Genomic DNA, 67253 nt, shown 5'->3' with positions numbered 1-67253 from the left:
ACATTTGCCTGTTCTTTTAAAACAGGGTTGATAGGTAATCTCTTATCTATTCTAATTAACATAACTAATGTAACTTAATAACAGTATGTTTGTTTAGGCTGAAGTTCCCCTTTAAGCAAAGAATTGGACTGGGAAACTATCCATACTATTCCAGGAAGAGGCTGCTTGCCTATTGTACTGGCTGAACTCCAGCATAGGTTATGGATTCCTTAAACCAAACACACAATATAGAGTAGACTTGATATAAATCTTAAGTACATTCTTGGTTCATAATTGATGAAAACATTTCCGCATTGATTGAGTGCTGGAGGGAAGGGTGTACTGTAGGTTGCAGTGATGTGTGAATTACATTCACATTACCTTGTACTGGACTGTGCAAAGCTAGCCGTGGCAAGACTGATATTAGGTAAGATTTCTGTTGAAAAATTTGTCAAGTATCTAGAAGTGATCAATAAGATGCTAATTTTTCTTGATACAAATATTCCTGCAATTTTTATGCAGGTTGAAATGGGATTATTCAAAATCAGCAATATTTTATTTTCATTAGTCCCATTTTGATCTGCATACAAATTTTAGCAAGATTTACATGAATGAAAAAATGGCAATTCACAGATTATCATTGTTAATGGTGCAAAGTAGTGTTCAATCACTTGTACTAGGTTTTAAAGGGACTCAGGAGTGCCCGAATTTAAAAGAATACACTTACCTGGGGCTTCTTCCAGCTCACTGTAGGCGGTGATGTTCCGTGGCGTCGTCCTGGCTCATCTCCTTCAGACTCTGCCGCCCCCCCTTCCTGTTATCTACGACACATGGGCCTGGTCTTCCTGGTTAGTGACGCATTGTGCAGACCTGTCACGCCGGCCACTGATGACGCATTGCGTCACTAACCAGGAAGATCCGGGTGTCGCCGATAACAGGGTACTGGCGGAGGCTGAAGAAGATGAGCCAGGAGGATGCCGCGGGACCTCTGGAAGAAGCCTTTGCAACTGTTCAGGAAATGCTATTGAAAGCAAAACCTTGAGAATCCCCCATGAGGAGATGGACTGGCCTAAAACCTGTCGGTTCTCTCAGATTTTAACTGCCTACTTTTTTCATGATAGTGGCCCTTTAAAGAGACACTGAAGCGAAAAAAAAAATATGATATAATGAATTGGTTGTGTACTATGAATAATTACTAGAAGATTAGCAGCAAAGAAAATATTCTCATATTTTTATTTTCAGGTATATAGTGTTTTTTCTAACATTGCATCACTCTATAATATGTGCAGATTACACAACACTCAGCATTCAAAATGAGTCTTTCAGAGCAGTCTGTGAAGTAATGAACTCTCCTCCAGCAGAGGAAAAGTAAACAGTTCAATTACAGTTGAGATAATAAGTCAGATAACAGCCCTCTCCACGGCTAAGTTAGTCGGAGAGCTTAATAGCTTTTTTGCATAGAGATAACTGGAGTTTCTCAACTCTTCCTGTACTGGAAACAATTAGACTGATGTATCTGATGCATCCTTCCCTCCTACTTTGACCGAGGAAGTCAACCACCTACTGCAAACTTCCCATACCACTACTTCCCCCCCCCCCCCCCCCTTGACCCCATCCCTTCCGATTTACTCCAGCCTCACTTCACGGAATTGGCCTCAGTCCTCACTACCCTGTTCAACCTCTCCCTATCCACCCTGTTCCCCTCAGACTTCAAGCAGGCCACTGTACTACCCCTGCTCAAGAAACCCTCCCTCGACCCTTCGCTACCCTCCAACTACCGTCCTATCTCCCTCCTTCCCTTTGCCTCAAAACTCCTTGAGCGCCTGGTTCACAAACGCCTGACCCAGTACCTCAATGCCAACTCACTGCTAGACCCACTCCAATCTGGATTTTGGCCTGCCCACTCAACCGAAACTGCTCTCACCAAAGTGGTCAACGACCTTGCCTTAGCTAAAGCTGAAGGTAAATACTCCATTCTCTTCCTCCTTGACCTGTCAGCAGCTTTTGACACAGTAGATCATCCCTTACTCCTCCAGTTGTTGGGCATTCACGATCTCGCCCTGTCCTGGCTTTCATCCTACCTCTCCAACCGCTCCTTCACGACAGTCTTCAATGAGTCCTCTTCCACCCCCAACCACCTCTCGGTGGGAGTCCCCCAAGGTTCGGTCCTTGGCCCCCTACTGTTCACCCTATACACATCCTCCATTGGCAAGGTTATCTCCTCCATGGGTTTTAACTATCATCTGTATGCAGATGACACCCAGATCTACCTCCACACCCCTGACATATCCACCACTACCATGGACAAGGTCTCCTCCTGCCTATCAGCCATCTCCTCCTGGATGTCCGCTAGGTTCCTGAAACTAAATCTAGACAAAACTGAATTTATGATCTTCCCACCCCGGCCATCCACGAACCTCCCAGATGTGCATGTCACTGTTAACCACACTACCATTCGCCCTACCTCTCAAGCCCGCTGTCTGGGTGTCACCCTGGACTCCGCACTCTCCTTCACTTCCCACATCCAAAACCTCACTAAGTCCTGCAACTTCCACCTTCGTAACATCTGTAAGATTCACCCTTTCCTGACCTCTGCCACCACCAAACTCCTCATCCATGCCCTCATAATTTCCCGCCTTGACTACTGCAATGCCCTGCTGTCTGGTCTCCCTATGACCCGAACAGCCCCACTGCAGTCCATCATGAATGCGGCAGCCAGAATTATCCACTGCTCCCATCGCTCCACCACGGCGGATCCGCTCCTAGAATCCCTCCACTGGCTTCCTATCCAGTCCAGAATCAGATTCAAGATAGTGTCTGACCTACAAATCTGTCCAACCTACATTTCCGATCTTACTCAGAGGTACACACCTAGCCGCTCACTCCGCTCTTCCAATGAACTTCACCTAACCGCCCCCCCGAATCACCCAGTCCCATGCACGCCTCCAGGACTTCTCAAGAGCTGCTCCAACACTATGGAACTCCCTACCTCCACCCATTAGGGCAGCCCCCTCCTTCAACATCTTCAAGAAAGCCCTCAAAACTCACCTTTTCACTCTGGCCTACCACCCCTCACAAGTGCTCTAAACCTACAGCTGAACTCTGGTCCCCTACCATTCATGTCCTTACCTCTCCCTCTAGATTGTAAGCCTTTGGGCAGGATCCTCCTCCTTTTATGTCCTACCTGATCTTGCACCTCCATTACTGTGCACCCATGCTATGCATCTGAGTGAACCTAACCTGCCTAATCTCCATGCTCCATCCAGTGACTGACTGAGCATTACCTTGTACTCATACTGTGCTGTGTGATCTGGTTTTCTTGTATTCCTGTATTGTCATATTGCTGTATGTCACCCCTAAATATTGTCTGTAACCTAAATTAATGTTCAGCGCTGTGTAATATGTCGGCGCTTTATAAATACAATAAATAATGATCTGATCTTAATGTTTTTTTTCTTAGCTGTACTACACATACAAATCATAATATCTTTTTTTTCCGCTTCAGTGTCTCTTTAACATACCACTAATCTGTGATGGATTAATTTTCAGCGATTAGCAACTAATTATTTCAGAAGAGGACATTTATCAATGCATTCACATTACAGAACAGTCCCACTAGCTCTACAGGTATGGCACAGTGCTGACTTTTTTTTATTTCCTAAATCTCCATAGCATATGGTGATGTTTAGTGCCATACTTACAAAGTAAACATTTTATGTATACAGGTGCTATATACACAGGTTCTCCAAATAGGGCTTGGCATCCTGGTTTCACTTTCAATTCAATCTCCCAGGTGTCCTGTTTTTAGTCTATGACATCTTTTCACTGCTCAGCAGCCTTCACATTTATTACTGTTAACCTGCCATATGGATTTCATGCAGTAGGGGCTCCTGCAGAATATTTTTCTCTCTGCATACTGACTCTGGTGATCTGCTGCATTGCAGGAGTCTACTGCTATACCCGCTTCAATATTCACACAAGTGTTATTGGTGCATGTAACCCATTGGCTGTAGTACTGTGTGGGTAAGCAGAGGTCTTTGGCATCAGACACCTACCTTAGAGTGTGGGTTTTTCTGTTCTCCATTGGTGTCTATAAACCTGCAGCATACATTTTAGCTTTTTGTGCTGCAAGAATATCGAAGTTACTGAATTTAGGCCTATGCAGCATGTGACAACTGTAGTGAGAAGGAATATGGAGGCTGCCATTTGTTTCCTGTAAAATACCAGTTGCCTGGAAGCACTGCTGATCTATTTGGCTGCAGTAGTGTCTAAATCACAACAGAAACATGCATGCAGCTAATCTTGTCAGATCTGACAATGTCAGAAACGCCTGATCTGCTGCATGCTTGTTCAGGATCTATGGCTAAAAGTATTAGATGCAGAGGATCAGCAGGATAGCCAGGTAACAGATATTGCTTAAAAGGAAATAAATATGGCAGCCTCCATATCACTCACTTCAGTTGCCCTTTGAGGGCTATTTCATACGGGCAGCTGAAAGCATTAAATTCACCCACCTGTCAGCTGCTCTCTTGCACTATAGTGACAAATGCTGCCATTTGTTTAGAATTTAACTGCACCCGAATGGTGCTCATGGGTGACAGACTGGACACCAAACTGCCTGGCAATGCATAGTTCAGCCTCCTGCCTGAAAGAAGGGAAATACCTCACTAATGGGATGCCAGAGTAACAAAATCCCAGTCCTGTAGGCCGTTTTACTTCATAGTACTTTTAACATACATGTCAAAATAATCAAAATGCTCTACATTCAGTTATGTATACAATATTTAAAAGCAATGTATGCCATAGTGAGCCGTTCTCTTCACAGAAGAACACTGGTATGTAGCTTTATATAAAGACATTGAGAAGGCACAGTTCAGCTCATATGTAACATTTTAATAGTCTTAACTACCTTATTTACAGGATTATCAAGATATTCATTTTATTTTTAAAATCTGTACATAATACACAAAGTATAGCTACTGTAACAATTGACTTGATATACAAAATAAGAAAATAATCTCATCATACCCTTGTTAAAGGAAAGATTCAAGCAAAATAAAAAAAGTTTCACTTACCTGGGGCTTCTACCAGCCCCATGCAGCCATCCTGTGCCCTCGTAGTCACTCACTACTGCTCCAGTACCCCGCTGGCAGCTTGCCAACCTCGGAGGTTGGCGGGAGGCATTGCGTACATTTTACGCATTCTTGCTAGTGCAGGAACATTAACACATACATTTTTACGCGTTACTTGTTCAATGCGTACATTTTTACGCATTGAACCAGTAATGCGTAAAATGTATGTGTTAATGTTCCTGCACTAGCAAGAATGCGTAAAATGTACGCAATGCGTCCCGCCGACCTCCGAGGTCGGCAAGCTGTGAGCAGGGGACTGGAGCAGCAGTGAGTGACTACGAGGGCACAGGATGGCTGCATGGGGCTGGTAGAAGCCCCAGGTAAGTGAAACTCTTTTTATTTTGTTTAGACATTACCTTTAAAGGACACCCGAGGCAAAAATAAACAAATGAAATAACTGATTGTATCTATTTTCTCCTAAAATAACATTTTAAGATACTCCACTGGTTTATTTTATGTTTAAATCTACTTTAAGTTTTATTGTTTTTACTCAATGACATATTCATTAACATATGCCAGAGCTAAAATCTATGAACTATTAACCCTTATCTCTCTCCTGCTCTCAGAAGCCATTGTCAGCTAGGAAAGTGTTTTATAGTTGGAATTTCTTATCAGAGAGGGTCACACCGTTGTCACTTCCTGTCTGAGTCAGGACTGAGTCAGCCACTTACATACCTGATGTTTAACTTCGGGCAGAGAAAGAAAAAGAAAACAGTACAGTTATTTGTGTGCTAGGGCACTGTACATTCACATTTCTATCTCATCCTGTCACCTCGGGTATCCTTTAAAAAGGAGAATGACATCTAAATCTTAGGACGTATGATAACCTAGTTTGTTTCCTCAATACTCCTGCTCAGTACAGATTAAGATGTAGACAAATGAGCTAGTGATCACTAGCTGTACTTTCCTGTAGTTTTTAAACTGCCAGGTATGACACCCTGCAGTGGCACAGCCAAGGTGATATGGGCCCCAGTGCAAGTTTCACATTGAGCCCCCTCAAAAACTCTGAACATATTAATTGCTATGGAGCAGGGCTGTGGAGTTGGAGCAATTTTTGAGTACCTGGAGTCAGTCGGTGGTTTCATAAACGGAGGAGTCAGTTGAATGATTTTTGTACCCACTCCATACCCCTACCTCTGCATGGGCTGTGGAGTCAGAGTCACAATTTTGGGTATCTGGAGTCAGTGGCTTCATAAACTGAGAAGTCTCAGTTGGATGATTTTTGTACCACCTCCACAGCCCTGCTATGGAGCACAAAAACCTGCCAAGTTAAGAGAGGTATACACAGGGAAGGCAAACTGTTTAATAGTTACCACTATTCAATGTATAGAAGTGATCATTATCAGCATATAACCAATGAAGAGCTCATACAGTAGGATTCCATAGGGTCCTCTCAGGTCCAGGATGGTGTGACCACATCTCCAATTGCTACGCCCTGGCAGTCCAGAGACATGCCCCTCCACTACAGCACTGAAGTGCCAAATCATTCAAGCTGCACTAAATATGAATCCATCTCTGGAGACTTTCTTATAAACACATACAATTTGCACATGCAGGTATTGCTAAAGCTTCCAGTATGAATTATGGCAATAAATCATCTTCACCAGTACAGTGGCTGTTGATTTGGGGCTAGGGACTGCCTGCACCTGTTTCTCCTGCCTCATTCATTATTACCTTATACAGCTTAATGATTGTGAATGAGACAAGTCTGTAGGAAACAGCAGAGGTATGGGATCAGTACATCTACAAGCAAGCAGAGCAATTTTCACATCACTTTTCAGTATCCTTGTTATCACTACAGGTGGGCTGAATAAAACATATATTCTATTTTCCTGGAATCCAGCTTACATCCCCGGTACACACTAAGATCAGAAGTGCGGTACGTAGTGCCTCACAAAGCCTGCAAATACACAGGTACATAAAATACTGCATTGAAGCAATGTCCAGCATGCCCATTTATACAGCACACCACAGTACTTTTTATGAGAAAGCTTTGCTGCACACATTTAGCCCACAGCACAGCCCTCCTCATTAAATGGGGTGAACCCTGCAGTAAAAAGTGACTCTGTATGTCCCTCAGCCAGCTATGTTGCCCATCATGAACGAGGCCTTAAATGTCCAACTACAAATAAATGCTTTCTTTTATCAAATCATTCCATTTCTTCATACTCTGCTATGTATTCTGACTCTTCCACATTCTGCAATGTACAGCTGGCTATAGACTTCCGAATGGTTTCTTTTTCATCTGGTGATAAAAAGAAAATCTTAAAATACAATTCATTTTTCACACTTCCTAAATTTACATTTCGAAATGAGAGACATACCAGGATCTGTACATTCTTTCAGTAATAGACTCAGCTGTTGCCTGTTGTATTGGATAAGGAACTTCTGACATGTTCGTATAGTGCCTGGAAGACAATGCACTTATTCATTAGCCATTATTTATTTTTCAATACACTGCGGGTTTGCAGTCTTTCTACATTCATGGAGACACAAAGAGAGGTTTAAACCCCACCACAAGAAAGTAAGCGACAGTTTAAAAGCAAAAAAAAACCCCCAGACTTAAGATGGTAAGCTAGGCAGCAGGTCTCTTGACTTTAGCACAAAGGGCAGTAGACATGCTAGAGCAGGCATGGGCAAACTTGGCCCTCCAGCTGTTAAGGAACTACAAATCCCACAATGCATTTGCCTTTGAGTCATGACTGTGGCTGTCAGACTCCTGCAATGCATTGTGGGACTTGTAGTTCCTCAACAGCTGGAGGGCCAAGTTTGCCCATGCCTGTGCTAGAGTGTTCTCAGCTGGCCCATCTCTGCCAAGATTCTAGCTTCTGCAAAGCCACCTAGATGCGCTGCTGAGAAGTGCCGGATAATCTGGGCCATGTTTGTTTCAGGTGTGTGAGTCAGACACTACTGCAGCAAAAGAGATCAGCAGGATGCCAGACAACTGGTATTGTTTAAAAAGAAATATGGCAGCCTCCATATCCCTTACTTCAGGTGTAATTAAATTTGGCAACAAGGTACAATAGCTTATAATTCACTTCTACTAAGATACAATATACTAACCCTTTGGGTATTTGTATACAAATGTGTTGCAAGTCTTCCTGCTCTAATGAGATTGCCAGCGGATTCCCCGCTTTTAATGTAGGCAGGCGGATGCTGCAAGTGACCCGAGGTTAAATCAGCCTAATTCAGGGTTATGAGTCCTAGGACAAATGTTGTGTTTTCATTTTATCTTTTAAAATAATGAAGACTGGTGGCACAGAGGAAAGCGGTAGCACAGTGTATCGCCTTGCGTACACATTTAGGTCAAGCATGAACCTACAGTCCATATCTCGTTTGCTAACAGGGGACTACCTGTATGCCTCAAGTCCCTCTTCTGTTTTTCTTTCATTTGTAAAAATCAAAATATGGTTGGGAAAAAAAAAAAAGGTTAGGAATTTGAATGTATTGGACTGGGTAAGTAAACAAGAAAAGTATGATCAAATCACTGCTCTCCACCCTTATATTTATCTAACTTCTTAGCGCCAAGACGCCACATTAAAACTTTCTGCTGGAGCCTCTTAAAGCAGAACTGTAGTGAGAGGTATATGGAGGCTGCCATATTTATTTCCTTTTAAGCAATACCAGTTGCCTGGAAGCTCTGCTGGTCTATTTGGCTGAAGAAGTGTCTGAATCACACCAGGAATAAGCATGCGGCTAATCTTGTCATATCTGTCAAAATTGTCAGAAACACCTGATCTGCTGTATGCTTGTTCAGGGCCTATGGCTGAAAGTATTAGAGGCAGAGGATTAGTAGTATAGCCAGGCAACTGGTATAGCTTAAATGGAAACAAATATGGCAGACTCCATATACCTCTCACTACAGTTCTCCTTTAACGGCTCTGGGACATAATGCGTTGCTCGCCCCCGCCATACACACATGCACCCGCTGCTCTTACCCATTGGAACACAGAGCGATCTGTAATTGGGGAAGTGAAACAAGGGGTTCCCCTAACCAATCTCAATGCCTGGAATAAACATGACACTTCCAGGATAGCATTTGCGCCATCTAGTGGCAAAGTAAAATTACACACACATAATTAAAAATGTATAAAATTTAATCCCTTCCACTTCCAAAGGCCCCCCCTCCAAAAAACACTAACACTAACACTAACACTAACGCTTGTTAAAAAAATATATATACAATTTTATGAGGGTATGTTACTCTTATTTTACTACACATGTGGGCCTGTAATTATGGACCGGACACAAAAAAAAAAAAAAAAACAGAAAAATTACACCTATATTTCCAAATAATATACCTGTATTGTCACCATACATTGTGATTGGGACATAATTTAAACAGTGTAATAACTGAGACAAATAAAATATGCAGGTTTTAATTACGGTAGCATGTTTTATTTTAAAACTATGATGGCTGAAAACTGCAAAAGTACTACTCAAAGAAAGCATAATTGGTGGCGAAAAAAAAAACAAGGTATAGATAATTCAGTTGTGATAATTAGTAATAAAGTTATTGGTGAATAAAAGGGAAGAGCGCTGACAGGTGAAAATTGCTTTGGTCCGCAAGGGTAAAAACCACTTGGAGGTGAAGTGGTTAATTAATAGCAATAGTGGTAGTAATAGTAATGTTTCTTACCTCCAACATGTAGGGTGTTTATAAAGCATGGATACCGATGACCTCTGTTCTCTAGGCTGGAGATGAAAGGCAGGGATGACCACAGAAGCTGGTGGAATTCTTTCCGACACCGAAGCAGGATTACGCCAGTGTATGCATTAAGGTATTTCACTATAATAGAATAAAAATATCAGAATAAGAAAAGCTTTACATGTAGCCATATGTACCATAAAACTTAAAGTGTACCAGAGGTACCAGAGATGAGTAAACTTAAATGTTTTATACGGATTGCTCCCACTGCCATCCTCAGTCTTCTCCCTCTTCGGTACCGGGTCCTGTATCTTCGGCCAATCGACCCATGCGCAGTGTGCTCCGTATCTCTCTGCAGACAATAGTACTGTGCAGGTGCAGTACTATTCTCTGTCGGAGAGAGCGCACTGCGCATGCGTCAAACTGGCTGCGACTGCCAAAGTTACAGGACCTGGTACCTAAGAGGGAGAAGACTGATGGCTGCGGCGTGAGACCAATCCATGCAGATGGGGCTGGAGGAAGCCCCAGGTATATATAAAAACTTAAGTTTTCTCATCTCTGGTTTCCTTTAACACTGATTTTCATCTGCTGCACAGTCATCTCGTTTAATTTGACATCCAGATATACTGACCTCCCATGCAGTCAGTGTATCCCCAGGCTACAACCCTGGTAAACAAGCTCCAATGATGTAGCAACTTCCCTTTTATAGTATGTGGGATAAGGCTATTGTGCATTAGCACATAGCCTTTGCTAGTAATGTGCTACATTTAAATCACATACAAAACATTAACATTTTCTGTTATCTGCATGCCATCCCACTGACAATAAATTTGAACAATAATCAATTAGACTTCTGCTTAAAGGAAATCTAAAGTGAACAAAAATGTGCCTAGCTTAACTTACCTAGGGCTTCTCCCAGCCCCCTGTAGTATTTCCGGCCCCTCGTCGTCATTACACTCCAATTCCTGCAGAAACTGAGATGCTACAAAAGTCGTATGCGTGTCCCCAGCTATTCACCTCCTTGATCGCATAGCATGGTGCATTCTGCACAGTTCATAAAAGTTGCAACTGTGCCCATGCCAAACGTCCCCAGGAGCACATTCATAGAGGGGGGCATGCACAGTAGCCACGAAAGGGCACAGCTACTGAATGGAGCAGAGCAGAACAATGATGAGGGACCACAACAACAGCAGGGGACTAACAGAAGCCCAAAGTAAGTTAAACGAGGCACATTATTTCATGTAAGTGTCCCTTTAAATCAAACAGATCAAGTGGACAAGACAGCCGATTCAGACCCATCAAGGTTTGGTACTTTTCCATTAGCCGGGCGCATCCACTAGGTGGCGATAAAACTCCACCAGAATTACATCTTTCCCTACTATCCATGAAGGCCAGGAGGGGGAATAGTAATTAACGCCACCTAGTGGATGCGCCCGGCTAACGGCAAAGTACCCAATGTTTGATTGGGGATGGATTTTCCCATATTGAGTTGCTGCTAAAAAGCAAATGTACCTAAAACAGACCTAGGGCCCAATGCTACAACTGCGTTTCTTTGCACTTTCCATTTCCACGATTCAATGGATGTCTGGCACAATTGCGGTGCATTTGCGATTTGTGCCAGGAAAAAAAAAAAAAAAAATAGTTGGAAAATATTTCAGATTGCCAAATAATTGCATAGCAGTACGATTGCTATGTGATATTCCTGTGCAGTGTGAGGGTCAACAGATATTGAGTGCTGGTGTTATAATTCCAGATCCTGCATTCAGAAACCCAAACTCTTCCAAACACCACACTTTAGCATCAGGGCTGTGGAATCTACTAGGCATACATATGAACTGGCCGCCGGGAGAATTGGGTGAAGTATACAGCTTATCCTGCTGCTGCACAAGTTCCCGGCAGCGTTAAATACTATTCCCCCTGTAGGTCCAGGTGAAGCTTGTCAGATATATTCTCATGGCCATGCTCCCCTTCATGTATGAGCACTGGCATAACACACACATGCAAATACAGCTGCACCTGCGTAGTAAGCCAGCAGTGATTGTAAATGCGCAGCCTCAGCCTGCCTTGTTTCCACCTGTGCACTTCTGTCTGCTTTTCAGCAACATGTATCAATCTGTAATTGATGTGCTGAGAAAAAGCGGACAGAAGCGGATAGAAGCGCACTAGGCCTCAATTCACAGAGCATTATCAAACGTTTATCAAACACTTTATCAAACGTTTGATAATTTACCTCATGTGTAAAATCTCACTAAGGTGTTATATATTTGTTGAACGTTTTATCGGTAAAACATTCAATATATAACACCTTAGTGAATTTAAAATGAGATTTTACCCATGAGGTAAATTATCAAACGTTTGATAAAGTGTTTGATAAACCTCCATGAATTGAGGCCTAAGTGGAAATGAGGCTGCACATTTACAATCACTGCTGGCTTACTTGATGTGCTGATAAAAAGCGGACAGAAGTGCACAGATGGCACGACAGTGCATCTGCGCTCATACCAAAGGGGTGTATAACCGCAACAAGAAGAGGGTCTTGGGAAGTTTGTTTGTTTTTTTGTTGTTGTTGTAATGTTACAAGTTTAGATGATACTATGTACTGGCGAATGCACAAGATCTCCTAATATACTTACTTGAGTATGTCAGGAGTTTCAAAAATACAACGCTTATTCTTTGATTTAAAAAAAAAAAATAGCTAACAATAAACGGTTTCATCTAGATTCAAAACTTGTGCTTACTGAGTGATGCAAGACAATAAAATGATTGATTTGTAATCACAGAAATATCACATCATTCCATCCAGCTGAAACTGCAGATCACAAAAGTCCTTTCTATTCTATATAATTTCTTCCTACTAATGTTAAAATACAAATTATGGAGATTACAACGTCGACTGCCGTACGGTAATATATCTTTGTGACCAATGTGCTCACCTGATAGTCCTACAGAGACAGCAGCAGCACCAAAGTCCCCGTGCATACGAGCTACAGTATTCTTGACGTTGTACAGCACTACGCTCTGCGTAATATTCTGCCTGCAGCGTGGTTCCTCCAGCACCACCTCGCACAGAAAGTACCTAGGGAACAATTACATTGCGGTCACCGATTACCAGGGATTATACCAGCAGAGTGTACACCACAACGGATTTACCTGGATTTGAACCGCATTGCTGCAAAAGACACACGCGTCGCGTGTATTCGACCAGTCCACAGAACCCGGTAGTAGGTCAACGCAACTTCCGGTAAATGTTAGCGCGTTGCAATAGCCATATTGGTTGTGGAAGCAGAGGTATTTATTATTAACTCGTGACTGAGTGAGGAGACATTCTTTACTGTTGCTTGTTGCATTCTGTCACTCGGAGCGTATCTAGAGAGAATACATGAAACTGTAGTTAACGATATCCCATACAGAGCTCCACAGAGTGTGTTGCATTACAAGCTTGTAGTAGTGACAGTCCAGTCCACATCAGGGGCGTAGCAATAGGGGTTGCAGTGGTTGCGACCGCATCGAGGCCCTTGGGCCAGAGGGGCCCCGCAGGGCCTTTCCTCAACTACAGTATTAGCCAGTGGCGTAGCTATGAATCTCGGGGCCCCGGTGCGAGTTTTACATTGGGGCCCCCCAAGAACTCTATACGTAGCAATTGATACGGCGCAACAAAACCTGCCAAGGTCATCTACAGTGTCAGAGGTGCCAGAAGGGGATGGGGAACAGCTTGTTAATGATTACTACCATTCAAAACATCTATAGAAGTGATCATTACCAACACAGGACCAATAAACAGCTTATACTTTGGTTTAGGAAGGGCCCCTCTGGCCCAAGGGCCCCGATGCGGTCGCTACCTCTGCAACCCCTATTGCTACGCCCCTGGTATTAGCCCTTTATTGGTCCTGTGCTGGTAACAATAACTAGTATAGATGCTTTGAATAGTAGTAATCATTAACAATATGTTCCCCATTCCCTTCTTGCACCTCTGACACTGTAGTTGCCATTGGCAGGTTTTAGTGCACTATATCAATTGTTATGTATAGAATGCTTGGGGGGCCCCATTGTAAAAATTGCATCGGAGCCCACAGCTCCTTAGCTACGCCACTGGTCCACATAAAATGGTCCCAGCATTGACTGGCTCCACAGAATGTACCCCAGTCTCTATCCCAGTCAATGGGCTCTATTCATAAACTTTTTCCGCTCAAAACAGCGGACTTTCCCGACCATTTAGCAAAGTGGGCATTCATAAAAGCTGTTCCCGCATGAAAATCTACAATCCCCCAGCAGAGCGAGAAATTTTCCGCCTTCTCCAGTGTTTTTCTAGATTTATCTAGAAAAAAGTAACAAAATGGCCATTCATGAAGTTTAGAGGAAGCGGTATGTGGACGGGAAATACCGCTTCCTCTGATTTTGCGGATTACATACAAGTGAATGGGACAGACCTCCCAGAGAGAGCAGTGCACGGAGGGACTCTGCCGGCTGAAGTGTTTCCGCATGCCTTCCAACAGCTTACCGCCAGCTTTCAGCGGGAGATCTCCGCTCTTGCATCACAGCTGGCAAGACTTTTTTGAATGACCACCCAGAAGTGTAAAATACCGCTGCGGTATTTTACCTCTACGAGTATTTAAGCCACAAGTTTTTTATGAATAGAGCCCATCATGGGCTCTATTCATAAAAGGTTACCGCAAGTTTTCCGCTCAAAACAGCGGATTTTACCGTCCATTTAGCAAAGTGGGCATTCATAAAAGCTGTTCCCGCATGAAAATCTACAATCCCCCAGCAGAGCGAGAAGTTTCCGCCTTCTCCAGTGTTTTTCTAGATTTATCTAGAAAAAAGTAACAAAATGGCCATTCATAAAGTTTAGAGGAAGCGGTATGTGGACGGGAAATACCGCTTCCTCTGATTTTGCGGATTACATACAAGTGAATGGGACAGACCTCCCAGAGAGAGCAGTGCACGGAGGGACTCTGCCGGCTGAAGTGTTTCCGCATGCCTTCCGACAGCTTACCTCCAGCTTTCAGCGGGAGATCTCCGCTCATGCATCGCAGCTGGCAAGATTTTTATGAATTACCACCCAGAAGTGTAAAATACCGCTGCGGTATTTTACCTCTACGAGTATTTACGCCACAAGTTTTTTATGAATAGAGCCCTATATCTTTCCAACTTGTATTAGGCTGGGGGGACACAAGCTCCATATCGCTTGTGTCCCCCAGCTTTGTTTGTAGTGCTCCACATATGGCCTCAATTCACTAAGTTTTATCAAACACTTAATCAAACGTTTGATAATTTACCTTATGGGTAAAATCTAATTTTGAATTCAGTAAGGTGTTATATATTTATTGAATGTTTTACCGATAAAACGTTCAATAAATCTATAACACCTTAGTGAATTCAAAATGAGATTTTACCAATGAGGTAAATTATCAAACGTTTGATAAAGTGTTTGATAAAACTTAGTGGATTGAGGCCACAGACTTCCAGTGTTTGGAATGGAAGCATACTCTTGTGCAGAGAGCCGTTTCCAATTGTAGCTGACCAAACTCTAGGTTTAGGCATTTCACTTCATCTTGCTGTGGATCCTGAATTATAAACTTCTGAACTGTCTTCAATGAGGTTTGCTAGTTTTCTTCCCCTATAAAGGTCCCTGTGTCCATATGCAATTAAAGTGGACCAGAACTCTTGTACAGGACAGAGGAAAACCGAGAGAAATGCACCCTGCATGTATTGGGAGAGTTTATCCTGTCTAATTCCCCCTCATCTGTGTCTAAATACAAGTTGTAATTTGATCCCTCAGCTGTGTCAGCTGGCTGTCACAGCAGAGAGCACATTAATAAACAGGGTGTTAACAATCTGCTTCCATGAAAGCAGGAAGTAGACACACTGCATACTTATTGCAGGATTTGTATCAGTTGTTACAAAAATGTTTGTTTAAAGGCTATTATGCTGTTGTTTATCTTTGAGAGCAGAGAGGAAGTTCTGCGTTCAGATCCACTTTAACTTTTTCTCCTAAGAGATCATTTTTCATATTCTGTAGCAGAGTACAATACAATAACATTTGTAAAGCGCTTTTCTCCCATAGGACTCAAAGCGCATAGTTGTGTCTCAGATTAATACAGGGTTGCAGGCTGGGTTGTGTTACAGAGGAGATAGTCAGATGTTCATGAATGCCAGACTGAAAAGGTAGGTTTTCAGTTTAGACTTAAATGCTTACAGGGATGGAGCTGTCCTGATTGGGTGTGGCAGGGAGTTCCAAAGTGTAGGGGCAGCATGACAAAAGGCTCTGTCTCCAAAGGTTTTGAGGTGGACTCTAGGGGTGACCATGGTGTTACATCCTTTTGATCTAAGATTGTGAGGGGTGTGATGCAGTTGCAGCAAGTCCTTCAGGTATCCAGGGCCCAGATTGTGCAAGGATTTGAATGTCAGTAAGCCGATCTTGAACAGAATTCTCCATTTTATCGGTAGCCAGTGGAGTGAGCTCAGGGTTGGTGTTATGTGGCAATGGCGGGGTTGGCTCGTTAACAGCCTTGCGGCGGCATTCTGTACTAATTGCAGGCGGCGTAAGTCTTTCTTATGCAGGCCTGTGTAGAGGACGTTGCAGTAGTCTAACCTTGATGTGACGAAGGCATGGACTAGGGTTGGAAGATCCTCTGAAGGAATTAGGTGTTTAATCTTTGCAATATTCCTTAGATGAAAGAATGAATGTTTCACAACAGCTGAGATTTGATTCCTGAAGCTTAATTTCCCATCAATCAGTACTCCCAGGCTGCGCACACAGTCTGAGTTTTTCAGGTCTGAGCTCCCTATCCTTAGCGGTGTTGGTTGAGACTGGGGCTGCTTTGCTGTTGAGCCCTGGCCCTCGATAACAAGAACCTCAGTTTTGTCAGCATTAAGTTTTAGCCAATTAATATTCATCCACTCCTGAAGCTCAGTTAAGCATGCGTTTATTTGTGGAGTAGGGTCTGTGATGCCAGGTTTGAATGACAAATATAGCTGGGTGTCATCAGCATAGCAATGATATGTCAGGCCATGCTTTTGTATGATTTCTCCAAGTGGCAAAGTGATGCGGGACACACATATACACACTATCACAGTGGTGAAGAGTAAGATGGAATTTGTTACAGAGTTCTATTGCTAAGTTTACCCATGTTTATCTCATCATGACACATGTAAGTTCAGGTACTCTTTAAAGAATGTCAAAAAAGTCACAACACACTTTGGCAGAGAAAGACAAAAAGTCTCAGGGATCTGCTTACAAAAGGGGAACTGTCCCTTTATTGGAAAAACTTCCTACTAGTAGGATTTGTAGTTCCCTGTTTGTCAACCCTGATTCCAGTCAGGAATTAGTATGGGTAAATATTTACTTCACTCAATTAATTACTCATTTGAAAAGCAACTTCTAAATTGTGGAGATGGTGGCATAGGAGCAGTCATAGCTTATTTTAGTATTTTTAAAGGTGGCCATACACTGGTCGATTTGCCATCAGATTCGACCAACAGATAGATCCCTCTCTGATCGAATCTGATCAGAGAGGGATCGTATGGCTACCTTTACAGCAAACAGATTGTGAACCGATTTCAGCCTGAAACCGTTCACAATCTGTTGTGGTGGTGCTGCTGCTGCTGCCCCCGCCCGCCCGCATACATTACCTGCTCCGCCGGCGCGACTCCAGTCCCCCGGTCACCGCTGCTCTGTCTGCGCTCTGGTCTCCAGGTCCAGCATGCCTCACTTCTTCTAGCCCGGCAGGAAGTTTAAACAGTAGAGGGCGCTCTACTGTTTAAACTTCCTGCCGGGCTAGAAGAAGTGAGGCATGCCGGACCTGGAGACCAGAGCGCAGACAGAGCAGCGGTGACCGGGGGACTGGAGTCGCGCCGGCGGAGCAGGTAATGTATGCGGGCTCTATTGCGTCGGTCGTCGGGCACTCGAACGCCGCTAGCGATGCGCTCTTTACCCGCGGGCGATCGACGGTTATTTTCCGCACGGCACGATCGACGGGATCGGACGAAATGGATCGAAATTCGGTGTGTAGCGTGAACGATTGGCAGCAGATTCGATCCCAGTGATCGAATCTGCTGTCGAAACGGGCGCAAATCGGGCCAGTGTATGGCCAGCTTAAGTCTGAAAAATAAAGAATTACTTTAAGAGCAATAAAGGACCCGTTTTCAACTTCCTTGATACTTTGCTGTTAGATTGGGCCTAAAATTAAACATTAAAAATCCAGTTAGGTGTTCAAATTCATACCTTTCTCAGTTAAAGCAGCAGGGACAGCCATACTATCCCAGAGAAAAAAAAACACATATATACCGTAAGTAGATAAATACTTGCTCTACTTGCATAACATATGTATTGTACTGTCCATGTTTTGATTTCAATGAATTTTATATACAGTAGTAAATAAAGAGAAAAAAGTTATGGGCATTTTTCATCTTTACTGCCTCTGACTGAAGATGATGTCATTTCCTTCATTACTCCTTTTTTTTCCCTAGAACCTGCTCTGTCATATCTAGCTTGCTTTATAAACATGTGAGCACAGCATAGATCGTATTGCATCAGCTTCTGCAGAGGGCTTCTCAGCCTCGTGTCACACTGAACTGCCATCAACCAATCAGTGAGGAGCAGGAAAGTGGGAGAGGAGATGACAACCTTCCCTTTCCCTGGCAATGTACAAGAAAGGAGCCGGGCTGACTGTGATAAGATTCATTACAGCAAAAACATTTATGATTATATTGGAATGCTTGCAATGCAGAGTCAGGTTGTAGACTGCATACTAAACACAGCAGTGGGTAAATAGAATTTGATTTTATGGCTGACTTTCCTACTTTAAAGAGACTCTGTAACCTCAAAAACATCCCCTGGGGGGTACTCACCTCGGGTGGGGGAAGCCTCCGGATCCTAATGAGGCTTCCCACGCCGTCCTCTGTCCCACGGGGGTCTCGCTGCAGCCCTCCAAACAGCCGGCGACAGACCCGACTGTAAAATCAATATTTACCTTTGCTGGCTCCAGCGGGGGCACTGTGGCTGCTTTCCGCTCCGAACTACACGGAAATACCCGATCTCAGTCGGGTCCGCTCTACTGCGCAGGCGCCGGAAACTTGCGCCTGCGCAGTAGAGCAGACCCGACGGCGATCGGGTATTTCCGTGTAGTTCGGAGCCGACAGCCGTCAGAGCGCCTGCGCAGGAGCCGGGAAGGTAAATAATGACGTCATCTTGTACGGAGGGCTGCAGCGAGACCCCCGTGGGACAGAGGACGGCGTGGGAAGCCTCATTAGGATCCGGAGGCTTCCCCCACCCAAGGTGAGTACCCCCCAGGGGATCTTTTGATGTTACAGATCCTCTTTAAGATGACAACACTTAGCTTCAAAAATGAAAGGGCATTTCAATGGTGGAATCAGGCTAACGTGACCATTAGTTATAATCTAAGCACAAATCTAGGGGTCAAAAATTCACTACAGCTGCAAGAGCAGAAACACCTGCCCCTTGTAAGAAACTATACGTTGGTTGCTATTGGCAACAACACTACACCTTTGTTCCGACACCAGTAACTCATTAGAGCTGCAACTCACAGGAAGTGAGATAACTTGACTCTCATCACAGCAACAGCATAGGAGATAGAACTTCTTAGACGTCCTCAAAGTTTCAGGAATTTATTCAGTAAACAGATATACAGTACATGTGGTTACATCTTAGCGAAGCAGATTGTTCTGTAGTAAGTCCTTTGGTCCTTTGCGTTACATCTCTTGGCTCCCTTGCATAGAAACCAGGTTTTCTCTTATGTCTATACTACGTTACATCTAGGCTACGTTGCTCTTAGTCCTATATACAGCATACAGTTAGATAATATGACAAGACATATTATAAATAAAAGTAAAGGGTTGAAGCCAGCAGTCACAGGAAGCAGAAGTGCCTCTCTGCAGCCCGTCCCCGGCTTTAATACTGATCACCAAAGAGTTAAATATGACATCATCTGAGCCATACCTCCAAGCCTACAATTGGTGGGCATGGGCATGTGACCCACCTCATAAATTAATATTCCATTGCTTTATAACCTAGTTGCAAAGAATGCAATGTTTTGTAAATATCAACTTTGTTTACCGTTTCTGTCGTCTAACGGTCGGAGCAGTTAGACCTTACACCTGATAACCCATTATGTGGCCTTCCACAAGGAACAGGTTCCTTGTAACTGACTGCATAATTTCTTCTCCGAGAAACTCTGCTTAAAGGGAGACTCTGCAAATCAAGTCCTTTGACTAAACTCAGTTAAAGCAACTGAGGCCTTACATTCTAACACCCTTGACTGAGACAATACCATAACTCCAAAAAAACTCACTTTATTCGAGAAGTTCTTGCACCAACTGATTCCCACCTGTCTAGAACTGTGTATGAAAATCGCTGTGAATAAGACCATGTTTCCTCAGGACTTATTACCCTAATATACGCTAAACTAACCTCAGGTCTCTTTAAGCATCACCCCAGCTACATTGTTAGATTGTAAAGAGAATTGGAAATCACTCTGGAACAGTAAGATTTATAACATATCTTGATGCAAATGCCTAGAGGCTCTGTTTCAGCAAGTCTAGTGGAGGTAAATTTATAACCTACTTTTTAGATGGTTCCTATCCCCTTACCTTGAGGCTAAGTGTAACGGGACATCTGCTGATACATGCTTTAGAGCAGGAGTGTTAACTTAAATACAAAATGGGCTATAATTGAACACTGGGACCAAGTCGTGGGCCATCCTCAATGTCTATTGCCCACCTCCCTCCCTTTTAAAATTCCCTGCTGTTCAATGTGACCCCCCCCCCCCTCTCCCCCACAGTTCCTTGGTGTTTAATTTCTCTTAATATAATGTTGCGCCTATTTAGACAGCAGCAGTAACTGTAAAGGGATCCCACTTCCTCAAAATGTATAAGAGCATAAACAAACAGACTGCGCTTGTCAAATGGAATACATATCTTTAATGTAGTTGTACAACCTAAAATGGACAGTGTCCCATATGATATAAAATATATATAAAATATAAAAGTGTGAGAATAAAATAAAATGGCAATGGGTTTGAGTAGCTCGATGGCACTAAATAGCTGAAGCAAGGTGCTCGCTCTGAGGGATATATAGGATAATCTCAGCAATGCTCTCCTGGATAGTAATGAACTGTGGCTGGTATTCCTAATGGCTGGCTAAATTGGGTATGGTTTCCCAAGCATAAGTATTCAGTGCGTGGGTTAGCATATAGTCATACAGTAAAGTTGCAGCAGCAGGTACTAAAGGGTGGCTGCCTTGTTTCCTTGGTGGTAATGTTATATACAATGAATTCCGAGCGTGGCATTCAATACATGCATGTAGATCAGGTGCGAGGGCTTTGCAAGATTTATGCCCTGTATAGATGATGGCAAGTGAGCAAGAAATCAGCAGGAGTATATGGCTCAATGTCAATAAATAAAGGTGGAGCGATCTCACCCTCCTTGGTGGTCAATCCTATAGCAGCTGGTCTCTTCCGGGGAGCCGCTCAATCTCACCAGCCCCGGCCGGCGGCAAAGAGAGAGAGACTTGACCTGCAGTGCAGTGTCGGGCAAGCGTGCCCGGCTCCCAGGGGGTCCGGATAGCGTGGGTGGCGTAGGTGAATAGAGCCTTCAGCTAGTCAGACTTCCGTCTTTCGCTAGCTACTCCCCAGCACGGAACTCCGACACGCCTCCTTCCCCTATGCGGCGTGACGTCACGACTGTAGCTACTGCTGACGTTTCGAGAGGAACGCCTCTCTTTCTCAAAGCTTAGCCCAGCTTTGAGAAAGAGAGGCGTTCCTCTCGAAACATCAGCAGTAGCTACAGTCGTGACGTCACGCCGCATAGGGGAAGGAGGCGTGTCGGAGTTCCGTGCTGGGGAGTAGCTAGCGAAAGACGGAAGTCTGACTAGCTGAAGGCTCTATTCACCTACGCCACCCAAGCTATCCGGACCCCCTGGGAGCCGGGCACGCTTGCCCGACACTGCACTGCAGGTCAAATCTCTCTCACTTTGCCGCCGGCCGGGGCTGGTGAGATTGAGCGGCTCCCCGGAAGAGACCAGCTGCTATAGGATTGACCACCAAGGAGGGTGAGATCGCTCCACCTTTATTTATTGACATTGAGCCATATACTCCTGCTGATTTCTTGCTCACTTGCCATCATCTATACAGGGCATAAATCTTGCAAAGCCCTCGCACCTGATCTACATGCATGTATTGAATGCCACGCTCGGAATTCATCGTATATAACATTACCACCAAGGAAACAAGGCAGCCACCCTTTAGTACCTGCTGCTGCAACTTTACTGTATGACTATATGCTAACCCACGCACTGAATACTTTTGCTTGGGAAACCATACCCAATTTAGCCAGCCATTAGGAATACCAGCCACAGTTCATTACTATCCAGGAGAGCATTGCTGAGATTATCCTATATACCCCTCAGAGCGAGCACCTTGCTTCAGCTATTTAGTGCCATCGAGCTACTCAAACCCATTGCCATTTTATTTTATTTTATTCTCACACTTTTATATTTTATATATATTTTATATCATATGGGACACTGTCCATTTTAGGTTGTATAATTTACAACTACATTAAAGATATGTATTCCATTTGACAAGCGCAGTCTGTTTGTTTATGCTTTTAATTTCTCTTATCCCCTACAAAGTTCCCTGGTGTCTAGTGCTTTTGCCCTCTCTCCCCCATATGATTTCCCGGTTGATCCAGGGCTTCACTGGTGGTCTAGAGTGGGCCAAACATAATGCAAAGTGAGAAAACCACTTGCAGGCCAAATTTGATGGCTCTGTGGGCCAGATATGGCCCGCGGGCCAGAGCTTGACATGTATGCTTTAGAGCAGGCTCTCAACCAGGGTTGACTAGAACCGTAGGAATCGTTGAGGCCTTTGTTGGGGTTCCTTGGCATTTCCCTCTCCTGTGACTGTCGGGCTAATAAAATTTCATAAGTACCTGTGAGTAAACGCGGAAAAGCCGCCGCAAGGGCTCAGAGTGAGGCGGCTGTTTCCGCGTCTAACATGGCGGCACAACGCGAAGAAACCGCCGCAGGCCGCATGGGCAGAGCGGTGGCGTCCGCGTTGGATGCGGCAGATTGTACGCATGGCAAAGCAGATGGCATTGCGGCTGGACGCGGGGAAACTGCCGCTCGCTTAGAGAGCTGGGCGGCGGTCCCCGCACCTGAATCAGTGGTCACATTGCAAGACATGTCTGGTGTGGCTGGGACTGCTAGTCCACACAGGTTCAGAAGGACGCGCGCGCGCGCTGAGAGGCAGAGCTTATATGACAGCCAGAAAAGGGTCAGCTGACCAGGCGGGTCAGCTGACATTTTCACCACCTGCCATTGGTCCAGCACTTAGGGGAGGCGCCGGAGAGCGCTTTGCTATATATACTGGGTGCTGGTCATTCTCTGGTTGTCTGCCGTTGCGATCACTACGTGGTAGCACTCAGACCTTGTCTGTATCTGTGTTCTAGCATAGTTTCCAAAGGTGTTGACATCAAGGAGCTCACAGCTTAGCAATAGGAATATTGAACTGTATTATTTGTTATGACCTTCTGCCTGTCTGACCATTCCTCTGAACTCTGATTCTGTACCTCGCTATTTCTGTTACCCTGTTGCCAATCTCTGCTCGTTCCTGGACTCTGTATTGGCCTCCTGATTCTGTACTGTGCTATTCTGATACTCCGTTGCCAAACCCTGTCTGTTTATTGGATTCCGTATCTGCCTCCTGAATCTGTACCTTATCTGTCTGTGTGTTGACGACCTGCCTTGCCGACCCCGAGAACTGGCCTTACTGTTAGAGGCAGTTCACAGACCTGTTAGTGACACCCTCTCCCACGGGTGTCACTCTCGCTCTGTCCTTCCTCCCCTCAGCCTAGCTCCTCCCCCCTGGAGAGTCTAGGCCAGAGGAAGGAACATACTTCTGGAGAAGTACTCAAAGTATACTGTTGCATCTAAACACTTACTTGTTCATCAGGTGTCCAGAGGTTAGTAGATATATCTGATTATCGGTGATACTGCAGATCACCAATAATCGGGTATATTCTGTATTCTCGGTGATACTGCAGTTCACCGGTAATCAGACCCTCTCTGTGTTACACCGATCGTTACAGTACCTCTTTGGCTCCTCTGTGTCTCATTGTATCCTCAGCCTGAATGTGGTGGGGGTGGAGTATAATAGAGCACACTATAATAGTGAGTTCTGTATAAAGAAGCACTAAAATGGAGATCAGAATAGAAAGGAGAACATTTATAAAAAGTAACAGAATAGAGAGGCAGTATAACAAGTGGCACCATCATAAGGGTTAGTATGATAAAGAGTACTGTACTAGGGGAGCACTATAATTGTGGGGTCTATAGCAATAAACAGTGACATGTGCTACTATAATAAGAAGCACTGCAAGGAAGAAACATGGAATGGGGCTAAACAACAAGGTTGTTACAATGGTTATGTAGGGAAAATGGTCTCCCATCTCCCAAGATACTATTTTCCATCATTATGTTCTCCTTTACCCTCCATTGAAGAACTAAACGACCGCGCCACGCCATCTGGGGAAGGTAAAGCCTGTGGTCCTTAAGTGGTTAACCCCACTTTCTTTTTAGTTTCTTCCTTTCTGCACTTAATAGTACAACTGTCACTATATCCGGTAAGGTCCATAAATATTTGGACAGAAATAACTTTTTTCTAATTTTGGTTCTGTACATTACCTCGATGAATTTTAAATGAAACAACTAAGATGCAGTTGAAATGCAGATTTTAAGCTTTAAATCAGTGAGGTGATCAAAACGATTGCATAAAGATGTGAGGTAACTAAAGCATTTTTTTTACACAATCCCTTCATTTCAGGGGCTCAAAAGTAATTGGACAAATTAAATAACTGGAAATAAAATGTTCATTTCTAACACTTGTTTGAAAAGCTTTTGCTGGCAATGAAAGCCTGAAGTCTTGAACTCATGGACATCACTAGATACTGGGTTTCCTCCTTTTTAATGCTCTTCTAAGCCTTTACTGCAGCGGCTTTCAGTTGCTATTCGTGGGCCCTTCTGTCTGAAGTTTAGTCTTCAACAAGTGAACTGCATGCTCAATGGGGATAAGATCAGGTGACTGACTTGGCCGTTCAATCATTTTCCACTTCTTTGCTTTAATAAACTCCTGAGTTGCTTTGACTGTATGTTTTGGGTCATTGTCCATCTGTATCATGAATCAAGTTGATTGCATTTAGCTGGATTTGAGCAGACCGTATGTCTCTGAACACCTCAGAATTCATTCGGCTGAATCTGTTCTGTGTCACCTCATCAATAAACACCAGTGTCCTAGTGCCACTGGCAGCCATGCACACCCAAGCCATCCCACTGCCTCCACCGTGTTTTACAGATAATGTGGTATGCTTTGGATATTGAGCTGTTTAACGCCTTTTCCTTACTATTTTCTTGCCATTATTCTGATAGAGGTTGATCTTGGTTTCATCTGTCCAAAGAATGTTTTTTTTTTTCACTGTGCTGGCTTTATAGATGTTCTTTAGTCTAATCTAGCCTTTCTATTCTTGAGGCTTATGAGTAACTTGCACCTTCCAGTGCACCCTCTGTATTTATGTACTTTTATGCAGTCTTCTCTTTATCGTAGACTTGGATATCGATACGCCAACCCCCTGGAGTCTGGACAGTGTTGTTCACTTGGTTGGCTGTTGTTAAGGGGTTTCTGCGATCATCCACCACTATTGTCTTCCGTGGATATCCAGGTGTTTTTGCGTTGCTGAGTTCACCAGTGCTTGCTTTCTTTCTCAGGGTGTACCTGTAGATTTTGCCACTCATAATATTTATTTTAGCAAAGCAATGTCTCACATTAACCACTTAAGGACCACATGCTTAAAGAGACTCCGTAACAAAAATTGCATCCTGTTTTTTATCATTCTACAAGTTCCAAAAGCTATTCTAATGTGTTCTGGCTAACTGCAGCACTTTATACTATCACTGTCTCTGTAATAAATCAATGTATCTTTCCCCTGTCAGACTTGTCGGCCTGTGTCTGGAAGGCTGCCAAGTTCTTCAGTGTTGTGGTTCTGCTATGAACTCCCCCCTCTCTGCACACTGCCTGTGTGTTATTTAGATTAGAGCAGCTTCTCTCTTCTCTCTTATCTTTTACAAGCTGGATAAATCATCCTCTGAGCTGGCTGGGCTTTCACATACTGAAGAATTACAGACAAGGGCAAAGCTGTTTGCAGGAAGAAAAGAGCAGCCTGAAACTTCAGTGCATGAGAACAGGGGGAAGAAACACACAAATGATCTCTTGAGATTCAAAAGGAATGCTGTATACAGCCTGCTTGTGTATGGATGTATTTTTCTATGTGTGGACATACTGTACATCAACCTACTTCTTGTTTTGGTGGCCATTTTGTTTGTTTACAAACAAACTTTTTAAAACTGTTTTTAACCACTTTTAATGCGTCGAGGAGCGGCGAAATTGTGACAGAGGGTAATAGGAGATGTCCCCTAACGCACTGGTATGTTTACTTTTGAGCGATTTTAACAATACAGATTCTCTTTAAACCCCCACATGCTTGCTTAAACCACTTAGCACACAAGTGATTCCCCCCCCCCCTTTTCTGCCCACCAACAGAGCTTTCTGATGGTGGGATTTGATCCCTACTGGGATGTTTGTTTATTTATTTATTTGTAATTTATTTGTGTGTTTTTTTGAATATTTACTTTTTTTTAATTTATTTTAATTTAAACCCTCTCTCCCCCCACCAGCCAATCCCAGCGATCGGCTCTCATAGACATCAGGTTATAAGAGCTGATCGCTTTCTGTGCCCCTCCAGAGGACAGCCGTGTACAGTGTAAATAGATGGCAGTTTCGCTGTCTAACAGCCCCCTAGTGGCCATCGCCGATGGGAGACTGATGACAGAACGGAGATGCGCACGCATCAGCGAGCGATCTCCTGCAAAACCCTGCCCCAGGACTTCACGCCTATTGCCTGGGTCTGCTGCCGCATTCACGCCAATCGCAGTGGAGCGGTCGACAAAGGGTTAAGTACAATTCTGCTGTGTCCAAGAGAGATGAACCATCGCTCAGTTGTGATGACGTGGCGCACATATACTGAATGTATATGTGCGTCACATCATCACAACGGCTTACATATCAAAACGTTGCTTGCTTATCAAGTCAAAATTTCATAAATATTTTTTCTTGTCTTGCAAATTTCTCATAAACCAAGTTATTTGCAATCCGATGTTTTACAGTATATCTTCTGGAAACTAAAAGGGACATGGAGATCAAGACATAAGCAGAGTGAGACGCAAACAACTGAACGTCACTATAACATCTAGATGCAGGGCTGCTGTGAAATGGAAGCACGTCACAGTGCTGTATTTTTTCTCTGCTGCCCCGTTTTATGACAGCCCTTTCATCCCTACTGAACAGGGAGCTGTACAGTTCTCAAAACTATCTCATTGGACCCTCTAGTTTCTCCTCCTCTCTGCCAATGTTTGTACAAATACCTGTCAGCACAGAGGAGAACCAGAGCAGTCATGTGAGACCATAAAGTGATTTGAGTTGTCCTGAGGACATAACAGAAGGTAATGTTTAATCAGGTTAACCTTATAAAAAAACAAACGGATAACGAACCTATGACAAGTATCAAAACAAGTACAGTATCTCTGTGTTGTAACAGCATGTTTAGCTTTGAATAAGGGAAAACATATTAATTGCAGTTTTGTCTGAAGGATGCTAGATAGATACTCTGGTAAAATAAAATAATACTATGTGTATATGCACAGAGGCTCTGCATGCAGGCCTTCTATTGATTTCTCCATCAGTAAACAATCGGATAAGAGCTGGGAAGCATGCTTGTATGATAGCTCTCCCATCTCATCTTTTCTCCCAAGCAAGTTCTATAGGATTTCAGCTATATCAATCAGTCCATTCCTCAAACATACGCTTTGCTATGTGCAGGAATAACTGATATTTACCACCAAGTCCATCATTTAACAACTAACAAAAAGATCATTTCTCATTCATATCTGATTTTTCTTTTTGCTAGCATCACAACGGACATCGGACCTGACACAACACACAACCTGTTTGGTGCTGAAGGGCACATAGCCCTTTAGTGCTGCTGGTGCTACAGTGGTAATGTGCCTGTTGCTATGTTATCATGCTTTTTACTGTGCGTTACCATAGCAACACTCACGTTAACTTGGTAATTCCCGCGGTGCGAAAGAGTTAATGGGGGCGATTCATTAAAGCATTACTGCATTCGGTAATGCAGAACACAGCTGACTTACCGAGCACTTAGGAAAATTTCAATTCATAAAAGCGGTTACCGCAGGAAAAGCTGAAATTACCGAGCAGTGAGGTAAATTACCGACTTGTGCAGTAAATACCTCAACACGTGTCAGTAAATGTCGATTCATAAAGCCAACAACAAGCGCTAAAGCCACAAAGCAAGACCGTCTGCTTTGAAGTGGTGAAAAGCATGAGGTATGTGTGCGAGGAGACTGTGCTGGGAGCCGTGACTCACAGGCAGAAGCAGAGATAGCCAGGAGCAGGGAGCCAATAGAAATAGCCCCTGTCTTCTCCAAGTCTGGATGATGAAATCTGATAGGACCCGCAGCCTTCGCCAGTGAGACAAACTTTTAAACCCCCCAGGCAGCAGCAGAGCGAGATCGGAATGAAACAGGCTTCCCCTGAATACCTTAGACTGTGTGGCTCTTTAACCTCTTGGGTACCTATTTGAAAATATGTAGGAGATCAACTTCTCCCTCCCTTCCTCTCCCCAGGGCTCCCCTCCACGCTCCCTCCATTATGCAGAGTTAGCACAGGGAAGGTGATATGCGCAACTCACCTTCCTCTCCTCATTCCAATCGCCGCCGCTAACTTGCCGCCGATCTCCATCTGTATAGCTGCCGCTGATACACACTCTACTTCCTGTTAAGCAGGAAGTAGAGTGTGTATCAGTGGCTATGCAGACGGAGATTTTACGCAATGCTCCCCTGGTGTTAGTAATGGTAAAATTGCAGTGCACTACCTGTGCATGGTAACTTTACAGCAGTGTACCACTCTTCCCAAGTTTAACGTAACATGAAGTCACACCTCTCCTGTACTCTCACAGGAACACATTTAGGCCACGTGTGGGCAGGCAGTATGTGTAGTTAATGTTCAAGCAACAGGTGGCAGGCAGACATGGACAAGATACCGCACTCAAGCCGCGCAGGTTAATACAAACGAGCACACTCTAAGCCAGGCATGGGCAAACTCGGCCCTCCAGCTGTTATGGAACTACAAGTCCCACAATGCATTTGCCTTTATGAGTCATGACTGTGGCTGTCAGACTCCTGCAATGCATTGTGGGACTTGTAGTTCCTTAACAGCTGGAGGGCCAAGTTTGCCCATGCCTGCTCTAAGCGTTCATGCATGCATGTGCCTGCTGTGATGGTCAGAGCAGATGTCTGCTCGTTTCAGGTCTGGATGTGAAGGAAAAGGTCCTGGATGTTGTCAGTTGTTGCACATTTGCGACAACACTTTCCTGCATATTAGTATGAGATCCAGGGCTGGCATGTATTGGGAGAAGGATGGGCCTTGCACGCTACTCCTCCAAGTCCAGGCCTGAGTCTGGCAGACGGAGGGTTAATTGGTTCACCTGCTGCAGTTGCATGAATTGCTTAAATGGCTGCATCAATCAGGATGCAGTGGGCTGTATGTGGAGCAAGCAGGCTCCAGAAAGGCTGTGTAGCCAAGAGGGCTGGCAGGCCTGTAGCAGCAGGGAAGCTGCTGATGCGGAAGTGCTGGAGGGGAGTTGGACTCCAGTACTGGTAAACCAGGAGAAGCCTGGAAAAAAGGTGAGTGACACCAGGACAGCCATTAGGCCCGTGGCAGGTTGTCACTGAAAAGCCAGTGTGGCTGAAGAAGGCTGTATATTTTTGTGCTGTGCCTACAGTGTGTTTACTGAATACCCGGAGTGGTTTATTTTGTTGCTGTTTATGGACACTGTTTGACTGACAATAAAGCTGGATTGTTTTATGTTTACCCTAAAAAAGACTCACTGGCTGGTGTGTTGTCACCCTTGACGCTGCTGACCTACTCTACCAATGAGTTAAAACCCCCCTGAATAACACACTGCACATGGGTGCATACACCCAGCCATGCAAACGGCCTACTGGGACTGGTTATGTAACCCCCCCCCCCCCCCCCCCATTCCCCCACTGCAATCACAGCCTCCTCCTGGGCATCAGAGAAGGGAATGCTTCACAAAAGATTTTAACATTGTCCTGGCAAGGAAGAGGATGGATTTTCTGTCATCCATTGTGTGGTATCCTCCCCATACGGTATTAAAAACCAAATGTGCTTGTATTGCGCGGGACCAGAGCCCTATGCTCACTGGATTCACTTTCCTGTCCAATACCAGCATTCCTTTATGGTGGCCACTAATGATCTAATCTTTTTCATCCAATCTTACCATTTCTATCTAATATAAGGGAACTGCCTATAGTATCCAATTAATATATTCCATCAGTTTACTCTTCTACTACATAGATTTGGTAAGATTGGATGAAAACGATTGGATCGTTAGTGGCCACCTTTAGGGAAGGTTACTAAAGTTTGAAATGGCTAGGCAGATTGTTATTTAAATATATCTGTCAGATATATCGGAGCTTAAACCACAGCCGTTCTCTCACATCTGCTGTTCCTAGCTACCCACACTACATGGCTTGTGCATGCTCCTTCTAATTATAGTGGATGGGTGGTAGGACCAGTGGTAGCGGGAAAAAAGCCATAGTCTGTGCTCTGATTTGTTGCATCACAATGGGCAAAATCAGCGCTTTGCGCACAAATGTAATGATAGTCCTATGAGGTTATCACATTGTGCATGGTGTGGAACAGAGTGACAGGTCCTGTCAGGATAATGCAGTGGATGCACTTGCGCTACAGAATGACGTGCGCATTTAGATTGGAAGTGAGGCATATTTCCTGGTAAGGTGTGATGCAACTTTTCGGCAATGTTGTTGTGCGATTGAAAACTAATCACGCCGAAACGGATTCCACATAGTATGTAAGGAGCCTCAGTGGCTCAGATAGGAGATACTGTGCTGAGAGGGGATTGTAGAAGCTGTCAAGAAAGGAATGTTTTAAATTATATTTAATTTATATTTATTCAACCAGTGTTACTTTAAAAGAGGAATATCCAAGTTTTTGCTGACTTTATCCATGCATGGTCCATGTAGACATGTGGCTATCTGCAAACCTATTTTCGCAATTGTGCTGCTTTCATGAAAATACATCTGCAAAATCAGCAAACATTTTCTCAGAGCTTTACATTTTTGCTCTAAAATTATTTTTACAAAAATTAACATGTAACGAATATTGGCATTTTTGCTCATCACTAATTCCTAGCTTTGGACCTGTAAGTAGCTTCACACCAGACACCATTGTTTGTATATTGCCAGTAGATGGCACTGCAGAGGTATCGTAATTGATTTGGTCAAACTACAAACTAGTCTTCTGAAATAATGGAGCGTTTTGACGTTTTGTAAGGGCCATTTAGCAGTAGTAAATTATTCTACCATATAAGCCACCAGTTAGGCTCTGTTTGCACTATGACCCTGATTCACTAACCTGCAGTAAGATTTCCCTATGCAGGCAGCGCACAACAATTTTCCCATTAGTAAGGGCTCAGACACACTATTAGCGCTTTTATGTGCGCTTTTTGGCCATCAGAGCTTTCTGAGAGATTTTAAAAAAACGCTCCTATTGACTTACACTAACCCCCTTAAAGTACGGTGACCAGACGTCCCGGATTGCCCGGGACGCGTCCCGCATTCGGGGTCCGCTGTCCCAGGCAGCATGAGGTCCCGGGAAACGTCCCGCTTTCAGCAGCGGGACATCCCGGCCTCGGGACTCTGGTCACTCTCTCCGCATGAACTGGCAGCGGCGTCTATAGACGCCGTGCCAGTTCATTGCCCGCAGCCCCGCTCCTGCCTCCTCTTCCGGTGTCTGTTCAGACACCGGCAGGCGAGCAGGGCTACGGCAAGATGGCTGCCGAAGCCCTGTACTGGAGACCTATTTGTGTCTCCAGTACAGGGCTTCGGGCGCCATCTTGCCGTAGCCCTGTCAGCGCGGGAGCTATGCAGGGAGAAGGTGGTCCCGGGAGCAGCGCGCAAGAGGCCGGAGACTTCTGCCAGGTAAGTAAATGTTTTTTTTCCAGGTGAACTTTGCATTGCGTTTCTTGTCTGGTGAAATGTTTGCCCGCAGTGCGTTTCTTTTCTGGGGAAATGTTTGCCCGCAGTGCGTTTCTTTTCTGGGGAAATGTTTGCCCGCAGTGTGTTTCTTTTCTGGGGAAATGTTTGCCCACAGTGCGTTTCTTTTCTGGTGAAATGTTTGCCCGCAGTGCGTTTCTTTTCTGGGGAAATGTTTGCCCGCATTGCGTTTACTTTCTAGTGAAATGTTTGCCCGTGTTGCGTTTCTTTTCTGGTGAAATGTTTGCCCGTGTTGCGTTTCTTTTCTGGTGAAATGTTTGCCCGCATTGCGTTTCTTTTCTGGGGAAATGTTTGCCCGCATTGCGTTTCTTTTCTGGGGAAATGTTTGCCCGCATTGCAGTAATTTTCTGGGGGAATGTTTGCCCGCATTGCAGTAATTTTCTGGTGAAATGTTTGCCCGTGTTGCATTAATTTTCCGGTGAAATGTTTGCCCGCATTGCGTTTATTTTGTACTGACATGTTTGCCCGCATTGCGTTTATTTTGTACTGACATGTTGCCCGCATTGCATTTATTTTGTACTGACATGTTTGCCCGCATTGCATTTATTTTGTACTGACATGTTTGCCCGCATTGCGTTTATTTTGTACTGACATGTTTGCCCGCATTGCGTTTATTTTGTACTGACATGTTTGCCCGCATTGCGTTTATTTTGTACTGACATGTTGCTCGCATTGCATTTATTTTATATTGACATGTTGCCCGCATTGCGTTTATTTTGTGCTGACATGTTGCCCATTGCGTTTATTTTCTGGTGTCCGGGGTAACTGTTACTGCATTTATTATTTAATGGTCATAAATGGCTATGTTTGCTGCTTTGTGGTTACGGTATACTATTAGCATCACACAGTTTCTGCACACCCATGATGCAAAGTCTTGTTTGTCCACATCATGGCGTAAACACTGCTTTCTTATGCCTTGCTGTTACATCATTACGTTAGCTCCGCCCATACAATGTCATGGCCATGCCCATTTTTCGCCGCCCCCCCCCCCCAGTCTTCATCGCTGCACGCTTCTCAGTCCTCCCCACTTTTCGCCCCCCCCCCCCCCCCGCGCCCCCCCTCCCTGTCCCAGGTTGGACCCACAAAAATGTGGTCACTCTACTTAAAGGATACGTCCAAGGTAATTAAAAATAAAAATCCACTTACCTGGGGCTTCCTCCGGCCCCTGGCAGCCGTCCTATGCCCTCGTCGCAGCTCCAGTGGCTCCTGGTCTCCGCTGCAGATGCTAACCTCGCCAGGTCAGCTTCCGGGTCAGCTTCTTCTGCGCTCCATCGTGCGGCTCACGTGGTCGTGCTGACGTCATCAGGACTGTACTGCACAGGCTCGATCAGTGGCAATCGCAGCGGTGAGATCACTGCCATTAAGTTAGTATTGCGATATCGCTTTAAAAAGTCATTGGGAGGGTTTTTTATAAAAAGCTCTCAGAAAGCTCTGATGGCCAAAAAGCGCTCATAAAAGCGCTTATAGTGTGTCTGAGCCCTAATACTGACAGCTTAGCACGTTGTGCAATCACCGCAACTCGTGTTACCGACGTAAAGCGAGTGTTGCCAGGTTACTGCATGCTATGCAAGTAGTGTAACATGTTAACAAGCAATGCTACTGTTTCTTAGGCAACACAACGTGCGCTAAGCTGTCAGTATTAGTAACAGTAAATGTACTTATGTACTTTTTTTTAACACAGATGAGTTTTTATTCTCAACCCAGAGACCCACTTTATCTTATAAGAAAGCTAATGAATATGCCATACAATACAATACAATAACATTTGTAAAGCGCTTTTCTCCCAAAGGACTCAAAGTGCATAGTTGTGTCTCAGATCAATACAGGGTTGCAGGCTGTACTTTGTTACAGAGGAGATAGTCAGGTGATAATAAATTCCAGACTGAAGAGGTGGGTTTTCAGTTTAGACTTAAATGTTTCCAGGGATGCTGATTGCGTGTGGCAGGGAGTTCCAAAGTCTAGGGGCAGCATGACAGAAGGCTCTGTCTCCAACGGTTTTAAGGTGGACTCTGGGGGTGACCATGGTGTTACATCCTTTTGATCTAAGATTGTGGGGGGTGTGATTCAGTTGCAGCAAGTCCTTCAGGTATCCAGGGCCCAGATTGTGCAAGGATTTGAATGTCAGTAAGCTAATCTTAAACAAAATTCTCCATTTTATCGGTAGCCAGTGGAGTGAACACAGGGTTGGTGTTATTTGGCAATAGTGGGGTTGGCTCTTTAGCAGTCTTGCGGTGGCATTCTGTACTAATTGCAGGCGGTGTAGGTCTTTCTTTCGAAGGCCTGTGTAGAGAACATTGCAGTAGTCCAACCTGGATGTGATGAAGGCATGAACTAGGGTTGGAACATCCTGTGTAGGAATGAGGTGTTTAATCTTTGCAATATTTCTTAGGTGAAAGAAGGAATGTTTCACAACTGCTGAGATTTGATTCCTGAAGCTTAATTTCCCATCAATCAGTTCTCCCAGGCTGCGCACGCAGTCTCAGTTGTTCAGGTCTGAGCTCCCTATCCTTAGCGGTGCTGGTTGAGACTGGGGCTGCTTTGCTGTAAAGCCCTGCCCTTCAATGACAAGAACCTCAGTTTTGTCAGCATTAAGTTTTAGCCAGTTATTATTCATCCACTCCTGAAGCTCAGCTAAACATGCGTTTAATTGTGGAGTAGTGTTTGTGACGCCAGGTTTGAATGACAAATATAGCTGGGTGTCATCAGAGTAGCAATGATATGTCAGGCCATGTTTTTGCATGATTTCTCCAAGTGGCAGCATGTATATGGGGAAGAGTAAAGGGGATAATATCGCACCCTGGGGTACACCGTATTTTAGTGGTACAGAGATGGAGAGCAAGGGCCGTAAGGCTACCCTTTGTGTTCTGACAGCCAGGAAGGAGTTTAACCACCGGAGAACAATGCCATCTATGCCACAGTACTCTTGTAGCCTGTTAAGCAATATTTCATGATCAACTGTGTCAAAAGCCACTGAGAGGTCGAGCAAAATCAGGATGGAACATTGGCCTTTGTCTCTTGCCATGCGAAGATCATTGCAAATCTGGGTGAGGGCTGTTTCACAGCTGTGATATTTCCTGAAGCCAGATTGAAATGAAGAGGGTCAAGGATGCTGTTTCTGGAGAGCCTGGCTTCAAGTTGGAGGTACACAGCCTTTTCAATAATTTTCCCCAGAAAGGGGAGGTTTGAGACAGGTCTGTAGCTATGAAGAGCATCTGGGTCTAAGGATGGTTTCTTGAGTAGTGGAGTGACAATTGCTTCTTTCAGACAAGAGGGAAACCACCCTTCTTGTAAGGAACCGTTGACTATTTTGTGGTATGCCGGTGTAAATAGCTCAGGGCATTTCAACATGAACTTAGTGGGGCCAGAGTCCAGATCGCAGGTAGACTGGCGAAGGTTTGAGAGGATATCCAAGATATCTTTTTCAGTGATAACCTTGAAATCAGACCATGGTGGTAGGCTATTTTTGCATCCATTATATGGCATTATATACCTTAAATTTCCTCGTTTTATAATGCTATTAATACTATTGCCTCTATGATGAGATTGGCCTGTCATTTAGATGGAATGACTGCGTCAGCATTCATGTGCATCAGCAATACTATGGCATACTGTCCACTATCTGGCAGCTTCTCCATTCCTCCCACTGACAGTTCTTTCACAGCTGTCCATAGCTATGTTTGACAGTGTGTCTCAGATATCTGAACATCAGGTCTCAGACAGGAAGGAAATAATTTACAGTGTGCATGTACAGACTGCTGGTAAAAGGAAAGCAAAATAGTTCCTTCATTAGCCATAGGCAATTTAAAAAGCAGTGATTTTTAAATCTGCGTATTCCCCGCAGACTCACTGGCAAATAACATCTCAGTTTAGAAAAATCCTATAAAGCAGACATTTCTGTTTTCATATTTGAAAGTTGTTGATCTTTGAGTTTTGTTTCTCTTGTTCAATGGGGATGTGTATATACTGTAACAATAAGCTTATATGAAAGAACAAATAATAGTTGTATGGAGGATTTGAATGACACTGCCATTCCATGTTTTCTTTAGGGCACTGATTGGCTGCCGGGGAAAAGCATCATTTACTAGTTATTATAGTCTACCCTCAGGTTGCACAGCTCTCCTCACCTGGTCAGTTTGGACATTGTCAGTTTGTACACGAACATACCTCATATTGAGGCTTTAGACTCCATTTCTGAGGCATTAGTGCAATATAATAATCCAGTAGTGAATATGTCATTTGTGAAAGAACTCTTGTCATTATGTTTACAGTCAAATTATTTTAGAGTTCAGAATGACTTCTTTTTACAGATAAAAGGAGTACCGATGGGGACCCCTTATGCACCAACCCTTGCAAATATTTTTATGACAGATTTTGAAATGAAATATATTGTTGCCAATGAACTTTTTTGCAAATATGGAATTGGTTACTGTCGTTATATTGATGATCTGTTTTTTTGCTGGAAAGGGAGTGAGGAAAGATTAAAAATGTTTGTTACAGAGATTAATGGTTGTCATGACTCGATTGAGTTTACTTTGGAGTTCCACCCCACCAATTTGCATTTCTTGGATGTGGATGTGCAGTTTGATGGTAAAATATTTCATACTGATTTATTCAGAAAAAACACTGATCGTAATAACGCCTTATTGGCAACAAGCTGCCATCCACGCTCCTTGATACGGGGACTCCCTAAGAGTCAATTCATTCGAGCAAGACGAATTACGTCCAATGATGCGGCTTATGGTAAGCAAGCAAAGAGATTGGTTAAAGATTTCACCGAACGTGGTTATGTTAAGAAAGAAGTTGAGGATGTAGCACAGTCTGTGGCACAGATTGACAGGAAGGTTCTGAGAAAGAAAAATATTAAGACACAAGATTTTAGGAAAGTACAGTTTATCTCCACGTATGATAATCATGCAAATCTGGTGAAAAAAACATTCTGAATAATTGGTCGCTGATTGAGACGGACCCTTTACTATTTAGGGTGTTTTCTTCTCCCCCGTCTTTTGTTTACCGTAAGGGTAAAAGTTTACGCGACAGGCTGGTGAGAGCAGATATTAAGAAACGTACTGTACACCAAAGCACTTTCCTGCCGCAAAAGATGGGTACCTTTGCTTGTTTGAGTTGTCAAAATTGTTCCAGCATTATGAAGGGTGACCACATTAGACATCCCACTAGGGGCTACAAAATTAACATTAATGGCAATTTTTCGTGTGTCACATCGAATTTGGTTTATTTTCTAAAATGCCCCTGTGGGATGGGCTATGTTGGTCAAACTTCTCGTGAGGTCAGAGTAAGAATTAATGAGCATCGCAGTAATATCCGCTTGTATAGAAAGTACCATGATGATCCTAACAAGAAATTTGATTCTCCTATAGGAAAGCATTTTTATGATTGTGATCACATGGTTGGTGAATTGTGATGGTGTGTACTTGAAAAAGTCGCTAGTACAGAGGGAATGGACGGACAGACATCCTTGCTTAGATGCGAGCATAGATGGATTAATAAGCTAAGTACTTTAGCACCCAATGGACTGAATGATAAGTTTAATTTAAAATGTTTTTTATAGAGGTTGCTATTTATTATGCCGGCTCTTTAAATATTTTTGGCCATTTGTTCTTTAAGTATGTGCCCGCCCTTTTAGGGCGTGAATTTTAATTATGTAATGCAATATATAATTGTGAGTATCCACTTGGTTTTGTAACACTTGATAAAGGCCTGTGTGCCGAAACGTCGTGTTTTTCTGCCACTATGGTGCAATAAAATTTAAGCTATTACTGCATTCATCCAGGTGGAGACCCAGTCATTTCTGAAACTCGCTGCACAGCTCTCCTCACCAGAGGGAGGATATAGACAGTCACAGATGGTACAAGCGTGTTTAACTGCTGGCAACAAGGAAGAAAATACAGTAGTAAACATCAGGTAGCTAGGGATCCTGTGTCCATGTGTGACGCTTGGTGGTGTATTCTCCACAGTCAGCATGCAACGCATGAGCTGGCGTGGAGGAGGTACACACACTAGCACCAGGAAACAGGCTATCCCTAGTATAGTGGAGGGGAGGACTGACTCCAATAGGAGATTGTGGCGCACAGAGCCGGTGCAGATCTGACAGCCACAAACAATGCTTTCGTTATAACGTCTCAGCGCAAAGTAGCGCTGAGCGCACAAACCAGAACTGAGGAGATCAGGACAGGTAGACAGAATGAACGCTTGCTAGCTAGCGGCTACTTAGCGACAGCAAGCGTCCAAAACCAGACAGACTGGAATGAGGCAGCCAATGCGATGCGGCGATGGCGTGCCTCACAAAGACAGGACAGGATAGTCAGAAAATAGCAGGATTAAGATAGATGAACGTAACACAGATAAATATACAATAAGTATGTTTTCCTAGCGTATTACAATTACAGCTATCAATGAAACTATTTGTTACGTCTGACTAACATATGTATATATCGGCAATGAACCGATATATGACATAAGCAGGAACGCTGACTAGGAATGGAGTAACACAGGGAACAGGACTCAGAAGGATTCGCTATCTCTTCGCAGAGATGAACGCAATCCACAAACAGTAACAGAACAGGATTCAGAAGGATTCGTTATCTCTTCGCAGAGATGAACGCAATCCACAAACGGTAACAGAACAGGATTCAGAAGGATTCGTTATCTCTTCGCAGAGATGAACGCAATCCACAAACAGGACCAGGAACAGGATAACTAGCTCAGCACGGGTGTTCACGGTACGCGCAAACTACCAAAACGTGCTGGAAAACTGACTAACTGAACACAGGATATAAACAGTTCGTGTACGTATACATCAGCGACACTGATGTATCACGTAACACAAATACAAGGAAAATAATAAACGTGCTGGTATGCATATATATTGGCAATGAACCAATATATGATGCAAAGACCAGCAAAGTATCTTTAACAAGAAACACGATCGGGGGCTAAAGCGACAGCAAGGCAGGCTTAAGCTGAAGCTATGAAAACCCAAGGAAACCCTGCAGGAAGCAGATCTTTATACTGAGGTCATCCAATGGGAGCAGACATGCAGATTCCCACACAGGTGAATGATAATCAGTCACAAGCTGACAGCAGGGAAAGACAGACAAACCTATGCAGCTTGCATGGAAAGACATCAGAACTGCCTGAGCTGCAGCACTACTTCCAGCAATAGCTGCTGCAGCAGCGATCATTACAGTACCCCCGCCTTTAAAAGCGGATTCCAGACGCTTTTCAAAACTGAAATTTCCAACAAAACAGTCTGACTGATAATTCATGATGACCGGGACAGCCCGGCAAGACCGAATTCCAGAATCAGTCCCCACAAGACTGGACCCATCAGAACCAGAACCTACAGAACCATGCCCATCAGTACTACAAGCCCCAGTGTGACACCCATCAGAACCATGATTTCCAGAAGAAAGCCCTCCGAAACTCCCTGAGCGATACCCACCGCCTTCCAGGAACAGTTCAGAAACGCCAAAGCCTTTGCAATGCCCACCGGTACTGTCTTTACCAAGACAAAACCCACTGTTGAACCAGTCCAAGGCACCAGGACAAGTTTTCTCAGAGACCTCCCAGAACACCTTGAAGCTCCAAAGAGATCCCCATAGGTCAGAATGCCCCTTAGGCTCACATGGAGAACTATCAAGAACCCCTATGGAACCTAGGGCAATTCCCGAGTCAGGGCCACAAGGACAAACATCAATATCAGGGCTTTCAGGGACCAGAACCATCTCTGGGCATGCAGGCAGACTGGCAACATCAGAACATGTTCCCACTAAGGAAGCATCAGAGCACGCTAACACCTTAAACACACTTGGGCATTCTGGCACACAAAGAACATCTGGGCACACTGGCACAAGAGAAACCTCTGGGCATGTCAAGGAACTGTGAGCCTCAGGGTCAGCCAAGACAGGACCAAAACCAGGACTGGCCAAAAAAAAATCATCATGACTAGACTTCGCAACTACTGGATTTTTACACGAGAATGCAGGATCAGACTTAGATGTTGCTGATTCCAGCAAAGTCAGTAACAAATCAGATTCAGGGGCACTAACAAGACAGGACAAATCTTCTGATGTATGCACTGAACCAGATAGGGACTCCACAACTACCTCTGGACTGGACAGAGACTCATCTAATACACTGGATTGGAGCTCATGAGGCGCTGCAGAACAAGTCAGCATTGCAGCAGCCCCCACTGGACTAGGCAAAACTGAGGAATTCCCTGGACAGAAAGGGGACTCTGGAACCTCTGCCACAGCGGCCAGAGAACCAGAATCTTTCAGGATACAGGGCTGGGTTTCAGGAACACACATCAGACCGGACTGAAATTCTGAGATTTCTATTATTTTGACCAGAGAATCAGAATTATCCATGTTACAGGGCAAGACTTCTGAAACATTCAGAGGACAGGGCTGGAGTTCCTCGGCTGTTACAACACTGGAGAGGGACTCAACATTGGTTAAATCAGACTGTGTACAGGGCAAGGTATCTAACACAATTGCTGACGAGGACAATATTTCAATGGCTTCTGCTTTGCTGGGCAGAAATTCACCAAGTTTTATTAGAGCAGACTGTAATTCCAAAACAGCTGCTAAACAAGTGAATATTACTGCAACACCAACTGAGGTAAGCAGTGCTTCAGCCTCCTCTGCTAGAGGGTTTAAAGTATCCAAAGTACTGGGTGAAGCATAAGACTCTGCGACCACAGCTTCACTGGACAGGATCACTGAACAGTCCACATTGCAGGGCAAAACCATGGAAGCACCTGCTGGACAGCATAATGATTCTGTGACCTGAGTTTCATTGGAGAGATCTACTGCACAATTCATGGTACAGGGCAAATTTATTGGAAAATTTTCTGAACAAGGTAATAATTCTGCGATTTCAGGTTCACATAGCAGATGCTCTGAGCTATTCACGAAACTAGAGCGAGGTGTAGAAACAGGAAGATCAAGACACAATGTTTGCGCATCTGAATCACCATTCATTTGTAAAATTGGAAAATTCAGATGCTGGGGTTCTGAGTCTACTAGACAGGATTGCTGGGACTCGGAAACTGATGTAGTGCATCTATTGGCATCTGCTGGATCAGACAGGAGTTGAACTTTATTAACACAGGTAATTTCTGCAGAAGTGTTTGCAGAGACAGGCAAGATTTTTCTGGTGTCTGTTTCACTAAACAAAGAGTCATGAGTACTGGCTAGGCTGGACTCGGAAGTCAGCAGGACCTCTGGATTCTCTGCTGAGAAATTTGCGCAGGGCAAGGTTAAGAATGTATCAGTGGCTTCTGTTTTACTGGGAAGTAACACTGAGTTATCCATGGTACAGGGTGGAATTGCAGGAACTTCAATTTCACACAAAAAGAGCTCCGAATCACCTGCTGAATCAGCCAAAGGTGCTGAAGCAGGCGGGTCAGAACGCCAAATTTGCGAATTCGGAGTCACATAAAAATCATCCAAAATCAGTTCCCACACATCAATCAAGGGAGCCACACAGTCATACCTACACACACCAGCCTCTATTAGGTTATAGGCTGACTTAATGCATGCGTTCAATACCATTTCACTTTTTGCACTGTAAAATTGACAAAATGAACTTGAATCATTCTTCCATTCACAGACCAGGGCTTCCATCTCTCCCCTCTCGAATGGAGGATCCCATGCATACTTAACAGCGAAACATTTAGGCTGATCACAGTCTGCAGATATGATTGTGGCAGGCACATGTATAGGGTTAATTAGCAGGTGATTGGCAGATTCCTTATTCTTAAGAATCTCCAATACCTGTAGCAAGTGTTGAACTGTAGTGTATGCAAACTTCCCTTGGTTCACAAATAAGTTGATTTGTTCAATACTCTGTAATATCTCATCATAATCATACTCAGATAATTCTTTTAAACAAAAATCTTTATTTTCCCTAGCCAGGGAGGAAAGTTCATTAGTAGTTTCATAAGTCCATTTAACTCCCCTGAAAGACAATTGCATTTCATTATCTGTTAATGGCAGAATCTCATTATAGGTCTCAGTCGCTAAGGATAACGATTCTGCAGATTGGACACGTTTCTTAGAACGTTTGCGTTTTGCCTTTGACCTTGCGGTTTTTGGTGATTTATTCAAAGCTGCAGGAAAATTATCAGTAACACTTTCTGCTTGCTGCTCATTCTTGCAAGCAATTGAAGGAGCAGCTGATTGGCCTGCTGCCAGGAGTTCATTAAGAGGAAAAGGCAATGGATCTATGCGCAACCAGTTATGGATCACAAACGCTAGAAATTCCAGCGGTCTCTCTTTCAAATCGGAATGATTGAGAACATCAAATGCCCACTGGAATAATTCCCCTTTAAACAAAATATAACTTAGTTGGAGTGCCCAGGTTGAAACAGGAGTCGCTTGGAGATCAGGATTGGTCAGGAACCTGGCACATTCAGAGAAAAACTCATTTTCTGTTTCAGAGCTAAGTTCTTCAAATTTCTTAAAGGAACAGGAACCATAATTAACAGTGTCATACTTTCTGGGAATCCCCCCCACAATGGGGATTGGTAATGGGGTTTTCATAATGTGACGCTTGGTGGTGTATTCTCCACAGTCAGCATGCAACGCATGAGCTGGCGTGGAGGAGGTACACACACTAGCACCAGGAAACAGGCTATCCCTAGTATAGTGGAGGGGAGGACTGACTCCAATAGGAGATTGTGGCGCACAGAGCCGGTGCAGATCTGACAGCCACAAACAATGCTTTCGTTATAACGTCTCAGCGCAAAGTAGCGCTGAGCGCACAAACCAGAACTGAGGAGATCAGGACAGGTAGACAGAATGAACGCTTGCTAGCTAGCGGCTACTTAGCGACAGCAAGCGTCCAAAACCAGACAGACTGGAATGAGGCAGCCAATGCGATGCGGCGATGGCGTGCCTCACAAAGACAGGACAGGATAGTCAGAAAATAGCAGGATTAAGATAGATGAACGTAACACAGATAAATATACAATAAGTATGTTTTCCTAGCGTATTACAATTACAGCTATCAATGAAACTATTTGTTACGTCTGACTAACATATGTATATATCGGCAATGAACCGATATATGACATAAGCAGGAACGCTGACTAGGAATGGAGTAACACAGGGAACAGGACTCAGAAGGATTCGCTATCTCTTCGCAGAGATGAACGCAATCCACAAACAGTAACAGAACAGGATTCAGAAGGATTCGTTATCTCTTCGCAGAGATGAACGCAATCCACAAACGGTAACAGAACAGGATTCAGAAGGATTCGTTATCTCTTCGCAGAGATGAACGCAATCCACAAACAGGACCAGGAACAGGATAACTAGCTCAGCACGGGTGTTCACGGTACGCGCAAACTACCAAAACGTGCTGGAAAACTGACTAACTGAACACAGGATATAAACAGTTCGTGTACGTATACATCAGCGACACTGATGTATCACGTAACACAAATACAAGGAAAATAATAAACGTGCTGGTATGCATATATATTGGCAATGAACCAATATATGATGCAAAGACCAGCAAAGTATCTTTAACAAGAAACACGATCGGGGGCTAAAGCGACAGCAAGGCAGGCTTAAGCTGAAGCTATGAAAACCCAAGGAAACCCTGCAGGAAGCAGATCTTTATACTGAGGTCATCCAATGGGAGCAGACATGCAGATTCCCACACAGGTGAATGATAATCAGTCACAAGCTGACAGCAGGGAAAGACAGACAAACCTATGCAGCTTGCATGGAAAGACATCAGAACTGCCTGAGCTGCAGCACTACTTCCAGCAATAGCTGCTGCAGCAGCGATCATTACACCATGGGCTAAAGTCACAAAGAATGTGAGGTATTTTACTAATTTACTTGAAATGATGACCGCTTTTCTCCTTGAAATTGCTTTAAATGTAAATAGAACTAGCAAAATTGTTTCTTAGATACTTCACAAGCAGAGAAAAATCAAGAGAGGTTTTGTGAAGAGAGAGAAACAAAGAATGACAAAAACAGCCAAGAGAAGGGCCAGAGAACCATGAAAAACACTACTGACTTGTGTGTGCGTGTGTGTGTGTGTGTGTGTGTGGGGGGGGGGGGGGGGGGGGGGGGTTTGTAGGATGGGAGCATGATTACATTATTTACTGTTGTCCTACCTTTCTTTTTTTCTCACAGAAGATTTCGTACCTTAGCCAGTCAAAAAAAGTACTCAAAATCAACATAAGTTTGATGTTAACATCAATAGAGAAATGACCATGCACAGGAGGCTGAAAAATAATCACTGAGGGAGTGCAAGCAGCCAGACAAAAATTGTATATCTAATATGCAGAGAAAAGGAGGCCTGGCACATTCCCTAAATAAAACTTTACTTTTATTTGAAAAAATTAAAAGGCATACATTACTTGTCCATACAAGTTTGAGAGAGGTACAGGCAGGTGGGGAGGTCGACAGCTGTTTCGCGCCGTCACATACTGTGGCGCATCACTGATGATGCGCCACAGTATGTGACGGCGCGAAACAGCTGTCGACCTCCCCACCTGCCTGTACCTCTCTCAAACTTGTATGGACAAGTAATGTATGCCTTTTAAGTTCGATGTTAAGTTTCTTACCTACTTACCTTACTTTTTTACATGCTAGGTGCAGAAAAGGTAATTTAAAGGTAAGATACAGTGGTGTAACAATAGCCCCTATGAAACACAGGGGTCATGGGGGTGAGCTTGGGACTATAGGGGCCTGCTCCCTCTCTCTTCTCTACAGTAAGCACACCAGGGCCTTGTAATATTTACCTGTTTTAGCACTGCTTTGAGTCTCCTCTTGGTCTCAGCAGTCGCACACTCTATGCCACCCTATTGCTACCAATACATGTCAAGCGATCTGGACCCAGGTGTGCAGCATTGAGGGTGAGGCTGCCAGGAAGAAGAGGAGACCCACCACAGCCATGGAACAGGTAAATATTACACTGCCCAGCTGCGCTTACTTTGCAAGGTGGGGAGAGGGTAGGAAAGATGTGTGTGTGACAAGCCATGGGGGCTGGGGGGTAGAGTGTCCCAACAGGTTACTCTTGACAACTTTGCTTGGTGATTTGGAAGGATTGTTACCTCCCTAGTAACATGAGAAAACATTGCCAGTGAAAAAACTTACAAGAAAGGTCAGGATCCGGGAGAGAGAGGCTTTGTAGAGAGAAAGAGGTTGTAGGAGGAGGGAGGATTAAAGTGGAGAAGAGTAGAAATGTGAGGAGAATACAGGTGAGGGATAGACATAGTGGAAAGAAAAAGAAGGAGGTAGCAGAAACATAGCAGTGGCAAAGAGGAGGAGGAAGAGATATGGGAGAACAACAGGGAATACAGAGAGAAAGGGGCAGAGAGGAATGAGAGAGAGACAGAGGATGCAGAGAGATGTCCCGACAATACATCTCCACACATCTTGCACCATTATCACACCACTACACCATTATCACCCGTCTTCATGGCTTCAACCAGTGTCTCTCATTATGTGACTCAATTGCACTAACCGGTAGGTTACATGATAAGGAGAGTTAGCTGAAGATTTGGCCAGGATCCTGGAGAGGTAAGACACTTGGCTGTACTCGTGACTCATGCTATGCCCTCATAGTTCTGGGCTCAGAGGCTGGCATCTCTTGAGCCTCTGCCTTGGTCCTACCCCAATAATAACTGCAACACAGCACCTGCACTACCCCACAATACACCATTGCATGGTACAGCGCTTACATACATTTCCTATTTTACACCTTCACAAGATAACTGCTCCACCCCACATTACTCTGTCATATATGACATCATAGATGTGATACTGGAGGCACCACACTATATTACACCTGCACACATGACACCGCATACATTACTCCTTCATAACAGGCGGAGAGAAGGAAACATAGCAGTGGGAGGGAAAGATGCCATCCCGTTCCATGCAAGGGTGTCAGGGGTCGAGGACTTTTTCAGGATGTTGAATCTAACAGCAAGGGATGATAGGCCGCCAGCCCTCGTGGACAGTGGATTACTTTACCGCCTGGGAGCCACCAGGTCACAACCCATGGGATTGCCCCACCAGTGCGGAAAGAACAGCTAGGCGAACCCTGCAGTATGGAGAGGGCAGGACAAGTTCTGCAAGATTGTTTACAGGCTGAAAGTTCAGGGGGCTGGGTGACAGACCACACACTGGACTGTAAAAACTAGGATGAGAGTGAGCTTGACTGACGTGGTGGACTATGGACTAGGCACAAAAATGGTCATATCATATAAGTACATGTGTCTGTTATTAAGATTGATTTATAAAGCAATCTAAAGAAATAGGGAGGTAGAGGTGTAGCTGGGGACAAACAGTTTTGTGCCCCCTCTTGCTGTTCCTGTACTGCACAAAAAAATGGGTGTGGCCATGCAGCAGAATGTGGGCATGGTCATGGTTGGAGCCATATGTACAAATGCTGCGGAACATGGCAGTATAGGTAGCCAGATGTGCCCTCATTCCGCCAATACTAGTAGCCAGATGTGTCCCCATTTCCCCACTTAGTCAAATGTGCCCCTTTCCTCCCCCCTATAGATTGCTAGAAATGCCCCTCTCCCCCCCCCCCCCATAAATAGCCAGATGAGCTCCCCCCCCACCATAAATAGCCAGAAGTGCTTCCCCCCCCCCATAGCTATATAGCCAGAAGTGCCCCCTTCCCCATTTAAATAGCTAGATGTGCCCCCCCCTTCCTCACTCCCATAGCTATCCAGGAGTGCTCCCCCCCCCCCCATAGATAGCTAGATGTGCCCCTCTTTGAGGTCGAGAGGTAGCTCAGCTACACCCCCCTCCCACATTCTGATTACGGGGAATTGGGAGGAGTAAAGAAAATAGTCCCCATGAAGCTGCAGCAAGTCATATGACAAGAAGGTGATTAGGGGACTTTATGAAAAGTAAATATATCTTACCTTACCTCCTGATCATTCCCAAGGCAAGTCCATGTCCTCTGAGAGCCGACCTTTGCAGCCAGCTTCCGGATGGAGCCAGTGTGATGTCTCCAAAGGCAGTGCATGCTTGTCCATGGCTCACAGCCTCTCTAGATGAAGACGCAGGGCTCATCCCGGTTAAAAGTGGGTACTGGAGGCTTGGCTGTAGTACCATTAGAACAGCCAATAGGCTGTCAGAATTTTTGGTTCTATCATGCTCTGCTCCTCTGATCATTGTATCTTGCCGGTGATAGCAATAGCTGTCTTGTGCTCTTCTGCTGGGTGTGAAATTCGTAGATTATTGTGTACAACCTTGCTTTGCCTCTTGACCCTGTTATTAGATTGCTGCCTGGACTGACCTTTGAAACTGAACTTGATCTGATACTGCCTTATCCTTCGGTGCAGTATTATTCTGATCGACCATGTGTGACCTCTGGATTGTTACTGGATTGGCTAACAATTTGAGATTCTGTACCTTGCTATTCTGATTACCTGTTGCTGACCTGGACTGTCCGATATTCCTGCCTGTATCTGTCTAGTGTTGTTCTGGTGGTACTTTTACCTTCCCGGCCTCAGTCCTGATACCTTGCGCACTTCAAGGCCTGGGAGTAACCGATGTACTTGTCATCCCTCAGCTGAGCAGGGATCCGCCACATAGGGTAAAGACTGCAGAGGAGATTGGGGTATCAGGACTAAAGGAAGGTGAGAGATCCACTAAGCCTCACACTTGCATGGCTATAGGGAAGGTGAGGGAAGTATTAGTAGTTTAAAATATACCCGAGCCGAAGCTCCAGTACAAAATTAGATACTTACCTAAAGAGAGGGAAGCCTTGGGATCCTAATCAGGCTTCCCTCTGTATTATGATGTCCTCCGTCATTAAGCATGGCCCCTGGAAGATCAGTGACAATGCATTGTCGCTTATTATATGGGGCTGTGCAGCTCCTATTCCTGTTGCGTGGCTGCACAAGCCCGCATGCACACACATGCACAGTAAGCTGGAGTCACTGGTGTACAAGCAGCATCGTTTTACTGCACATGTGCAGGCAGCTACTGCACAGCTGCGCTCGTAGCAGAGGAGTAACACAGCCCTGATCTGGAGGGTTGCTGAGGGAAGCCTCAATAGGATCCTGAGGCTTCCCTCTCTTAAGGTAAATATCTCATTTTGATCCCGAGCTTCTGCTCAGGATCACTTTAAAGAGAGCCCGAGGTGGGCTCAAAAAATGAAAAAAGTAGGCTTCCTGATCCGGGGGGGGGGGCTGAGCAGCTCAGGTAGAAGCAAAAAACGCCACTCCCGTGGGCCACAATGGCCCACTTTCACTCTGGTGACCTCTGGGTCACGACGCTGCAAGGAGAGACTGTGTGTCTCTCATAGTGTGCAGGGAGGCGGGGGAGCGGCAGGAGGCGCGGCCAGAGAGAGAGCTGCCCAATGGCAGCTCAGGAAACCCTGCAGTAACTCCCCTGGCGGTCATTTTAAACGGAATTCCTCTCCCGTGTTTACCTCCGAGTTAGCGGAAAAACTTGTCGCTAAACTCAGGGGGCTAAAGCGCGGGGGGGGGGGGGGAAGAAAACTGCAGTTGGGGGACACAGAGCCATGTCATTAGGCAGAGAACATGGCTTTGTATCCCATCAGCCCCCACAAAAAAGATCCACCTCAGGTTCTCTTTAAAGGGACCCTGAGCACTTGTTAAAAATGAAATAGTGACTTACCTGGGGCTTCCTCCAGCTGCAAGGTCCCTCTGCGTCTTCCTGGCTCCTCTCCCGGTTCCAGCTGGCAGCTTCGTTATTGGACGACTTTGGCCTGAAGTTGTCAGACCTGCTTTCCGCTTTGTCACTTTGCGACATCACACCGGCCGGCTACGAGTCATCATGCCGGCTGGCTTGATAGTCCTGCACATGCGCGGTTCTCTAATATTGATGGGCAGGACTCTCACGCCAGCCGGCGTGATAATGCTTAGTGATTACTCATATCGGCAAAGCGGGAAGCAGGCCTGACAACTTCAGGCCAAAGTCATCCCATAAATAAAGGGCTGGGCGATGGCTTTTCCCGATTTAAGGTTTTCCTTTCTTTTTTATTTTAAAGAATGTGTTGAGAAAGAAATACATCAATAAGGCTTATGTGTTGAAGTGTTGGAATCCTATTCCTGCTCTGTAATTTTCTTTTTGTTTGTCAGTGCGATGCTGTGGCCTTCTGAAACAGAAGCTAATTCTGTCTCACTAACTCTGAGCACCCTGAATTTCCTGACCTCACATTGTCCTCTCATTACAGTCAGATGAAATATTAATGGCTGGGATCACCTTGCAAAGCTATGAGGTTTTTTCTTCTAGCTCTCTTCACACCTCAAGATACGATCCCCACTTTCCACTTTCATTTTTAATGAGAACAGAAGAAGCTTTCCCCGGCGTTAAAAGCAATAAAGCGAGGTGCTGAGAAAGTTCCTAATACAGTCAGCACTCGAGGAATCCAGTTCCTGAGCACATCCCATGGCTCATTCTTGGATGCCTTATAGAATTATAAATCTATATGCAGCACATGAAAGTATATGTAGCTTAGTATTGTATTGCTCATGGCACTTACACACCAATGCCCACGGCAACTATTAATCAACAAATATTCATTAATTTATTTTTTTGCCACATACACTTTTCTTTTATCCTAGCGGGGCCTCCGCTGTTGTAGCCATTGCAAGGACTGCAGAATGAAGGGTAAATTCCTTTCTGTGCCATTTTCCTCTCCACAGCACAGCGTGATTGCACAGCTCCATGGGAATTCTGCACATGAAATGGCTCCATGCTGCCTTTAGTAGAATAGCAACTGGTTATATCTCACACCTTCCGCCTCCTAATAGAGGCAATTCAGAAAATCACAAGCTGGCAAAATATCAGTCCAGCTAGGGAAGTAAATAAGAATATTCATCTTTCTGCTTACATTTACTGTTATTGTGTTTACATATGATAACCAAAGGGCATAAGCAGTAGCAGGAGGCAGTCACTATTCACAAAGTGCAAGGGACACCATAGTCCTATATTTTAAAACAAGCCTGTCACTAAACTATGGGATAGAATGTGATCATCTGAAAATCATAAAGCCAGAGTTTTTCTTCTGAGGATGTGAAAACACTCAGTAGTTCCATTAAACTGAGATCCTTCATAATATCCTTATTGGTCAGCAAAGCCACTAAACACAAAAAGCTTAAGGGCTCATTTCCACTATCGCGAATTTGCATGCGTTTTTCGCATGCAAATTCGCATAGCAATACAAGTGAATGGGACTGTTTCCACTTGTCAGGATTCCTGTGCGTTTTTCTGTGCAGAAAAAATTCGGATGGCAGAGCCATCAGAATTCGCATACCGCATACCGCTATGCGAATCGCATACAATGCATTTAATAGGAAATTCGCATGCGGTTTGGGTATGCGAATTTTCATGCGAATTTTCATGCGAATTCGCATAGAAACAATGGAAAAAGCACACCAGCACTGCCATGGTTAAATTCGCATACATCGTCATCCATGCGAATTCGCATGCGACTTCGTATGAAAATTCGCATACACCCGCATGCGAAATTCGCATCCGCATGCGAATTTTTACCGCGGCGATTCGCACCGCACAAGTGGAAATGCAGCCTAAAAGGTGAATCTGAGGTCAGATTTTACAGCAAAAGTCAAAATGTGCATATTACTTCAGAAACCAGTGTTTCTAGAACCACTATCCATTCTGGCTTTTAAATGTGCAGTTAAAACCACAGATTTCATACAGCAGTTTGGACAAGAACTCATGTCTCAGCTTATGGTATTTGAACCCTCCCATTACTACTGTGTCTGATCGGTTTTGCTAAGTGCTGGGGATCATTGGGGTGTCAGGCTTGTCTGGCCAATGACTATACATCAGGCTGTATGCCCATACGACTGACCTATAGCCCAGTCCGTAACACCTGCACAAACTCCTACCTAGTACAAAACTACAATAACCCTGCAGGTAGATGTAGCATACAGACTGACAGATAGTATCCACCAAACAGAACCAATAGCAACAATACAAAGCACAGTATCACAATGATATAGTCACCTAAGGCCTGAAGGTTGAGGCAATCCAGATGAGAGTCAGATGACTGCAAGCAGTATGCAGATCAAATGATTTAGAGATAGCGTGGTCAGTATTAGCCAGATGTCAGGGTAGGCGGCGTTCATGCAAATCCTTATCCAGTCAGAGGTCAATCCAGGCGGCAATCAAACAGAGTCCAGGTACAATAGCAAATTGGGCAACGGGTGATCCAATAGAGCGTGGTCAGGAACAAGCAGAGTCAGCACTGGGTGATCCAATAGAGCGTGGTCAGGAACAAGCAGAGTCAGCAACGGGTAATCCAATCTAGAGTAAGCGTAATCAAGATACAAGGCAAATCAGCAACATGAGTCAAAAGGTTTTGTGAGCGCATACCCAGCAACAAGCAAAAAGCTAATGCTATCACGGGCGAAGTCTGGGGGGCTCACCTGAGTTAAATACAAGGACTAACCAATCAGAAAGCAAAGGCATCCAAAACAACCAATGACATTGCGGCATGTCAGCAAGTCAGCTGACACGCCATACACCAATGTGGCTATTGTTTACTGCAGCAGAGCGTATACTGAGAGCGCGTCCGCCGCCTATCCATTGCGAGATGAGCGCCATGCGTTCTAGTGACGTCAGCGGCCTGCGTCTCAGCGTGGTTCTTGGCGTTCCGCTACCTACAACCTACAAACTTTTACAGTTTTATCATCATTCAGCATGATTGGGCAGCACAGTGGTGTAGTGGGTAGAACTCTTGCCTTGGGACACTGTCAGCATGGAACTTATATGTCCTCCATATAATTGAGCTTGTTTCACCTAGGCACTCTGGTTTCCTCCCACTCTCCCAAAACATACTGGTTAGTTAGCTGCACCCCCACTTAAACATTATCCTTAGAATACAATAGGGACCCTGGACTATAACTATGGTAGGGACTAAGCGCAGTGGAAAATGTCAGCAGTATATAAATACATCATAATATAACAATTCAGAATGTGATTTGTTGTCTTTTAGAGCCTTTACTTCACCTAGAAACTCAAGAAATGTCAAATAAAAGAGAAAGGTAGGCTGAATTTGGTAGTAAGTGAATTTGTCAAGGCAGGTGATATTTCGTGAACTTCAAAGGGCAACAGTGTCCAGTTCTGACACATTAGCTGTTACATGGTAATGTGTGCATCAAGCAGGTGAGCAATTGTAGATCAGTTGACTGAATAATTGTAGTAAGGGGTCAACAGACATCCTCATCAACCTGCTCTGCAGGAGCTGTGCTTGCTGGGTGGAAAACTTTATTTCTCAAGCCAATTTATGATCTTGATTCATTGTTATGTAATCTAAATTAGAAAAAAAATGCACTTCCACACACACACACAAAAGAAAAAAAAGTCCAATTAAAGTAAAATTTTACTTTTTTTTAAAACGTCTTTATTATTTTATATATTGTATGTTTAATTAACAAACCTTTTCTACAATGTATTAAATGTCCCCATAGATCAATTCATAAATAGTAATGTCTCCTCGACCACCATTGCTGCCCCACCACAAAGTAGCTGGGCAGCAGCTGGGAACTACCATGAAATCAAAGTAGCTCTGTCTGATGCTGCTCGCTTACCATCAAGGGGAGGACTGAGACCATTTGGCTTGGGGACAAACACAACCAAGTGGCCCTTGAAGGAAGGTGATGAGGGAAATAGGAGTGGCAAAAGGTGGGTGGTGCTGTGTCACATAGCTTAAAAATTCCTGTGCCCCAGCTTTTCAGTGCTCTCTATTGTGTATCCTACTATTCAGCACCCTGTTGTGTCTGAACTCCCGCAGAATGTGTTACAGCTTTCTAGTTTATCCTACATTATGTCCACAACTTTGTAGTACTTGCTAAGTGGCAGAGGCATTGATCACCTCTGAAAGAGATTGTGGCCACCTATGACTGCTGGAAGATATTGGGATCCACCTATGACTGCTGGCTGATATTGGGTGCCACCTATGACTGCTAACAGAGACTGCGAGGCAACTTGTGACTGCTGGCCAATGTTTAAAATTTAAAATTGTGGGGCTCTTCAGATGGGATCTTACTGTCCTGCCCACAGTTGCCAGAAAATGACCAGCTGCCCTAATAAGATTTTTTCTGATACCCGCAGGTTTGGAATTTTGTAAACTCCCCTAGAGTCTTGCATTGGCCTTGAATAACCTGGAGTCAGTGTATACTTCCTCTCCACTACCAGATGGCCTGGACTCCACAACATATTTTGAACTATTTATTTATTTTAGTATTTATATAGCGCTGAAATATTATGCAGCGCTGTACAGGATATATTGTCTTGCCACTAACTGTCCCTCAGAGGGGCTCACAATCTAGTCCCTACCATAGTCATATGTCTGTATTGTGTAGTGCATGTAACATAGTCTAGGGTCAATTTAGGGGAAGCCAATTAGCTTATCTGTATGTTTTTGGGATGTGGGAGGAAACCAGAGTGCCCAGAGGAAACCCACACACAGGGAGAACATACAAACTCCTTGCAGATGTTGACCTAGCTGGGATTCGAACCAGGGACCCAGCGCTGCAAGGCGAGAGCGCTAACCACTATGCCACCGTGCTGAAGTGTGGTATAAGACGCATTCATCTTTCTCGCAGGCTATGTTGCAATGGCACGATATGGCATGAGGGAGAATGGGATGCCCTTTTAAACCACTGCCCCAGCTTGCTTTTCAACCAACTCTGCACCAAGGAATGGAGTTACAGAGTATTGTAGGACTAGTTTATAACACCTGCTCAATTAGCTAAATGTGGGCTCACATCTTCTGATCTGTGTTTCCAGGGCTGTCAATAACTGGCTAATCAAGTACATTGCTGTTGGCACTGTCATTGTGGCATTGGTGTCCGGATTCTGGAAAATACAGTATGGTGTCCTTTAGCTTCAGATATGCTGGGAGTGCAGGTCCAGCCAGACCCATGGATGGCTAGTTTCATAAGTTCTGCTCACCACTGAGCAAACGCCAGAACTGCCACAATGGTCAGATATGTAATGCCTCCAAGACACTATTGGCTGGAACTTGAAAGTCAGCACCCCCCCTTTCGAGACAAGAGATAATCAATACATTACACTCAATTTATAAAATGGAAGAGATAACTTCCTCAGATAGGGAATCTGTAACCTTGTTTGAAAAAAATATTATACAGAAGCCAATTAACTTATCTGTATATTTTTGGAATGTAGGAGGAAACTGAAGTGCCCGGAGGAAAACCACGAAGGCACATATAACAAAATATAAGCTTGTCTGAAGAGGGGAAAATTTCCAGGCATAGAGCATGACAGACAGCCTAAAGGAGAGAGTTCCAAAGGAGAGATGACACTCATGAGAAGTCTTGGATGCAAGAGTGAGAGGTGGTGACCAAGCTGGATGAAAAGAGGGTCTAGTGGGAGAATTGAGGCTTCTGGGAAGAATGGCATCTGGAGATTAATGAAGAAATATATGGAGAAGATAACTTATGTAGAGCTTTGTATGATAGTGTATGGCAGCTAATGGATGGATTGGCAGCTGCCAGTGTATTTTTTGGTTTGCTGCAGAGTAGGGTATTAGAGTAGTTATGAGTAGATATGATTAGAGCATGTACAAACATTTTAACAGCCTCTTGTGTAAGGAAGGGATGAATTCTGGAGATATTTTTGAGATGGAAGTACCAGGAGTTTATTATATAGTGTGTTAATATATGGTTTAAACAAGAGTTCAGACTCCCAAGACACAGCAGCGGCTTTTAGTCTCCTGTGGCACAGCAATGCTTATTTAGGCTACTTTCACACTGGGGCATTGCATTGTGTTATAACATACATATAGTGCAACTCAGAGCAACCATCAACTACATTTTTTGTGGTATGCAATGTAACACACGCCACACAAAGAACTACTCACATGCTGTATTAGGATACATGAGTAGGGTTAACCTGCATTCTTGCACCGGGAGCGCTTATGTCCCTGCGCTCTCAAGACTTTAGGAGGAGTCTCCCAAGTAATCATCAAGTATTTGGAATAGGGCTCCCTGTATTGGTTAAGAACTTCTTTCATTACATCCATTTAAAAATATCCATAAAAAAAGCTTATTACTGCTCCACAATTTTATCCAAAGAATTTCTTACAAGGAGGTAGTGAACAATCGTATAACCACATTAATCATGCATAAAGCTCCTTCAAGATAATATAAAGACCATCTTAGAGGAATATCAGCTAAATTGAGCTGTACAGCGGCGTTCAACTTTTATTCCCCTAAGATGGACTTTATATTATCCTGAAGGAGCTTTATGCATGATTAATGTGGTTATATGATTGTTCACTACCTCCTTGTTGGAAATTCTTTGGATGAAATTGTGGATCAGTATTTAGCTCTTTAGGATATTTTAGAACAGATGAAAGAAAATATGTTTTTAATCTATACACAACACATTGGTTCAAATACTTGACAATCACCTTCACTGACTCACATTGTGCGAGTGCTTCTAGCAACACACTGCAAGTTCACCTGTGCACACCATATGGTATTACCATTAATATTAACAGGCCTCAGACAGGTCTCAGTGTACAACTTCTCAGAGTACAATCCAGCAAAATACAAACGTCATGTCAGCAAACCAATTTTTTTCAAACAAGATGATTTATTAAAACTGCAAAAATATGCAAAGACATCAGGTGTTTTGGAATGCATCCCTTGATCAGGTAAAAATGCAGACCGGATCACTCTGTGTGCCAACAATACATTTGTTTATAACAGAATCAGAATATTTTTTTTCGCCAAGCACGACTGGGTCGTGCTCAGAACTGGATTTGGCAAGTACAGGGCTAGTTTGAAACAGGACATACAATACAAAACAATACATGCAATACAAATGAGATATAGATACAGCAATTTGAACACATCATTTACACAGAGTTGACCATAAATTTTGTGCAGTGTGCTGCAGTCAGGTGCTACCAGTTCCCGCTTGACAGGGGAGGATGAAAAGAGTTCATGGAGTTCAGAGAGTTTACAGCTGAGGGGAAAAGCTATTCCTGTGTCTTGCGGTCCTGGTGTAGATGGACCAGAATCTCTGGCCCAAGGGAAGCCAACCGAAGAAGTGGAAGCCTGGGTGAGATGGATCATTGGCGATCCTCAGAGCTCTGGAGCGTAGTCTTGAGTTGAAGATTTGATCTAGAGAGGGAAGTGGTTTCCCAATGATTCTTTCCGCTGATCTGATGACCCTCTGTAGTTTGTGTCTGTCGCTGGCAGAGGAACCAGGATTCCAGACCAGGATGGAGGAGCAGAGGACAGATTAAATTGTGGCTGTGTAGAAGCTCGTCAGAAGCTCGCGGGCCATACCGATCTTCTTCAGCTGGCATAGGAAAAATAGCCTCTGCTGGGCTTTTCTCTGGGTGAAGGTTGTGTTGGCTTTCCAAGTCAGGTCTTTGGAGATTGTCGTGCCTAGGAGGCATGCACAGGGAACACTTTCAACCTCCGTGCCGTCAATGCTGATTGGAGGTGGGGTGGAAGTGTGCTTTCTAAAGTCAACAATAATCTCAACCGTTTTTACAGTGTTGAGGACCAGGCCGGTCTCCCTACACCAGTAGAAAATTCTGTCCACCTGGTGGCGGTACTCCTGCTCATCATTCCCAGAGATGAGGCCAACAGTGGTGGTATCATCAGCAAACTTGTCCGTAGTGGACCTGCAGTTGTTTGTGTATAGGGAGAATAGGAGCAGCGACAATACACATTCTTGAGGGGCCCCTGTTGCATTGCAGTGCAACTGTAGAGGTAACAACTGTTTATAGACTTTCAATCGTATTGTGTTACAGTGCATAATACAGTGTCTATTACAACACAACACAAAATGTTCAGCCTCCTTAGAAAAATTCAGTCTTCTGTGACACCCTAGTGGCTAGTCAGACCCCTATGTCAATTTAGCGTTTTTTCATTAAAGAGAACCCGAGTTGTGTTTAAAGAATGTTATCTGCATACAGAGGCTGGATCTGCCTATACAGCCCAGCCTCTGTTGCTATCCCAAACCCCACTAAGGTCCCCCTGCACTCTGCAATCCCTCATAAATCACAGCCGTGCTGTGAGGCTGTGTTTACATCTGTAGTGTCAGTCTCAGCTGCTCCCCCGCCTCCTGCATAGCTCCGGTCCCTGCCCCCATCCCTTCCCTCCAATCAGCAGGGAGGGAAGGGATGCAGGCGGGAATGGAGTTCTGCAGGAGGCGGGGAGAGCAGCAGACTGACACTATAGAGATAAACACAGCCAGCTCTGACAAGCTGTTTGTCAGTAGCGTGGCTGTGATTTATGAGGGATTGCAGAGTGCAGGGGGAGCTTAGGGGGGTTTGGGATAGCAACAGAGGCTGGGCTGTATAGGCAGATCCAGCCTCTGTATGCAGATAATATTCTTCAAACCCACCTCGGGTTCTCTTTAAGCTTTGATTCAGAATTTAGTTTCCCATGATACAGCTCTGTCCATACATTCTACTGAGACACATCCAAGATCAATAGAAAGAGCCATTCCACAAAATCAGCGTTTTTACAGGACGAAAAATTAAGTATCAAAAGAATGCCTTTATTTTAAACTTTAAAAACAGGTTGTTATAATATTGAATTATTGCCGCGCTCCCCACCCTAACAGTAATTTACTGTAAGGACAAATACGTCTGCTGCACTGGTTTAAAATGCCACATAAAACATCATGAAAATATAATAATCAGGGAAACCATGTGCTGCATAATAGTCCCCTAATATGTAAGTAGTCCACATTATCACGTTGGATGCAGTCGTTTCTTCCAACTCAGTCCACCTCAAAGAAAACAGAAATACTTCATCGCATAGACCATGACTGTAAGCTCAGGAAGCACTGCACCATCTAAAGGTTTCCCCTGTGGACTGTTTACAGTTAAAGCAGACCCAAACCAAAAAATGTTTTTAATTCAAAATATTTAGTTGCACCACTCTGACACATTTAAAGATAAATAAACACTCCTTCAAGCCTATGAGCATTTCAGTGCATGCTTTCACCCTTTTCTTTTCATAACCAGGATTATACAGGTGGCAGCCATTAGCAATTCCTCCTTTGCCAGATACCACCTACTCCAGCATTTTGCCGGATTCTGTCCCGGCAATATGAAAGGAAGGGAGGGGTTACTCCAATAAATGTAAAATATTTTATATTTGTCATCATGCAGATTAAAAAAGGCTGCTGTTTATTATTATAATTTAGAAAATATATATTTTTTCTGAAATCTTGTATTTTTAATTTGGGTCCACTTTAACACCACAATAGTGTTCCACCACCGATAGGAACCGATCTCACCTTCTATGGATGCTGCCCAGACCCACAGACAGTCCCAAAAGCTTATGATCTCAAAAATGGCACTTCACTTTCAGAAATCTTCCTTTGAGGCCTTATAGTTTTTAAGAAAATTGATTTTAAAGTTTCAAAGGAAAATAGTATACATTTAAATGCGGTAAATGACAGTTAATGCATTTACCGCATTTACATGTATACTTTTTTTCCTTTGAAACTTTAAAATCGATGTTCTCAAAAACTATAAGGTATTTTTGAAAATAAAATTCCCCTTGTTCCCACTGTTCTACTTAACATATCCTGCAAATTTGGTGTTTATATCATGTAAGGGGGCTTTGCTATTAACTGCTAAAGTCGGCAGGTTTTTAATCACGAATAGTTTTTTCATTTGATACTTCAAAATCGATTTTCTCAAAATCTATAAGGTCTTTTTGAATTTTTTTTTAAGTTGTAGCCACTGATCACGGCGTATCCGGATTTTGATTCTGCTGTGGCCGGATTTACTTGAATTCGTGATTGGGGGTATCCAAGCATTACTGGTCATTTATACATTTGTCATGTGTATGTATGTAATACACACACTGAGTGAAAATAAGTAACTTTTTGACCAAGCTAATACAGGTTGAATATGCTTTATTTTTTTCCTTAGTTGTCTCATTGCCATTTTCAGTTAAATATCTACCCAGGCATGGCTAGCCTTACATAGAACATAGAACTTCAATTAGCTTTTTATCCAGTTTTGTATAACTACATGGTCTGTTCAGATACCTTAATATGAAAAAAAAAATCTGTATAAATTTCCTCCTAGGTATCGTATGCCTGATCTTATTTTCTGTTTGTCATCAGTAGTAACATAACACAGAGTTCAATCAGCAGTCAGTCTACATTTGATGCAAATAATCTGCCTGCACAGTCATGTTATCTCCACTTGAGCATCTATATGATCAGGTAGAAGGTAAAATAAATTCAGCAGTATTTAGTGACTTGTCATTGGGGATGTATCGGTTACTTATGAGGGGAAGCAATATGTGGTCCAATCCAGATCTGACGAGTTGAGCCTTTAGTGACCCCATCAGTAAATGACCTCAGCCGAGCCTGCTGGACATGAATTTGTGACATTAAAGACAATCCTGTTTTCATTTAAATGCAAGATAATCAACCCACAGCGGTTACTTTAAAGGTCAACTCCAGACAATTTTGAAAATTCATTGCTGGTAAAAATCCCGCATAATGAAACACACACCTAAAGATGTAACCCAAGGACACCAGCACTGCACTCTGCGTGTGATTATCTTTCAGTATCATCCTGATTCAAAAACGTCCTGCTCTGTGTGTAATTAATGTACAATAATTAGAGAAAATAGATATGTTGCATTGGGAGAAGGAGAGGCTCCTTATACAGCTGAAAACATTCAGAAGTTTAAAGTGAACCTGAGGTAGGAGGTATGTGGCGACTGCCATATTTATTTCCTTTTAAACAATAACAGTTACCTGGCAGTCATGTTGATCTTTGGGCATCAGTAGTGGCAAACTTCAGTGGGAGCATTTGATCTGCATGCTTATTCAGGGTCTATGGCTAAAAGTATTAGAGACAGGGGACAAATCAGGGTTGTTGCATTGTTTAAAAGGAAATAAATATGGCAGCCTTTAGATCATTCTCACGTTGGGTTCCCTTTAAATGTGCATCATCATATATTGACTACATGCTCCATTTCATTTTTGTGCTGTATTAAACAAATAAACAATTTATTCCAGAACATTTATCAATGATATCTGTGCAAGCTGGTCTACTGTATAGTACAGCAGTAGATTTGGAAAGCCAGAACCACCATATGCTTAATGTCTTCTAGATATGAATCCTTTACCTGGTTTACCACTTTGCACAAGTAGATATTAGTTTGCAACACTAAAGCTGCAACTCAGCCACTAGCTTACCACTACATAATTCAGTACAAAGCCATGCAAATGTTGCTTGTATACCACTCCTGTCACCACTCTTGCCACCCACTCTTTCCAGCAAAGATTAAGGGCAAAGAAGATCAATTTTTAGATCATAATGTTGATAGAAAAGGCCATAGTTTTGCAAGATTTTCCTTTGACTTGATGTTTATGTTGAATCTTACATATCGTGTGTGCCTACAGTGTGTGCCTTATAAAATCGTGTGTGCCTACAGTGCTGGCCATAATTATTCATACCCCTGGCAAATTTTGACTTAAAGTTACATTTATTCAATCAGCAAGTCATTTTTTGATGGAAAATAACATGGGTGTCTCACAAAAGATAATAAGACGATGTACAAGAGGCATCATTGTGGAAAAAAACATTTCTCAGCTTTTATTTACATTTGAGCAAAAAGAGTCCAGTCCAAAATTATTCATTCCCTTCACAAACTTTCACAGTCTGTGGTAAAATCCAAAGTTCTATACCATTCCAAATAGTCCAAGCTATTCTAAAGCACCCTAATTACCCTAATTAATTGGGAACAGCTGTTTTAATCAACTCAACAGGTGAAAAGCAGCAGCTTTCTGCAGTTGGTTTGTGGACAATCATGGCTAAGACAATGGAGGTCAGTGAGGACCTGCAGCTGCGCATTGTGGCTGCTCACAACTCAGGAAAGGGAGGGCTGCAAGGCCATTTCTAAATGTTTTCAAGTTCCAGTGGCTACAGTGCAAAGTATTATTAAAATACAAGATGTTCCACACTGTGGAAAATCTCAGAGGACTTGGTCGGAAGCCAAAAGTCACACATGTGCTGGCCAGGAGCATAGTGAGAGAGGTGATAAAGCATCCAAGGATGACCACCAAGGCCATCCTAGTGAATCTAGGCTCTGCTGGTGGCAATGTCTCGAGGCAGACAATCCAACGGACACTGCACACTGCTGGGTTCCACGGATGCAGACCAAGAAGGACGTCACTTCTCCAGATAAGGCACACAAAAGCTCACTTCACTTGACACTCACTCATCTGGACAAAGAAGAATACTTCTGGTCTTCTGTGTTATGGTCAAATGAAACAAAAATGTAATTGTTTGGTAGCAATGATGTTTTATTCATTTGGCATAAAAAATGAGAAGCCTTCAACCCAAAGAACACCATCCTCACTGTCAAACATGGTGGTGGGAACCTAATGCTTTGGGGGTGTTTTTCAGCCAATGGACCAGGAAACCTAATCACAGTAAATGGCACCATAAAAAAAGAGCAATACATGAGGATTCTCAACGACAACATCAGGAATTCTGCAGAGAAACGTGGCCTTGAGCACTGCATACAACAACACTAAAGTGTTGGAGTGGCCCCGCCAGAGTCCTGACTTGAATCCAATAGAGAATCTGTGGATAGAGCTAAAAATCAGGGTGATGGCAAGAAGACCTTCCAACCTAAAAGATTTGGAGCTCATTGCTAAAGATGAATGGGCAAAAATACCTGTGGAGACATGAAAAAAGCCAGTCTGCAATTATAGGAAGCGTTTGATTGCTGTGATAGCCAATAAAGGCTTTTCTATTGATTATTCAGAAGCGTATGAATAATTTTGGACTGGCCACTTTTTGCTCAAATGTAAATAAAAGAGGAGAAATGTTTTTTCCCCACAATAATGCCTCTTGTACCATCATCTTATTATCTTTTGGGAGACACCTATGTCATTTCCTGTCAAAAAATTACTTGCTGGTTGAATAAAAGTAACTTTTTAAATCAAAATTTGCCAGGGGTATGAATAATTATGGGCAGCACTGTAAGCGTACTTGAAGTTTAAAAATAAAATGCATGTTGTCAGCAAGGGCAGCAGAAGACATAACAGAGTAGCATGAATACCGTATATTCCGGCGCATAAGATGACTGGGCGCATAAGACGACCCCCCAACTTTTCCAGTTAAAATATAGAGTTTGGGATATACTTGCCGTATAAGACTACCCCTCTTTCAACGCACACCAAATTAAAATTAAAAAATCATATACTGGTGCTATGTATTAACAGATACTGGTGCTGTACTGTATGTGGTACCCAGTATATAACAGTATATAGTCACTTGACTTGTTGCATTGGTCAACTCTCCTTAAGTAGACTGGTCAGCTCTCCTTGACTACCTGTTTATCAGAGCGGTATGGAAGAATAGATTGCGCTCCCTCAGCAGGGAGATCTGAGAGGCGGTAACAGGATAGGGTGTATCACCCGGCGTATAAGATGACCCCCAACTTTTCAGAAGGTTTTCAAGAGTTAAAAAGTAGTTTTATACGCAGGAATATACAGTGTAAATGTTTTAAAAATGGCCTTTCCGTGCCACAAAATCCAGGTTTTGTTGGTTAGCCACGCCCCTTCTTAGAAAGCTGCTGTGGCTGCTAACAGATTGTCATATGTAGATAGAGATGGCTTTTAGGGCAGCCTTGTAGGTGTGGACTGAGATGCACTGTGTATTTGTAGCTGCCACTGCAATACCCTATCACAAAGAGCAAGAGTAAGAAAGAGGGGAAATGAGGAGAGAAACGGACGACACACAGAAATTTATGAACCTAGCAAGATCATACTTCTGTGCTTAGCTTAAATAGCTTTGCCTCTGGTCGGGTATCCTTTAAAGAGACTCTGAAGTCTCTTTTTTATCTTCTTTTGTTTAACAATCTTCTTCAGCTTTAATGCCAGAGTTAAATGGCCACATCCCCGCAGCAGAGGGGTGAATTATTACTTGAGATAAAGCCCTGCAAAGCTCCCAGGCTCGCAGGGCTTCACTTCCTCGAAGAGGCTGGGCTTTACACTGTAGCTCTGCCTCCTCCGCAGTCAATCTCTGCGGATCGCCGCCTCTCCCCGCCCCTCTCAATCTTCTTTCCCTGAGAGGGCGTGGAGGAGGCGGAGATCTGTGGAGATTGATTGCAGAGAGGCAGAGCTACAGCTCAAAGCTCAGCCTCTCCAGGAAGAAAAGCCCTGTGAGCCAGGGCAGCATGATCTGTGACCTGCAAAGTCGTAGAACTTTGCAGGTCGTTTTCTAAGTAATAAATCACTCCTCTGCCACGGGGATGCGGCGATTTAACTCGGGCATTAAAGCTGAAGAGGATTGTTAAACAAAATAAGGTAAAAAAAAGAGACTTCAGAGTCTCTTTTAATGTTTCAGATCATTAAACACGTTTAAATATTAAACAGAGAAAACCCAAGGTGAACACACAATGCAGTTTTAAATTGATGATTTTATTTATTAAAGAGACACTGAAGCGAAAAAAAATATGATATAGTGAATTGGTTGTGTACTATGAATAATTACTAGAAGATTAGCAGCAAAGAAAATATTCTCATACTTTTATTTTCAGGTATATAGTGTTTTTTCTAACATTGCATCATTCTATAATATGTGCAGATTACACAACACTCAGCATTCAAAATGAGTCTTTCAGAGCAGTCTGTGAAGTAATGACCTCTCCTCTAGCAGAGAAAAAGTAAACAGTTCACCTACAGTTGAGATAATAAAAGTCAGATAACAGCCCTCTCCACTAAGACTAAGTTGGAGAGTTAATGGCTTGTTTGCATAGAGATAACAACTGGAGTTTCTTAACTCTTCCTGTACTTGAAACAATTAGACTGATGTATCTGATCTTAATGCTTTATTTCTTAGCTGTACTACACATACAAATCATAATATCATAATTTTTTTTTCGCTTCAGTGTCTCTTTAAGGAAATAAAACTATTTTAACTATGAATTTTAGAAAAGCAAAGTTCACTCAAATTAGGCAGGCACTAAGTTTGGTGAACTGGGATAATGTACTACAAGGGGAAGACACTGAAGGGAAATGGCAAGCTTTTAAACTTATACTCAATCAATACTGTAGTATGTATATCCCATATGGAAACAAAATGTCTAGGAATAAAAAAAGGCCTCTATGGATGAATAGAAAGGTTAAAGATAAAATGAAGAGGAAAAAGAATGCCTATAAGGTCTTAAAACAGGAGGGGACCGAGGCTGCACTAAGCAATTATAAGGAGTGCAATAAAAATTGTAAAAAAAGAAATTAGGCAGGCAAAGATTGAAGCTGAAAAACAAATCGCTAAGGATATCAAATCTAACCCAAAAAAGTTTTACAAGTACATTAACTCTAAAAAAAGAAAGGTTGACTGTATAGGACTCCTAAAGGATGAGGATGGGAACTCAATGGTGGATGACCAAGGTAAGGCAGAGTTATTAAATGCTTTCTTTGCTTCTGTCTTCACAAAAGAAACAGCACTGTTGCAAACTACAGAGGCAGAAGAGTCTCAATCTTCTAACTGTAATATTAAATATTTAACGCAGGAAGAAGTGAAGGCAAGACTAAATAAATTAAAAATAGACAAGGCACCTGGCCCGGATGGCATGCATTCTCGGGTCCTAAGGGAATTAAGTTCAGTTATAGATAAACCCCTTTATCTTATCTTTTGTGACCCTCTTGCAACTGGCAGAGTCCCAGTGGATTGGCGTACAGCCCACGTTTTCCCATTATTTAAGAAGGGCAAAAAATCTGATCCGGGAAATTATAGACCTGTAAGTTTAACATCAGTTGTATGCAAACTATTTGAGGGGTTACTAAGAGATACTATACATGACTTCATAGTAGAAAATAATCTTATTTCTCAGCATCAACATGGGTTTACTAAAGACAGGTCCTGTTTGACTAACATGCTCAGCTTTTATGAGGTAGTGAATGCTAATATGGATATTGGGAATGCTGTAGATGTGATATACTTGGACTTTGCAAAGGCCTTCGACACTGTTCCCCACAAAAGTCTGGTGCAAAAGTTGAGGATGCAAGGACTGGGGAAGAGTCTGTGTTCATGGATAGGGAACTGGCTAATGGACAGAAAACAAAGAGTTGTGGTCAATGGATCGTACTCAAAATGGGAGACTGTTAGCAGTGGGGTCCCACAAGGGTCTGTTCTGGGTCCAGTGCTCTTCAATTTATTTATTAATGACCTAGTAGATGCAGTAGTGAGCAATGTTGCTATTTTTGCAGATGATACAAAATTGTGCAGAATCATCAACTCTCAGGAAGATAGTGTCATATTGCAACAGGATCTGGATAGGATGGCTATATGGGCACATACATGGCAGATGAAATTCAATGTTGACAAATGTAAGGTCATGCATTTTGGACGTACTAATGGTCTAGCACCATACAAAATAAATGGGATACAGTTGGGGACATCAAACTTGGAGAAGGACTTAGGAGTACTCATTGACAACAAGTTAAATAATCGTACTCAATGCCAAGCAGCTGCAGCTAAAGCTAACAAAATTTTGGGATGCATTAAAAGGGAAATAAAAACTCGAGATGCTAGCATAATATTGCCCCTGTTTAACTCTCTAGTAAGGCCACATCTGGAATATGGAATTCAGTTCTGGGCACCACATTACAAAAAAGATATTGCAGTTTTAGAGCAGGTGCAGAGACGAACAACAAAATTGATGCGTGGGATGGAAGGTCTCACTTATCGAGAAAGGTTAGATAAACTGGGGTTATTTAGTCTAGAGAAAAGACACCTTAGAGGGGATCTAATTAACATGTATAAATACATCAGAGGGCAATATAATACCTTGGCGGATGAGCTTTTTGTCCCTAGGCCTTCTCAAAGGACTAGAGGACATGATCTGCGCATGGAGGAAAAACGTTTTAACCATTTATTTAGGAAAGGGTTCTTTACAGTAAGAGTGATTAAGATGTGGAATGCATTGCCACAGGAAGTCGTTATGGCAAACTCTATACCTGCATTTAAAGGGGGCTTAGATGCTTTCCTTGCGTTGAAAGACATCCATGGCTACAATTACTAGGTAATGCCTAATGATGTTGATCCAGGGATTTTATCTGATTGCCATCTGGAGTCGGGAAGGAATTTTTCCCTTTAGGGGCTAATTGGACCATGCCTTGTAAGGGTTTTTTCGCCTTCCTCTGGATCAACAGGGATATGTGAGGGAGCAGGCTGGTGTTGTACTTTATACTGGTTGAACTCGATGGACGTATGTCTTTTTTCAACCAAAATAACTATGTAACTATGTAAACATACATGGCCCTATCTGAAAGACTAATTGTCCTTTTGTTAAATCATGAAGTAACTGTGGTGACTATGGTTAGTCACATTTCTTTGGAAAGCTGAGTTCCATTTCCCTAACCACACCCACGTCTGATTACTGCCAGACCTATTGTGGTACAACGGCAATTGTTGCAGAATGTGTGAGTTTGCAGGATATGGAGTTCTGGACATGACAAAGTGTTAACTATGTGCCTCAAATATTTTCAGAAGAGCCCATTAAAAGCTTTGTGCAGCTACAGGCAGAATTCCAACTGTCTTGGCACTCCTTTTTCCGATATTTTCATCCACGGCATGCTGTGCAGTGTCAGATGGGCCTAAATAATGTTAGTTTGGACAATACTTCAGCTGAAAAAATGCTGTTCCAAAAGATGGCACCAGACTAATTTCTGGATATTATAATATTTTGTTAATACAAATATTTGCAGATAGAAAAGAGAGCACAGGCTTCATGGCATGTTGCAGACTTCCCCCTGATGGAATCTGATTGGGCAAAGCTTGAATGCAATTTTTGGTGAACAGTCATGTTCTCTAAATGTATTGATTGATGGCTGTGTCCAAGGGTCAGGATATTTGGACTTCAGATTTCTACATATAAGTTGGGGGAAGACCACTACATCACTAAGGAAGTCTATATAAGGAGCAAGTGACAACACTAGACTATCAGGGAAATCTATAAGGAAGACAGGGGACCACTAGACCACCAGAGAAAATTATGTAAGGTGAAAGGGGGACCATCTGACCACCATAAAAACCATAAGGAAAAAGGAGGTACCACCAAAGAAAACTATGTGTGAGGAGGAGACGACTAGACTACCAGGGAACAGTAATGAGTGTTACTTTATGAAGCACATTGGCTACTATAGGGGGGCACAGATGCTACAGTGAGGGACCACTACATTTGGGTACAGCACATGTA

General features: G+C 43.6%; 1 protein-coding gene across 1 annotated transcript; it reads right to left on the bottom strand.

Annotated features, from left to right (window-relative positions):
• Positions 1 to 7234: 7234 nt before the first annotated feature.
• Positions 7235 to 13007, bottom strand: POP5 (POP5 homolog, ribonuclease P/MRP subunit). Its single transcript, XM_068238688.1, has 5 exons — positions 12910 to 13007; positions 12693 to 12835; positions 9751 to 9900; positions 7436 to 7519; positions 7235 to 7356 (listed from the first exon to the last, which is right to left on the bottom strand). The coding sequence occupies exons 1-5, from the start codon at positions 12924 to 12926 to the stop codon at positions 7262 to 7264; spliced, it is 489 nt and encodes a 162-aa protein (XP_068094789.1). The 5' UTR covers positions 12927 to 13007; the 3' UTR covers positions 7235 to 7261.
• Between the last annotated feature and the right edge of the window lie 54246 nt (positions 13008 to 67253).

The sequence above is a fragment of the Hyperolius riggenbachi genome, chromosome 1 (genome assembly GCF_040937935.1).
Source record: "Hyperolius riggenbachi isolate aHypRig1 chromosome 1, aHypRig1.pri, whole genome shotgun sequence".
NCBI lineage: Eukaryota > Metazoa > Chordata > Amphibia > Anura > Hyperoliidae > Hyperolius > Hyperolius riggenbachi.
The sequence above is the reverse complement of the archived record's forward strand: the minus strand, read 5'-3'. Positions and strand labels throughout refer to the sequence as shown.

Coding starts and splice junctions, on each gene's coding strand:
- POP5 (XM_068238688.1), bottom strand. Junction 9,901..12,692: donor TGTCTCTGTAGGACTATCAG/GTGAGCACATTG, acceptor ATTCTATTATAG/TGAAATACCTTAATGCATAC. Junction 7,520..9,750: donor AAACACCCTACATGTTGGAG/GTAAGAAACATT, acceptor ATTGTCTTCCAG/GCACTATACGAACATGTCAG.